At 47.2% G+C, this 63,510-nt stretch overlaps 3 protein-coding genes, 1 long non-coding RNA gene, 2 other non-coding genes and 2 pseudogenes across 6 annotated transcripts; 4 read left to right on the top strand and 4 right to left on the bottom strand.

The window, feature by feature from the left end:
* The first annotated feature begins 5,439 nt into the window (after window positions 1–5,439).
* TRNAI-UAU lies at window positions 5,440–5,533 on the top strand. The gene is made up of 2 exons: window positions 5,440–5,477; window positions 5,498–5,533. It is a non-coding gene; the product is annotated as a tRNA-Ile (tRNA).
* Window positions 5,534–13,602: 8,069 nt separating this feature from the next.
* Window positions 13,603–14,562, bottom strand: LOC123609394 (putative vomeronasal receptor-like protein 4). Its single transcript, XM_045500407.1, has one exon. It carries the CDS (start codon window positions 14,560–14,562, stop codon window positions 13,603–13,605), a length of 960 nt encoding a protein of 319 aa, XP_045356363.1.
* An 11,391-nt stretch (window positions 14,563–25,953) lies between these two features.
* TRNAS-GCU lies at window positions 25,954–26,035 on the top strand. The gene has a single exon. It is a non-coding gene; the product is annotated as a tRNA-Ser (tRNA).
* Window positions 26,036–29,982: 3,947 nt separating this feature from the next.
* On the bottom strand, window positions 29,983–31,627 carry LOC123609430 (annotated as a pseudogene).
* A 14,000-nt stretch (window positions 31,628–45,627) lies between these two features.
* On the top strand, window positions 45,628–47,299 carry LOC123609427 (vomeronasal type-1 receptor 43-like). Its single transcript, XM_045500489.1, has one exon. The coding sequence runs from the start codon at window positions 45,763–45,765 to the stop codon at window positions 46,858–46,860; it is 1,098 nt and encodes a 365-aa protein (XP_045356445.1). The 5' UTR covers window positions 45,628–45,762; the 3' UTR covers window positions 46,861–47,299.
* Window positions 47,300–47,447: 148 nt separating this feature from the next.
* LOC123609527 lies at window positions 47,448–50,130 on the bottom strand. Its single transcript, XR_006717800.1, has 2 exons — window positions 49,943–50,130; window positions 47,448–47,720 (listed from the first exon to the last, which is right to left on the bottom strand). It is a non-coding gene; the product is annotated as an uncharacterized LOC123609527 (long non-coding RNA).
* Window positions 50,131–55,071: 4,941 nt separating this feature from the next.
* Window positions 55,072–56,175, top strand: LOC123609431 (vomeronasal type-1 receptor 4-like). The gene has a single exon (XM_045500494.1). The coding sequence runs from the start codon at window positions 55,183–55,185 to the stop codon at window positions 56,173–56,175; it is 993 nt and encodes a 330-aa protein (XP_045356450.1). The 5' UTR covers window positions 55,072–55,182.
* A 4,112-nt stretch (window positions 56,176–60,287) lies between these two features.
* On the bottom strand, window positions 60,288–61,132 carry LOC123609465 (annotated as a pseudogene).
* Between the last annotated feature and the right edge of the window lie 2,378 nt (window positions 61,133–63,510).

Here is a 63,510-nt window from a genome sequence, read left to right as displayed (position 1 = left end):
TCCTGCTGGAATCCGTCTTCCAAATCCTCTCTCGTCTCCGAGACACGGTTCTCACCGAAGATTCAGGAGAGTGGATTCTGTGGCTTCGGTGAAGGCAAAACTCTGACTTTATAGAGTAGGAGCAGCCGCGGTGGGCGGGGACATGCCACTGCGCCCAATCCCAGCCCACAACCACTGCGCCCAATCCGGGCCCAGAACCACTCACGGCACCCAATCCAGGCCCACAACCACTGCGCCCAATCCCAGCCCACAACCACTGCGCCCAATCCGGGCCCAGAACCACTCACGGCACCCAATCCAGGCCCAGAACCACTGCGCCCAATCCCAGCCCACAACCACTGCGCCCAATCCCAGCCCACAACCACTGCGCCCAATCCGGGCCCAGAACCACTCACGGCACCCAATCCAGGCCCAGAACCACTGCGCCCAATCCCAGCCCACAACCACTGCGCCCAATCCCAGCCCACAACCACTGCGCCCAATCCGGGCCCAGAACCACTCACGGCACCCAATCCAGGCCCACAACCACTGCGCCCAATCCCAGCCCACAACCACTGCGCCCAATCCGGGCCCAGAACCACTCACGGCACCCAATCCAGGCCCAGAACCACTGCGCCCAATCCCAGCCCACAACCACTGCGCCCAATCCCAGCCCACAACCACTGCGCCCAATCCGGGCCCAGAACCACTCACGGCACCCAATCCAGGCCCAGAACCACTGCGCCCAATCCCAGCCCACAACCACTGCGCCCAATCCCAGCCCACAACCACTGCGCCCAATCCGGGCCCAGAACCACTCACGGCACCCAATCCAGGCCCACAACCACTGCGCCCAATCCCAGCCCACAACCACTGCGCCCAATCCGGGCCCAGAACCACTCACGGCACCCAATCCAGGCCCAGAACCACTGCGCCCAATCCCAGCCCACAACCACTGCGCCCAATCCCAGCCCACAACCACTGCGCCCAATCCGGGCCCAGAACCACTCACGGCACCCAATCCAGGCCCAGAACCACTGCGCCCAATCCCAGCCCACAACCACTGCGCCCAATCCCAGACCACAACCACTGCGCCCAATCCGGGCCCAGAACCACTGCGCCCAATCCCAGCCCACAACCACTGCGCCCAATCCCAGCCCACAACCACTGCGCCCAATCCGGGCCCAGAACCACTCACGGCACCCAATCCAGGCCCAGAACCACTGCGCCCAATCCCCGCCCAGAACCAGCAGCACTTGAGGGGAAGGGCTGAGCCCCACAGGTGATTGCTCTGCATTCAGGATCCACCCCCAGGACTTGCAGAGCCCCGAGAATGTTCACGAGGTAAGAAAAACAGTGTGGCGCTGAGCGAAAGGATCAAGGAGAGGTAGAGAAAGGTGATGTTCGCTTCCTCGTGTGAGCTCCTTGGTTTCCGGATGTATAGACTGTGCAGCAATAACCCAAGGAACACGCGGGTCCCTGTGAGGAAAGAAAGGCAACGACGACCTGTGCGGTCAGCTTAGTTTATGGCCTGAGAGCTCAGTCCCTTAGGGGCTACGTCACCCTACCTCCCCGACCCTGTTTCCTCCGGTTCATTTGCATTGGATTCGCTTTCTCCTCAGTCGTCCCCGACCCGCTTCCGAGGGGCTCTGCCCAGAGGACCACCACCCCGGCCCGGTACCAGGTACCTCAGGGGGTCCTCGCCCTCCTATCCCCTACCTAGGAGGAAGAAGGTGACTGTGAAGAGAAAATAGTGTTTCTGGTGCCAGGAAGGGGCTGAGGGAAGGCCAGGAGGATAAAGCTCAGGAAGAAGGACAGAAGAAGGGCGACGATCACGAAAATTCGACCAAATGTGAAGCGGTCTGAATTAGGAAGGGAGAGGGCGGAAAGGCCAGCAGCTCCCTCTAGGGTCCCCTTCCTTCCCGGGTCTGAGTCCCTAGAATGTTAAAGAAGCAGGGCACAGACTTCAAGGTGGGAGCCAAGGGCAACTGGTGGGAAGCGGAGGGAGCCGCAGAAAGATCTAGAATAGCGATTCTAGAACGGTGATTCCAGAATGGTGATTCCAGCTGGGCTGGTGTCCCCAGAGGCCTGATGCCCCACTGGGCCCCCATGGGGTGGACAGAGGGGCCGACAATTCCTGGGAAGGATGGGATCGGTGTGGGGCGCTCCCTTTCGAGGGCAGAACTTACTCGATCTTGATGAAGGAATCCGGCCCGTGACGTCACCGCTGCAGAAGGCCAAGAGGGCCCTGAACGGGCCGGGGGCAGTGCCCGGGACCTCTACCCTCACCCAGGTGGAGAGGTTGAAGGCCCACCACAGCAGGGCCGAGCCCGCGAAGGTGGCCACCAGGATGAGGACGCGGGTACAGCCTATCCCACACTTGACACAAAAGGGTGCTGACTGGAAAAACGTGAGGGGAAGGCACACGAGTTAGATTTTCTCACTTCCTTTGGGGTTTCTCCCCGTCCTTAAACCGCCATCCAAGTCCCATTTCCTCTCAGCTTGCAGAGTTCTGCCTCCTCCCTCCTGGCTCTGTCCCCTCCTGTCTCTGTGCCCTGGCCGGCAGGGCCGAGAGCCTTTCCCTCGCTGGAACCCTGCGCAGGCCCTCCCAGCCTTGCGTTGTTACTACGCTTTTTCTGGGTGTCCCTGGGCTGGAAGTCCCTGGAGGACAAGAGCCCCGACTTAACCTCCCATCACACTCAGCCCAGTGCTTTACATGCAAGAATATCTCAGCCAATACCTGTTGACAGAAAGGGGGGGAAAAGAAATAGCAGACGCCAAATCCGTTCCTCGGTGATGTCGAGAGAAGTCAAGTTTTTTTCTGATGCTCAGCTTTCCCTGGCACGGTCGTCGCCTCTTGTCCCCTGTCTTCCTGCTGATGGTCCCGCCTTACCTTTTCTCTTATTTCTTCTTTTAATCGTTCTGTTTCAGCTTTAATCCTGTGACATCCTAACCTCTTCAAGAGTAGAAGCTTGCGGTCCTCTCCTGTGTCCCCCTTGGTAGGGACACTCGGTGACGTCCTAAGTATGTGAACTCTACCTTCCTCCCTGCTGTCTCTGTTTGAAAAAACAAAAAACAAAAAACACAGCAGGGGCCCCCGGTTGGCTCAGTCGGTTAAGCATCCGACTCTGACTCCGGTCACGATCTCACAGTTTGTGAATTTGAGCCCCGCATCCACAGAGCCCGCTTCAGATCCTCTGTCCCCCTCTCTCTGCCCCTCCCCCGCCCATGCTTTCTCTCCCCCAAATCAATAAAACATTAAAAAACCCACAAACCTATATCATTTCCCAGGGCGCCTGTTGGCTCCGTTGTGGAGCATGTGGCTCTTGATCTTGGGGTTGTGAGTTCGAGTCCCATCTTGAGTATAGAGGTTATTTAAAATGCCCCTACTGACTAGCATGCTGCTTGGCCAATGGTGGGACACTCGGCAAGTTTGTTGATGAAGGAATTAATGAGAAAGTAAGTATAATAAGGACAGGACGACGCAGAGGGCTGCTAAGAACCTCTCTGGAAGCTTTTAAAATGCAAATTCTGGGAAGGCCAGGACTATCTCCTCCATCCTATTCATTTCAGTGTTCTGAGCCCTAACATACTGTCCGTCACGAGGCAGGTGCCACATAAATATTTTTGGAACGAATGAATGATCCAGGAACACAAGACTCCTCCTCGGGGTGGAGGGATTTGTCACGTTCACTCAGCTGACCTTTCCTGTTAGGTATACACTATACCAAAATGTTGAAAAATTCAGTAGGAATTTTGTCGAGTGTGCAATACATTTCTAGCTCAGAACTATAGGTTTTTGTATGAGTCCGTTGTACAATGAAGAGGATAGTCTGCTCATGCCAGTGGCCGGGGAAAGAAGGGGTATTTGTGGCGGGAAATCAGATGTAATTCGACAAGGTAAAGATCGCTTTTGACAACCACGCGCACTTGGAGACCCAACCCTGAGACTTAGGGAGAGTAGACATGGCAAAGGAGTGTCTTTAAGTTTCAAGGTTGGCGGGAGCTCCATTGGAAAGGGCAACATATTTTCTTGGCTCAATGGCCCCAGGGAGTGTGATTCTTGAGTGCAGTTCAGTACGATGGGGTGGGGTCCACACACAGATTCCAAACCTTTCCCAACCAGAGATCTATACCTGAGCTGATCTAATCTACAGAAAACAGATGACCACCAGTCGCCATTTTGTCAAAGGGTGGCACCCAAATAGTTCCACTCTAGATGCCTTAGGAGAGGTTAATTCATGACCTCCAGTGGACACCTTAGTGCACGAGGCTGACTTCGGTTAGTCTGAGAAAAGATGGACCAAGGCTCAGTCTCCTACACATTTCCCACGTGAGAAAAGCTTAGGATTTTCTCAGGGCCTATGTAGCTCTCAAAAATAATCCTTTGAGTTAGTAGCTTCAGTACACGAGACTTTTCCTCGGGTGCCCAGATGCCCTTTATCCGTCTTGTGGAAGACAGTGGGACATTACTTAGTGCTCTGAAGTTCCGTGGTAATCTTTTATCTGCGTTGGAAGACACCTTTAGGGGCAAATGGTACTTATAAGCTTCCAGAAGACTTCAGGGGCTCTTTTGCCTCCTTTACACTTTAAAACACATAGTACCTTTCACATATGACTCAACATTTTTCTATCTTACAGTACAGTTTTTGTTTGCTTTGACATATCACGTACGCATGTACATGACAAGTGGTAATTTTAAAAAAAGAAGAAGAAGAAAGGAAAGTGTCCGGGATAGAAACGGCCGGCTAGCTCTACATAATCTGTCTCCCACGTCACCCACCCCCAAGAAAGACCCCGCACTCTGGTAAAGACACACACACACACACACACACACACCTTCTCACAACTCTCCTAGCTCTGAGGTCTTTAACGTAGTTAGATATTTTGAAAACCTAGTTGAACGTGGCATTGGGACACCGGGAACTTGGGGGAGCCGATCTCGGACCTGTTCCGGCTGTTTGTCCCGGGCAGTTCCCATGTCCTGTCCCGGGGAGGGATGCCGGGGGTGGGAGGAGCCGCGGGCTCCGGCGACAGGTCGCGGGTCACTCGGCTGCAGCGGGCAGCCCCGCACGCGCCCTCTGGCGGCCGCGAGCATCCTCGGGTGTCCACCAGGAGCTGGGACAACGCGGGGGGGGGGAGGGGGAGGAGAGGCGGGGAGCGGCCTCCGTGCGCCCCCCCCACCCCCCCGCCACCGGCCAGCCCTGCGCGTGGAGCGCGGTCCTGGGGGGCCCGTCGGGGTCGCCCGAGCGCGTGCACCTGTGTGTCCCTGGAAGCAGCCGCCGCCGTTTCCGCGAGCAGAGCGCCCTCCGCGCCTTCGGGCCCCGGGCGGGGTGGCAGAGGAACCCGCTCCGCCTGGGCGCGCGGGGACAGCGGGGGACGCGCGGGCTGGGCTCGCTTCCCGCCGGCGGACGCCCCTGCGTAGGCCGTGTAGCTAGCGACCGGAAGTGGGGAGCAGGGGCTCCAGTGGCGCAATCGGTTAGCGCGCGGTACTTATACGGCAGTATGTGTGCGGGTGATGCCGAGGTTGTGAGTTCGATCCTCACCTGGAGCATCGTTTTCCGCCCAGAGGCGGCCTCCCTCCGGGGAGACCCTTTCCTGCCTCCCTAGGCCCTTGGGGACCACATCCCGCCGTCTTCGATGTGTTTGAACTTGTTCGATAGCAAGTATCCTCCCGGTTCTCCTTCGCGCTTTTGAAACAGGACAATGTGAAGAAGCGTTTGCAGACCGAGTCTGTTGTGCTGCGGTGACTTAGCCCCACCCTGCCCTTCCTGCACCCCCCTTCTCACTTTGCTCTAAAGACGACGGCTCCTGGGGAGCCCCCGGCACGTACTTATAAAGTGCTGAGCAACTTGCCTGCTCTGACGAGCCCTGAACTCCATTAGAGGGAACTCCGAAGTGAGACATTTCCTGCCCGATGACAATTCCAGCTTCGGGCAACGATGAGACGCTGATTTCTGATTTCTGAAGACAGCATCACCTCTAGTATCCCCCCGCCCCCCCCCCCCCCACTTTACCCTGATGAACCAACAACCATGGGAGGTTGAGCAGCTCTGGTCACCTGAGAAGCAGAACCTGGCATCCCCATATTATCCAGCTGTCTGGGCCTGGACCGGGACGAGCGATGATGACATCCAGAAACCAGAAATCTGCAGACCAACATTGCAGGAATAAGCAGATTGCTGTGCACGAGGTAGGTAGGCAGTAGGTAGTGATTTTGACTTAGAAATATGCGGCTCCCCCTCCCCCGCCCCCCGCCCCCATGAAACAAGAAACCCACCTGGTCATGGATCTTATCACACCTCCTCACTCTGCCCCAAAGGGTAAATTGAACTAGGTAATTTGGAGTATTTTTCCCAGCTGTAAAGATTATCCCAAACCTGAGCGCACGTATGTCCCACCCACAACAGGTTGCAGAAAATAGTACATGGAATGAAACGGAGCCCAGAGAACTCTCCCTTGAAATCTGGATTCCTAAACGTGTCCTGCATGCGTCTGGACATTGTGCAGTCACAGAGTGGTCTTCCTGGGGAAGCGTAGGGAGGTCCCATCCAGGAAAGCACCAGATAATAATAAAAATGGACACTTTCACACTTCATAGCTTTTGCTCAGCCACCGGAGTATCTTGGAGACTGTCAAAGTCTAATCTTCAAGTATCAATGGAGATTAAATGGCAGAGATTTATTTAGGTTGTTAATGAGGAAATGGACAGTATAGTAAACTAGTTCAAGTGACAGTAGAAGAGACTGGTAAATGCATTATCAGTGGGGGAAAAAAAGAATGCTCAAATAATATTGCAAAATTGAGTGAAAAACTAGCTAATGTCCCACAGAACAGCAAAAAGTATAATCTTTGGGGTTATTTTCCAAAAGACAGAAACTAGTTGCATTTCTGCTGGACAAGAATCATTTGAAATTAATCAGTCTTCTGCAGGATAACTTTTAACTTTACGGAGTCTAAGCCCTAGAGTAGCAATATCCGAGAAAATCGGTTGCCCCTTAGGTGGGCATGTTGAACATGCTCTAATATAATTTTGAAAGGATATTCTGTAATCTTTTCGCCTTATTTTCAAGATTTGGATCATTTTTCTTCCCAGATCTAGCATCCTAATTCAATTCTTTGGTCTCTGCCTCCATTCAGTTGGCCGCATGATGGTCAAGACGTCTCATGGTGCAAAAAGTTGCTTTTTATTAAAGCACAGGGACAGGACCCGTGGGCAGAAAGAGCTGCGCAGGGGTTGTGAGGAGTGACTGATTATATACTTTTTGGTTAGTGGGGGTGAGGGATAAGTAAGTCTCCAAGGACTTGGTGTGTGTTGAAAGTGAGATTTACAGGATCTTGGAGGGGTGGCAGTTGTCAAGATAGGGTTACCCTTTATTGTCTAGTAAAGCATGAGTCATGAGAAGCTGTAGGCATGTCATGCTCTGCGTGTCTCCATTGCGCATCAGTGGGCCACGTGTTGTCAGATAATTCATTTTTGGTTACTTTCTGCCGGCCTTTGCTTTGCTCGTCAGATCTTATTGAACATCTGCCCAATAAGTATGTTTTGAAAAGTGAGTTGTGTCCTCAATGGTAAGCGATTATTTCCATAAAGAACTGTTGTGATGCTATTGAAACCACTCTGGTGATACTCAACCTGGAATGTTTTGCTAGATGTTGGTAGGCAGCTACAGAAGAAAGGAGAGAGCGGTTAGCTACTCTCCCCAACGCGCTAAGCTGTCATGATAGCAGACCTGTGACGAAATTCTGCACGTGTATGATCATTTATTGGGAAGCAAGCAGGAAAGAGTCATCAGATCTGTTCTGTAAGTTCAGCGAAGTTCCTGTGTTTTTGTTGTTGTTTCCTTGTTTGTGTAGCTCCATAACTACCTTTAAAAAACTGAGGTATAATTGACATACAACAGTGAGTTCATTTCAGATGTACAACATGATTCAATAGTTGTGTGTATTGCAAAATGATCACCCCAATAAGTCTAGTGAACATCCATTACCATACATAGGTGCGGTGTTTTTCCTTTGATAAGTACTTTGATGATTCCCTCTCTTAGCAACTTCCATATATGCAATGAAGAATTAACTATAGTCGCTATTCTGTACATTACATCCCCATGACTCATTTATTTTATAGCTGGAAATTTGTACCTTTGAACTTCCTTAACCCATTTTGCCCACCCCCACCTTCCACCTCTGTCAACCACCAACCTAATCCCCAGCCCGCCCCCCCAAAACTACTTTTCATGAAAGGTTAGCCTGAGGCATATGCAATAATTTTTCAGAGGCAGAATTCAGCCAAACTTCTATCAGAGTCAGGAAAACCAGAACAGACTACAGGGCTCCTTTAACTCTTATTATCTTTGGATGCTATCTCTTAAATATCTAATTCGCAGTTCTTGGGCACAACTAATTTTACCTACTAAGACCACATTTGATATCCTAATTAATTAACAAGGACAAATTTCACTAAAGAAAACCAATTTTTAATATGTTAATCAGCAGAGCCTCTGGTGTTTGTCACAGATAAGTATTTTTAGCGGCCACTTCTGTACCGTAGGTTTCTGTTTATGATGCCAGCTCGCCATCCTCCAGAGTGTGATATCTGGGCAGTGGCCTGACCCTAGAATCATTTTAAATCATTAAAAACATTTTTTTCTTTAGCTGATTTATTTATTTTGAGAGAGAGAGAGAGAGAGAGAGAGAGAGCAGGATCGTAGGAAGGGGAGGGGCAGTGAGAGAGAGGGGGAGAGGGAATCCCAAGCAGGCTTCGAGCTCTCGGTGCAGAGCCCGTCCAGGAGCTCAATCCCACGAACCATGAGATCGTGACCTGAGCTGAAATCAAGAGTCAGAATATCAAAACTCTGGAAATAATCTCAGAGTTTCTTCCAGGTCAAAAGATTCATTTAGAATTTGATTTGGGGAAGTTTGAGAAAAGTATCAAAAAAGATTTTAAAGCACTTGTTCAAATAGGATCATAGGTCACTGTGAAGCAGTACTTTGTTATCTATTTAATCCAAGTGTCAGCAAAAGATTTTAAAGGGAAATACAGGGGCTTACACAGTTGTTAGCAAAAATCAGCTCTTCTAATATTGAGAAGGCTCTATTTTCCTAAGTAATCAAAGACCTGATAAACACAGGAAAATATTTTGGCAAAACATAGAATTTTCTAGGCAGATAACTTTAAATGATAAAAAAAAAAAAAACCTTTTATGATCTCTTACCAAGAGCAGACCAATAGTTCAATAAGCTTTGTCTTTTTAACAGACGAAAGAAATTTAAGTTCTAGTTTTACATCAGTGCATGGTTACTATGAAAGCTTAAGAAAAAAACAAAAACAAAAACAACCCTTTAACAAATTCATTCAATCTTATCCAGCTTGATCACATGCAAAATTCCTTTCCCAAGATTCCTTTTTCATAAACCTTCTACAACATTCTATGTCCGTTTTAGTTCATCTCTTGTTCTCTTTCCCATTCAGAAATAACCGGCTTTACTTTAGGACAAAAGTACACTCATTTCTCTCAACAAAAATGCACCTTCATTCCTCCTTCCTATTCTTACCCAAAACAAAAAACTAGAAAGCAAACCAAAAAACCCCAAACAAACAAACCCCACAAAACGCAAACACCCACATCATATTTTCCTTGCAATGTTGAACTATTTCTAGTAGCTTTCACTACATATATTGTTAGAATGCTTAACTTTTAGATATCTTCATTTCTAGTGAAAACCAAACAGTAAGCAATTGTGAACCATTACACCAGCATTCTTTAGATTGGGAAATTTATGAATACGTTTCATAATTTCTAGAAGCATATGCCTTTTAAAATTTTCCAACGTAGCACCAACATATCCAAATATCTTTTAGTTTCTCTGTAATAAGAAGCCATAGGTAGATGAACCTATGTTCAATAAGTAATGCTTCAGTATTTTATCTTATTTGGAAATGATCTAGATGTTTAATGACTATCATCTCATTTAACTTAGTGAAAATCTAAGGTTTTAAGTTACCAAAAAGATTTTTTTAACAGACATAAATATTGCTGAAAAACTTACTTATGTACTTTTACCTTACATCTACTTAATTCATTTGCTCTTAATTATGTTTAGGTTTGGTTATGAACATTTCACAAGACATTAAACAGCTAACCATCATTTTTAAGTTCTTTTTCTTGCCGACAAATTCTGTAACGGAGAAAACATGAGCTTATTTGATTTGTAGTAAACCCAGATAGAATAAAAGTATTCTATTTAATGCTGGCAACTCTAAAAACGTGTCTTCTAGTTAAATCCACAAACTTCAGACAGCTTTTATTTATTATAGATTGATCCTAGATCATGTGAACTGAAAAAACATCCAGGTTAAGTTTCTATTATATTTCTGATGATTTCGATAAGTGCTTTCCTTAATCCTCTTTTACAAACTAATTTTGCTAGTACTATCTGGAGGTAGAAAACACCACATACGTACAGATGAAGAATGTACAGATAGATGCGGAGACCTTATTGTTCTAAAGTTTGAAGCCATGAGGCGTGTATAATGATGCAAAACTCACTAGTTCATAAGCGAATGGCTGGATCCAAACTCTTTTGGCAGATGGAATAAATTGAGGTTAACCGCTCAGATGGCAGTGACACTTTTTCTACTAATATTTGTGGAGAGGACACCAAGGATTTGTATTTGTCCTTGACAAGTAACCTCATAACCTCTTGGTGGTTGTGGGTAGAATTTTGGCAAGGGGGTTCCCACAACCATTTGTATTTTTTTTTTCAACGTTTATTTATTTTTGGGACAGAGAGAGACAGAGCATGAACGGGGGAGGGGCAGAGAGAGAGGGAGACACAGAATCGGAAACAGGCTCCAGGCTCTGAGCCATCAGCCCAGAGCCCGATGCGGGGCTCGAACTCACGGACCGCGAGATCGTGACCTCGCTGAAGTTGGACGCTTAACCAACTGCGCCACCCAGGCGCCCCAGCCATTTGTATTTTTAAAAGGCCTGCCGCCTGGCCCTGTTTTCCTTCAGTCTTAGGAATTGGGGATGATGTAGATAAGATTTCTTGAAGAGGTTATAAGCCTTTTGAGATAAATAGGGAAGGTTTGGGCTGGTAGGCACGAACGGGTAGAGAACCTGAACTGCCTCTAGAACGGTTTCTCATTTTATAAGAGTTGTAAGATAAGGGCGATTGCTCTCAATTTGTCAAAGAACCGGGTCGTAACTTAAATGACATCACAGATCCGTGTCTCCAGCCTCATGATCCACCATTTGCTTCTTTCTGGGTACGTAGTTCTAATTTTAATGTGGGTTGGGGGAGACTTTCAAGAATTCCTATCGGGCTCTGACCATCAGCTTCCAATCTGGCCAACGTTTTGGCCACAGATCTACTTAAAAGAAAATTCTTTTGAATATGCTGTCAGTCTTCAGCTTGAACACACAGTAAATATTTCTGGCAGTATTGAATAACCCCCTCTGAATGTAAGTGGGGGCCCCAAAGAGGTTGCACAGGATGCTACCTTCCCGAGATCCAGACCCACTCCCAAAGGCAGCCAAAGAAAGAGCCAACAAGTCTCAAGCAGAGAGGCGGGAAGCCACAACTCCTCAGAACATAAAATAAGAATGAGGAAGGCAATAACCAATGGGTTTGGATTTGGAAAGGAGGGACAATGTGAAATTTTATTTTCCTTTCTCAACTAGGCTCTATAGACAGAGATTCAGAAAAGCTGTTTCTGGTAAGAACTTTTTTTTAACCCTTTTTTTTACCTTCATTTACCATTTTTTAACCATTTTTTTAACCTTCATTTACTTTTTTTTTTTACCATTTACCAATCAAAAACTGGCTTCCAGGATCCCCTCTGCAGACGCTGTTATCTACCGGAGATTCAGCTTGATTGTTGAAGCGAATAACGTCTTTACCAGAAAATCCCTCAGTTTTGTGAGTTCTGGGAGGGGCCCAAGTGGGACCGTGGAAAGCAGATGTGGGGGTGTCTATAAGGTGATTAATTTGGCCGACTTTGGTTCACGGTCCTGTCAGTACAGTTCAGACAGCAGATTAGTAGAGTGAGAACTCAAGTTAAGGAGGGTGAAGGGAGCAGTAAGAGTTGTGTCAATCTTTTGAATCAGGTACCTCTTGTATCTTTTTCATTTTCTAAAAAAATTTTTTACTGAGAATACACTGAGGGTTGATGGCGGTGGGAGGGAGGGGAGGGTAGGTGAGGGGCCCATCCAGGCCCGACACAGAGCTTGAACCCATGAACAAGATCATGACCTGAGCCGAAGTCGGCCACTTAACCCACTGAGCCACCCGGGGACCCCATGTCTCTTTCACTTTTTATCAGCTTTTTGGCAACGAAGCTGTTTTCTGGATTTTGAAGCCTTTGCCTGTAAGTGCCCTTCTTAAGTGATCTTCTCCAGTTGGAACATTCCTCAGAGTGGTTTCTGTGATTCCACATTATTCAAAAGTTCACCCATTTCCCCAGAAAGGCACAAGAGTCGGGCCCCGGGACCAGGTAGACGGAACCGATCTGACCTCTGGATTCGCTAAGATGTCGTAGTCATGAGGACCCTGCCTTGTGATAGCCGTTGTAAAACACTAGCAGTCAATGTGTCTTCTCCCCTTTTGAACAGGGCGGGTGGCTGAAGGAAGCTCCAGAAAACAGAAACAAAAGAGGACTCATCGGGAAAAGTGACGCCTTTATAAAAACCCAGAGGACGAGGCTCTTAAGTAGATTCCACCGGAAGCCTGGAGAGCTCGAAATGCAAGGAGAGCAGAGCTGGAGTGCAGGAGAAAACTGACCTCACACTCCAGGCTTGGGAGAAAGCAGTGAGCTCAGTGGGCTCGGTGGGTGTTGGCACCTGTTTGCTCGCCAGCCCTGGAGCTGTGAGGGGTCTTCGCTGGATCCCACTTCTCCGACACCAAGGGACGGCGACCTCAAAAATCAAAACGGCCGGTTATTTTATTAGCAAAATGGGCTGATGTGGGGAAAGCCAGGAATCACAACGCAGGACCAGCAAACTGTGGAAACACCAGCGGCACGTCCGGAGAGACAAGGGGCAGGCTGGCTTCATCAGGTTTTAGGAGCAAACCGGGGAAGATTGATGTGCACAGAAGTTCACTGGAGAAGAACGAGAGTTTGAGGCCGCAGAGGTCTCTCCTTGGCTGCAAGCGTGGTTAGTGCGTCGTTTCCGGGCGCGGCGGGGTCCTCCTTGGCGGGGAGGAGGGGCGTGCTGCATTCTAAACTGGGGTTTCCTTTATTCACTTTCACACACACACACACACACACACATGCCGTGCCCATAGTGCAGCACTGGGGGCCAGGGCTTTGGGGAACACAGCCCCTGAGGGGGTGTGTGTGCGTGTGTGCGTGTGTGTGTGCGCACCGTGCTTTGCGTGCTGACTACCTATTGAAGGAACGGCAATAATTGCTCAGGCAAGAACGTCAGAGCCTCGTGACAGGGCTGGCGGAATCGAAGGCTGGAAAGAATCTCTTTCCCACTTCCTGCAACACCCGAACAAGCCCCCGATTGCCCAGTACGGGGCCTCTCTTTAAAGCAAAAAGTAAATCCGCTCGGAGAAGCCTCGAGTGATCTGATGCTCTGATGCACGAAGGCAGAAGCGATCCCTAACATGAATCTAACGCTCCGCTCCTGGAGGAGGTGGTGCAGGGTGTGCTTTCCCCACATCTCGGCGGGCACTCCGGCGGGGAGGCCGGTGGGAGGCCCTGCTGATCAGCACAAAGGGGCTGAGACTGGCGTAACCGAGCGGTAGAAATAGTTTCATATTTAACACCGTGTGGTCGTTGGTCAAGAAGGAGCCGATGCAGAAGGAGAAAATGAAGTCTGCCCAATAAAAGAGAAGGAAGCAGGCCATGAGGGGGAGGGCACTCCGCGTAGCTGTCGTCTCTGGGCTGGAATTTCTCTGGAATCTGGAGCTCCGCAGGTGGCGCGCACTCTGGCGATGCTTGCACAGACGGAAAGCCACGTACCCGCTGCTCCAGCCCATGAGGCTCTGGGAGATGATGTCCCGCAGCGCCATGAGAGTCAGGAAGAGCCACCTGACGACCAGCCCAGAGGGCAGCATATGGCAATAGGGGTGGGAGCCAGACGGTGTGATCCCGGACCCGTTCGTGCTCTGGGCGGCTGTGATGTAGGAGAGCAAGTTGGAGCTTCTCAGGGAATTCAAGATCCAGAGGAGGAGGAGAGAGGGGAGCACTTGCCACGCGGTGTGGGGCTGGAGCTTTCTCCACGAGGAGGTCCTGGGGCTGATGGTGATGGCCTGGACCACGCTGAGGAGACAGGGGGTGCACATTGACAGGCCACGGGCCACTCTCCCCAGATAAAGCACCGTTTTGCAAGTAGCAGTGCCCAGGCCATTTCTGAGATGAAAAGATACGGTGATATCTTTGCTCCCTTTGGTACAAATAATGAGCGTATTTGCAAAAGCCAGTTGGGCGAGGAGAAGGTGTATGGGTTTTTTCTCGGGTCTCGTGAGAAAAGCGGACGCATGTCCCGCAAATAGAAAGAGGTTCCCCACACTTCCGGGTCCAGTAAGAGAAAGCAAGGTAATTCCCCGGATGGCCTTACTCCAAATCATCTTCTGACTTCACGCACAAAACTAGGAAGGACTTGGGAGAGACACGAAGACGTAAAGATGACATAGTTTAGGTCCGGGGCTTTTGTGGGTCTACTCCAGCGAAAAAGACACTTGCAGTTCCGAAGGGTGTAGATGTATATGGTTCTGTCACTCACATGTCTCCGGCCTCGTTCTCCGCTCTCTCTTCTTGTTTCTCCTGTGTCCGTTGATATGAAGATGGTGACACCTATAATTTAAACATCCGGCCTAAACATCTCTCGTATAATCCACGCGAGAGCGTCCACCTGCCATTCCCAGAGGTCCTTCTATCCCTGTACACATACCCCTCGTGTATCAAATGGCCGTGGCAATATGCTTCCCGGGCAACAGCTCGGCGAAGGGCCACAGCACTCAGTCGATTTCCAAGCCGTAATGCCGAGTATCATTTGGATGCCTCCTCCTTCACTACTCCTTCCCAATAAACGACCTCACCGTTGAGGAGTGTGCTGGTGCTCCCTCCCCACCCCCCCACCCCGCCTCGCCACCCCCCAGGTGCTCTTCCCAAGCACACTTACCGCTCTGATACTGTGAATACTGGGCTAATAGTGGCAGTGTCTCCAAAGAATTGTACTTGGCTAAATGAGAGTTGTCTACACAGGGGAGTCTAGTGGCTTGTTCATTTCCTCCAAGGGTGGTAGGAAAGCCTTTCCTCAAGGGGGGCTAACTCTGGTGACCTTGGTGTTCCGGATTTTCCAGATGGGTGGGATACTCCCCTGCCCCCCCTCCCTGCCTGTGCTGGTCCCACTCTCCACTTCTCCTGAGGGCAAAATCAAAAAGCAAATCAAAATCAAAAATCAGGAAAATTCTCCCAGCAATTCATCAGAGGAAGAGGTTTGGCCCCATGGGATCCAGCCAAAGGCGGACTCAGCCTCTTCCCCTTGGTCAAACGTGGTGATTTTCTCAATCAGAAATGCCCCCACCCTGCGGGCCTAGGTTCCACCACTGTCTCACGTTGTGATTTACAGAACCCGCTCACCACTCTCTCTGTTTATTCTCTTTCTACATCGTAGTCGAAATGAGATCTTGAAACATCAATCTTCCTTCTGCTTCACTTCTTGCAAACCGTACGTGGCTTCACCTGTCAACCTCCTTCTAAACGTGTCTGCCCTCCACAATCTGGCCTCCTGTCCTTCTCACCAAATTCACTTCTGAACTGCCTTCGCCCCTCCCCCTCAAGTGTGCGTAAACTCCGATGCCGAGGCCCTCCTGCCCTCGGCCACCCTCTTCACCCAGCTCACTGCCGCCCGTCTGTCACACAGCAGCTTGGAATTTTATCGTCTGGTGCCTTTGCCTGAATTCACTGGGCCCTGCTGCCCTGACCTGTTTACCTGTTTCTTTCCTTCACTGGGGAGCGGAGCACTTGAGAGGGTGCTGTCTGCGCCCTGAGTACCTACGGAACCCAGCACAGTATCGGCTATCAACCGCTCAAAAAGTCGTTTATGAAAATAGGATGAAATGAGGCGTATGGTTATGCTTGTAAAACTGCCTGGTAGTCGCACAGACGGGTTCCTGAGCCACTTTGGAGAGAGGGTTGAGATGGAGAAGTCAATCCACGTCGGATAGCACGTTCAGAAGGGACTTCAGTGTGTCCTCAGATGGGTAAGTGAGTTGAATGTCAGAGCCTCCCTTGATTTAGTGAATGACATCGGTCATCCTTTGGGAGACCTGTACATCATGATACATTTCTCCTTCCCGTATCTCTGTGTCTACCTACTTCTGCCTGGATTCCACGCCACCCCCCCTCCCCCCCGCCTCGATACACCTCTCTACTCTCTGAAACACCGATAACCGATTTGGAAAGAAAGAATTTGTCTTGACTTTTCTGAAGGGCATCCCGAGTAGATTGGAAAAGCTGCACACATATATGATCTGGAGGGTACTGGAGACAGAGGTTACCTATATATATTTTAATAAGCTCTCACAAGCTTCTTTTTTCCTTAAAGATTAATTTGTTTGTTCCCCTGCCTCAGTTAAGTCAACACGGCTTGCAGCTTCATAAATGAAAGGTACCTTACATAATAGAGCTTTGGATGACAAGAACATTTGTTTACTAATTCAAAAACACATTGTTAATGAATAGAATGAATGACTTAGGGGCGCCTGGGTGGCTCAGTCGGTTGAGCGCCCGACTTCAGCTCGGGTCACGATCTCACGGTCCGTGAGTTCGAGCCCCGTGTCGGGCTCTGGGCTGACGGCTCAGAGCCTGGAGCCTGCTTCTGATTCTGTGTCTCCCTCTCTCTCTGCCCCTCCCCCGCTCACACGCTGTCTCTCTCTGTCTCTCAAAAATAAATAAATGTTAAAAAAAATTTTTTTAAATTTTTTTAACGTTTTTATTTATTTTTGAGACAGAGAGAGACAGAGCATGAAATTTTTTTTTTAAATTTTTTAACGTTTTAATTTATTTTTGAGACAGAGAGAGACAGAGCGTGAACGGGGGAGGGACAGAGAGAGAGGGAGACACAGAATCAGAAGCAGGCTCCAGGCTCTGAGCCATCAGCCCAGAGCCCGACGCGGGGCTCGAACTCACGGACCGTGAGATCGTGACCCGAGCTGAAGTCGGGCGCTCAACCGACTGAGCCACCCAGGCGCCCCTAAAAAAATTTTTTTAAAAAAAGAATGAACGTCTTAAGATTTTTTTTTCTCCCCCCACACAAGAAGATCGGCTTTAACATTCTACAGGAGACTCAGATTTCTAATCTTTCCAAGCTCAGTAGACTCTAATGGTCCCTTATCACTGTGGACATTGTCACTGAGTGGACGAAAGTCCAGCCACGCTGCACATTGATTAGGCAAAGACGTGAATGTCCTCCTCACCGCTTCTGCACAAACAGCTGTGAATCAGCTTTCACCCACTTCTTACTTGTATCATTTGCGAATGAACAAAATGCAGTCTGCGTGACTTTAGTTAAGTCAAGGTTGGCTCTGTTTGTTTTGTGTTTGTGTGCCTGTGTTTTGTAGAAAATGGTAGGGATGCTTATGCACGTTCCGGATGCGGGAGAAATACGGTTCCACCCGAGTAGGGCAACCGCTGGTCACAAGAACAAGCTTTACGATCTGAGTTTATTACGGCCTTCCTAGCTCCTGTCTGAGTGACTTGGGGCCTGTAATTTGGCCTCTCCAAGCCCAAGAACTCTCACCCGTAAAAACTAGGGATGATCCTTTGTACTCTGTAGTTCAGGAGTAAACGAGCTCAGGATTTGGTGCTATGTCAGTGCCCAGAAAGTATTAAAGAATCATTTTCTAAAAATGACTATTAGTATTCCTATGTGTCCCCACACTTCAGAAAAAAAAAAAATTCTTTATAATAATGTACTGTATCATTTGGGGGAGGGGCTGGAAAAGGAAAACATCAGAATAAATAAAATCTTAATAGAGCAGGCAAGCATGCCCAGTGCCGAAAAGGCAGAACTAACGGGCACAGAGCCCCTCTGCCGGGAGGGGACGTGCACACGAGCTGAGAGAAAACTCCAGAGAGTCAGTGCGCGCGCGCACACCCGGGTGAGCCGCCCTGGGCGTCCATCTGACGCCCCCCGCCCCCCGGGAGGAAGGGGCAGCGTCGGGCTCAGCGTGGACCCCCGGGCTCACCTCCTGTGCAGCACAGAGAAGCCGCGTCTCCCGATGGGCTGGGAGGCGGCCAGCTGTCCTCCCCCTGGGTCCCGGCCACTCCTGCCGCACAACCGACCCAGCAGAGCGGCTCCCACTCTCCTCTCCTCTCCTCTCGCGCCTGCCCGGCCCCGCCCTGCCCCCCAACGGCCTGTGTCCAAAGCCAAGGCCGGCGCCCACCCGTGGCCGCCAGGGGTACCCACCTCGTCAGCTGCACGCGGCCCTGCTCGGGGAGAGGGTGTTCTGGCCGCAGCGCCAGCCGGGCCCTGTTATACCTCCCCGAGTCCCCGTGCCCCTGGCTCAGGCGCTGAGGTCACGATGTCAGTGTCAAGGGCTCCTTGTGCACCAGGTGGGTCCCCGGGGCCCACTTCTCCCCTCTCCCTGATGCTCTGTAATTTGCGGAGCCGGGAACCGTCCTCATGCAATTAGAGTAAGCGCACTGCAGGCTGAGCGCTGGCGCAGCTGGGGCCCTGGTGGGGGGGCTGGGGGTCCCCGGACCTCATGAGGGCCTCCTGCCACCCCCACCCCCGCCCCACTGGTCGCCACAGCTCAGGAACAGACACCTGAGAATCACAAGTGCTCACTTCGTTAATAGTTTAAACTGCACCCACACTGGTAACAGAAGATCATTGAGGGGCAGGGTCAGAATCCCCACTGCCCCCCCCCCCCCACCTCCTGATAGATGGGGTCCAGAAGGGAGCAGGAGGGGGACTCCTGGGGTGCTGACTTCCTGATCTGGGGGCTGGTCGTGGGCTCTGGGTCCGTCCATACAGCTCACTGAGGTGCTCCCTTCTGAGTGGGTTTGTTTCTTTTGCAAGTTTGCCTCCAAATGGTTGGTGGCCCAGAAGGTCAGGTCCTGCGGTCACGGTCCAGACCCGGGTCTGTGTGTAACACTTATTATTTTGCTTTAATTTTTCTTTCTCTAGTAATGCTCATCCTCATGGGTGTGAAATGGTATGCTAGGATGCTTTTTATTTACTTTTCCCTGTTGCTGAGTGATGTCGAGCCTCTTTTCGTGCTTATTGGCCATTTGTGTGTCTTCTTTGGAGAAATGTCCATCTTTTCTATGTCTTCTTTGCTGTCCATGTTTTTGGAGTCACATCCAAGAAATCATTGCAAAATCCAGTGTCATGGAGTTTTGTCTTATTTTATTTTTTTGGTAAGTTTTATAGTGTTAGCCCTTAAAGTTAGGTCTTAGGCCCATTTTGAGTTAATTTTTGTTTGTGGTGTGAGATAAGAGTCTCATTTCCTTCTTTTGCATGTGGATATCCAGTGTTCCCAACACCATTTGCTGAAAAAACTGTCCTTTCCCCCTTGAATGATCTTGGCACTCTTGTTGGAAATCTTTTGACCAAGTATGTGAAAGTGCATTTCTGCATTCTCTATTCTATTCTATTCCATTGGTTTATATGTCTGTCTTTAGTCCAGTACCATACTGTTTGATTGCCATAGCTTTGTAATCAGTTTTGAAATCAGGAAGTCTGACATCTCTAACTTTGTCTTTTTCCTTTTTCCAAAATGGCTTTTCGCTATTCGGAGTACTTAGAAATTCCATATGAAATTTAGGTTGTACTTTGCTGTTTCTGTGAAAAACATCATTGGAAGTTTGATGTGGTTTGCATTAAATCTGTTGGTTTCGGGGTAGTATTGACATCTTAACAATATTAAGTTTTCCCATCCATGAACATGGGATGTCTTTCCACTTATTTATGTCTCCTTCATTTCTTTCAGCATTGTTTGTATGTTCAGTGTATGAACTTTTTGCCTCTTTGGTTAAGATTATTAAGTATTTTTGTTCTTTTTGATGGTCTTTGAAATGCAATTGTGTTTTTAAATTCTTTTTTTGTATTGCCCATTGTTGGTATATAGAAATAACTGATTTTGGTGTGTTGATTTTGTGTCTTGCAACTTTGCTATACCCATTAGTTCTAACAGGATTATTTGTGGGGTCTTTAGAGTTTTTCACAAATAAAACTTTATAGTCTGTTCCCAGGGATACTTTTATTTCTTCCTTTGCAATTTAGATGCTTTTTATTTCCTTTTGTTGCCTAAATAGTACTTCTGGTACTGTGTTGAATAGAAGTGATGAAAGCAGACATGTTTATCTGGTTCCTAATCTCATAGGTTAAGCTTTCAGTCTTTCCCCATTGAGTATGATGTTTGTTGTGAGTTTTTCATATATGACCTTTATTATGCTAAAGTAGTTTCCTCCTATTTCTAGTTTGTTAAGGTGCCTTTTTTTTTTTTTTTATCATTCTAGAGTATTGAATTTTGTCAAATGTCTTTTCTGTGTGAATTGAGAGGGACATGTGGTCTTTTTATCCTTCATTTTGTGCTAAATTTATGTTAAAGGAATTTTTTTTCTTGTGCCAGCATAAAAAAAGATAATAAAAGAAAAATGTTAGGATATACCGTATGTAAGGAAATTTTGATTGATGTGAACCTTATTTGTCTGCGTCTATAATGCATACAAATAACACTAATTTTTATTGTTTATTATTTTTTAAAATTTTATTCATTTTGACAGAGAGTGTGTGTGCGTGTGAGGGAGGGGAAGAGAGAGAAGGAGAGAGAGAATCCCAAGCAGGCTTCACACTGTCACACTGCTGGGATTGATGCAGGGCTCATCTCTGGGCTAGATCTCAGGAACTGTGAGATCATGACCTGAGCGGAAATCAAAATTTAACTGAGCCACCCAGGCACCCCAAATAATACTAATTTTAAAAGCAATAGACCATGTTAAGATATCAGACAAAGTTGACTCAATGTTGAGAAGTTTAATTTTTTTTTTTTTTAATTTTTTTTTTCCAACGTTTATTTATTTTTGGGACAGAGAGAGACAGAGCATGAATGGGGGAGGCGCAGAGAGAGAGGGAGACACAGAATCGGAAACAGGCTCCAGGCTCTGAGCCATCCGCCCAGAGCCCGACGCGGGGCTCGAACTCACGGACCGCGAGATCGTGACCTGGCTGAAGTCGGACGCTTAACCGACTGCGCCACCCAGGCGCCCCGAGAAGTTTAATTTTTAAAAAAGCTTATAAATCTTTCACTGCAAATTGTACAAGGACAATATAAAAAAAGAGAGTGAGAGAAAGAGTAAAGTTACTTTATAGGTTGTATTCCTGTTAAAATAGATAAATTATTTTCTGCCCAGAAATGAAAAGCTCTTTTTTATCACTAAAGATTCTTATTAACTCTCTGGGTCTTGACATACTCTCAAATGATTTTTATCAAAAGCTTCTTATTAAAAAAAAGACTGGTAAAGCTCATTACTGCTTCTTTGTACTATATTTGAAACATATTGCCTGAAGCATACCTTGCCTACAGATTCTCAAGCTTTATGGTTATATCTCGTTCCTCTCTCATCCTTTTTGCTGGCCAGGCTGAGAATAAAAATGAGCTGAAGATATCTCACACATCTAAATGATTTTCAGATTTTGGGGTGCCTGGGTGGATCTGACTTCTCAGGTCACGATTTCACAGCTTGTGAGTTCGAGCCCCGCATCAGGCCCTGCGCCGACAGCTCGGAGCCTGGAGCCTGCTTCAGATTCTGTGTCTCCCTCTCTCTCTCTCTCTCTCTCTCTCTCTGCCCCTCCCCCACTCACACTCTGTCTCTGTCTCTCTCTCAAAAAATAAAGAAACATTAAGAAAATTTTCATGATTTTCAGATTTCAAGATTCTCACTAGTCAAACAAAATATCGTATATTTATGATATAAAAAATGGGGGTGACTAAAAAGTACTTGCGGTGGACATTCAGCAGTAGTTAGATCACAGTATGTGGAGCTGTCCTATTTGCAGGCCCATCTCGTTGATTGACCTTCACTTTGTTACATTTCTTATAAATTGCAGGTTTGTGTCAACCCGCTGTGGAGCAAGTGTGTGGGTGCCATTTTTCCAACAGCGTTTGCCACTTTGCGTTTCTGTGTCTCATCCTCCTAATTCCCACAATATTTTAAACGTTTTCATTATTATTGTATTTATTGTGGTGATCTGTGATCAATGATGTCACCACTGTAATTGTTTCGGGGTTCTGAGAACCGTGCCCCGAGACCATGGTGAACGTAATCAGTAAATGTGTGTTGAATCACTATGTTGTACACCTGAGGCTGAGAGAAGATTGCGTGTTAAGTATATCATGCAGGGGCCCCCGGCTGGTTTCCCAGAGCTGGGTTAAGCTGGGGGTACCACTGGGAGTTCACAGGGGTGTACACAGAGCTGCGATCCGCGAGGACCTGACTTTGACCTTATCTCAACAAGGGCTCAAGAGGTCACGTGGCTCAGCGAGTTGTTGCCCTGTTTGCAGTTACTGAGGGTCTAACACCTTTATCCCTGGATTTGCAAGTCTCTGGAAGGGGACTAGGGGCTCCTCGTCCAGGAAATTATTTTGCCTGGAACCTGACACAGGCTAAGTCGCAGGCTGAGAGGTTAGTAGTATGGGGAGAGTTTAAGTTCCAGCGGGACAGGTGGAAAAGCCTGGATAAGGTCTTCGCACCCTAAGAGTGAAGACCAGGGAGGCTGGTGCGAGGGTGAAGAGGAGCCCTGCCCGAGGCCACAACACCCACCTTCCTTCAGCCTTGAGGAGAAGTCACCTGAACGCACGTGACGAGGAGACTGGGGATGCGCGGTGACAGCTCCCGGGGCTGCCCCTGGGGCAGCAACTGAATCTGGCATCCCCTGCCCCCAATCCCCCTTCCACTCCCCACTGACTGTGCTGGGCCTGCGTCTCTCCTGCCCTCGCGGAATCTGGGGGTGGGGGGTGGAGAGGAGACCCCAGGGTGCAGGGCTCCAGGACCCTCGCAGGCTCTCCACGCAGCTCTGTGAAGCATCAGTGATCTCAAGTTTGCCAGCGTAACCACCCATCACAGTTAGAAACTGGACAATGACTTTGGGGCAGGGCCTAATAAGGACCTGGTGTCTGCCTCTCCTTTCAAGATTGTCTTGTGAGCATTTGCCAGGACATTCAGGGGCACCATGACGGCAGCACAGAAAGTTCGAGGAAGGCTATCTGTCACTTTATTGTGACCCCACTTAAAAGGTCCAATGAACTTACCAATGCAGCTAGAAAAGTTTATCATAAAGTTAATGAGGAAAAATAAAGACAGGAATATCTAGGCAAATACCCAAAAGAAAACCTTTAAAGGAAACTGGCTCTCTTCATTAAGGTATACAGTGAAACATCTCTATTCAACAGTGTGGTACTGGGGCCTGGATAGGCAGACAATGGGCTGAATAGAAATTTCACAAATAGATACAATCACATACACAAATTCAGTATAAAATAAAACTGGTATTTCAAATCGCAGAGAAAAAGGTTTTAATAAAGGCCTTTGAATCAATGCTATAATTATTTGGAAAAAAGATAAAATTAGATCTATTCCTCCAACCATATCCTCATAACTTTCCTCTGTTTGAAATAATCTCTAAATAAAAAACAATTCAATACGAATGAATAGTCCCCAAGGCAAATACTGGACTGGAGGAGGTGTGACCCAAGAGCATGAACTCCCTGGGGTTCCTCGCCATTCCCCTACGTACTGCAAATCTCCCTGCCTTTGCTCAGGCCCCTTCTTCAGCCTGGGACACCCTCTCTATTAGCCACCTCTAGAAAAGTTGCTCAAGACTAACCTTCATAGGGTAGTTCTATTTTTTTATTAATTTTATTTTTTTTAATTTGCATCCAAATTAGTTAGCCTATAGTGCAACAAGGATTTCAGGAGGAGATTCCTTAGTGCCCCTTCCCCATTTAGCCCGTCCCCCCTCCCACAACCCCCCCAGTAATCCTCAGTTTGTTTCCCATATTTATGAGTCTCTTCTGTTTTGTCCCCCTCCCTGTTTTTATATTATTTTTATTTCCCTTCTCTTATGTTCATCTGTTCTGTCTCTTAAAGTCCTCATATGAGTGAAGTCATATGATATTTGTCTTTCTCTGACTAATTTCGCTTAGCATCATACCCTCCAGTTCCATCCACGTAGTTGCAAAGGGCAAGATTTCATTCATTTTGATTGCCGAGTAATACTCCATTATATATATATATACATACCACATTTTCTTTATCCATTCATCCATCGATGGACATTTGGGCTCTTTCCATACTTTGGCTATTGTCGATAGCGCTGCTATAAACATGGGGGTGCATGTATCCCTTCGAAACAGCACACCTGTATCCCTTGGATAAATACCTAATAGTGTAATGCTAGGTCATAGGGTAGTTCTATTTTTAGGTTTTTTGAGGAACCTCTGTACTGTTTTCCAGAGAGGCTGCAAGGTAATTCTATTTTCTGAAGGTTAGTCTTGAGCAATCCAGCAACTGCACTACTAGGTGTTTACCCAAAGGATACAAAAATTCCGGGGTACACATGCACCCCAATGTTTACGGCATTGTCTACAACAGCCATATTATGGAAATGGCCCAAGTGTCCATTGACTGATGAATGGACTGATGAATGTATATATATATATATATATATATATATATATACACACACACACACACACACAATGAAATATTATTCAGCCATAAAGAAGAATAAAATCTTGCCATTGCAATGGCGTGGATGGAGCTAGACAGAGGATTATGCTAAGTAAAATAAGTCAGTCGGAGAAAGACAAATACCATATGATATCACTCATATGTGGAATTTAAGAAATAAAACCAATGGCCATGGGGTGCAGGGAAGAGAGGAAAAAATGAAAAACAGACTCTTCACTAAAGGGAACAAACCAATAGTTACCAGAAGGGAGGTTGGGCGGGGGGGGGGGGGGGGATGGGTTAAATAGGTGATACAGATTTAGGAGGGCACTTGTGATGAACACTGGGTACTGTATGTGCGTGTTGAATCACTAAATTCTACACCTGAAACTATTTTCACACTGTTAACCAACTGGAATTTAAGTAAAAACTTGGAAAGAAAAATAAATACTAACCTTCGATATTGTCTTCCTTTTCCAGGCATTTATGATTCATTCTGATTAGTCAGAATTAATTCCTATTTTGTTCGTTCACCTGCGCTTAGGAAACAAGCAGCTGAAAAATCTCCCCCACCCCTACCCTTTGCTTGAACTCGCTAGGGATGAGTCTCAACATTTTTTGCACCGCAGCCTTTGGAAATCAGGCGCAAGTCGGGCCACCTGTCCCCGCTAAGATCGCCCAAGAAGCACACGGGGATTTGGGGGGAATCGGAAGTCGCGGCTCCTCTGCTGGGATGAGCGGGGAGAGAGCCCCGCGAGTGAAGGGCTCTGCCCTGCGCAGTTCCACCCTGCAGGGTCGAGGCGGTGACGACACGGGGTAGAGTTGCAGCGCGGCCCCGCTGGGGCCCGTCGTCTAAGCTCCCGGACTGTCTTCTTAGCCGCGAATTCGGAGTCCGGACTCGCCAGGCTCCCTGAGGTCCACACCAGGGGGACCGGCTCTGGGAGCCCCCGACCGCGGCTGGCTCGGGCGGGTGGCGCCCTCGGACCGCAGGGGGGGAGGGGGGGACCGCAGACAGGTGCCAGGCAGCCGCGCGGGGGGAGCCCAGGCCCAGGCCGAGGTGCTTCCGTCCCGGCTCCGCCCCCGTCGCGACTCCTGGGGGAGCTGAGCCTGCTTTTCGCGTCGCGACTTTTCCAGTCCGGTCGCGGTCCATTCGCGTGGGAGCCGAGCTGGTCTCCCGGGCGTCCCCGAGCCGCCTCCTGGATCCCCTGCGTCCAGGACAGCCGGGAGCTCCCGAGGGTCAACTCTGCGGGAAAGCACCCCAGACGGCAGCGCATGGGGACGAAGTGGCCGAGTGGTTAAGGCGATGGACTGCTAATCCATTGTGCTCTGCACGCGTGGGTTCAAGTCCCACCTTCGTCGGTTGCGTGCTTTTGATTTACGATTTTTTTTTTTTTGAGTCTCCTGGCGTTTCCAGCTTGGGGCCAGCTCCCTTCGAGTGCCAGTCCAAGGAGTGCCTGGTTGGCTCAGTGGCAGAGCAGGGGGCTGCAGGCCTTGGGATCGTGGGTTCAAGCCCCACGTTGGTGTAGACATTACTTAAATAAATAAGCTTGAAAAGAAAGCAATCTGCCTGCTGTTCTTGAGCTTCCCCTGGAGAAGGTTGTCTTTACCCTTACCGTATAAATTCTGCCACTTACCCCTTTCCTCTTTAAGGGAGTATTCCTGCATTTGTGACCTTAATTCTTTAGAGCAGATATTATTCTTCATTTTCACCCTGTCTAATATATTCTCTTGATATTTAGCCATATTCCTTGAAGAGCTTTTGTTTTTAGCCCATTCGTAATTAGGAGAATTGATTGGTCAAAGGCTTGAACCTTATGAATCTTTTTTGGCAATTGACCAATTTCCAAATGGACCAGTTTCCACATTTGTTTCATTTTACAGTGTTGCCGCTCATACTTGAGTAAGCCAGATTCTCAATACAATGGAAATCTAGTAGTATTTTAGTATTTTCTGTTTAGAGAACGATAGAATATAGGTTCTAGATAGACGTTTGAGGTGTATCCATTTAGGAAAATGTTTCCTCCTCAAATTTCAACTCGTTTTTACAATTGCATTGCCTTCTGTTTAAAAACTATTATCTTCAAGGATTTTCCAAAATCTTTTTATGTTTAACTTTTTTTTGAGAGAGAGACAGACAGAACATGGGAGGGGGAGAGAGAGGGAGAGAACCCCAAACAGGCTCTCTGCTGTCAGTGCAGAGCCTGACTCGGGGCTTGAACTCGCCAACCGTGAGATCACGCCCTCAGCCGAAATCAAGAGTCTGATGCTTAACCTACTGAGCCACCCAAGCCCCCTGAAGTAATAATTCTTCTTCTTCTTCCTCCTCCTCCTCCTTCTTCTCCTTCTCCTTCTTCTTTTTGTAAAGACATTTGATTATAGCAATTTAAAAACACATCGATGATTGGAAATAATAATGTAAAAGTATTTGCAGGCTTCTCTCAGATCTTCAAAAGTCCCCTCTATTGTCTAGCCTTGCCCGTAGCCTCCTGTCTGTCCGCTCCTTCCAATTTGTCTTATGGGCAACTATTCTATCATCAGGAAACAAACTCGCCAATATGTCCTCCACATCCCCTGGTAAGTTACCACCTAAAACGTCATTGGCCTGTCTGTGACTACATTGAGAGCCTTTGGGTCTTTACAGCGAAGAGAAGAAGAAAATGCATTAATGGGAAAGGAAATCTGACCTTAGGACTCTCTGATGAAACACTAGGCTTCAGAGAATCCAGTCGTCTGTGGAAAACCGATCCGAAGAAAAGTCTTTCCTCTCAAATTAAGGTACTCCACTGCACGGTAGCACCGTGAGTGAACACAGCATCCGGGTGTGCTGTGACCGTGTCGCCGGGAAGCCGTGGGTTTTTCCACCCAGAGGTGGCGGCGCCTGCCGACTGCGACCTTCCTTTCCAGTTTCCCCTTGGTTTTCGTCCTTCGTCCCTCAACCTCATACAAGTGATTCTTATCCTCTGCGTTCTCTTCATGCTTGTCCCAGAGAGCAAGCGGAAGAGAACTTTATCTTACGCACTTGCCCGTCCTGTGGGACGTACCATTTTGGCTCACCCACTCATTCTCTGGTGTGCATACTTCTGGAAGGCCGAGGGTTGGCTGGCTCTGGCTAGTTGAGCAAAGCGCTCCTGTCCGGCCAGTCTCAGAGGCTGGCCTGGGGCTTACGTCCATAAAACCAGCCACTGGAAGTGCTAGGGGGATCGCCGAGGGAGCGGGGAGAGGTGGCCAACTCACCATGGACAGGATCCAAGGAAAGACAGGGAGGGAATGGACGTAAGAGGTTCTGGGGCTCAGGCCGAATGCGCCACAGGAGACCGGGCATCGCAGACGCCTCTCTGAGCGGGGACCCCGGCTCGTCTCTCACTGCCACCCCCGTGTCATCCGTCGTGGCCCACACGCTTGTCCTTGGAGAGCTGGTCAAGGCTCTAAGCTTCCTCTGTTCTACGCAGATCTGGGAAGCATGGAAGTTTAGCAAGTGCTCCGCGCAGAAGCCTTCCAGCACTCACAATACTGTCAGGAACGTAAGCTCAAAAAAAAAAAAAAAAAAAAAAAATTGCAGTGTAACGTAACAACAGAAGTAAGTTATTGAAGCTGTGTGGACGTGGTGTAATGAAGCCCCAAAGAAGTAGGCATAGGCGATTGCCATTATTTAGTACGGGAATAAAATAACTACATGCATACGTAAACAATATGGAAATATGGTAAACAGAAGTCTTTAACATGGAACGAGAGCCTGTTTATATCAATTCGAAGATTTTGCACTCTACACATATATGAGAAATAAAAAATACCAGATATTTTTTGAAGTGGCTTCATCGGAAATCTTATTGCAAGACCTACGCATTGTACCCAAATACGTATATATTTTTTTTTTTAATTTTTTTTTCAACGTTTTTATTTATTTTTGGGACAGAGAGAGACAGAGCATGAACGGGGGAGGGGCAGAGAGAGAGGGAGACACAGAATCGGAAACAGGCTCCAGGCTCTGAGCCATCAGCCCAGAGCCCGACGCGGGGCTCGAACTCACGGACCGCGAGATCGTGACCTGGCTGAAGTCGGACGCTTAACCGACTGCGCCACCCAGGCGCCCCCCCAAATACGTATATTTAATTCCAGTTTGAGAAATCAAGAACTAAGTTCTTCATTTGAGTTCATGGAATGCCAGGGGCCCCTGGGGGGCTCGGTCGGTCGAGCGTCCTACTTTGGCTCAGGTCATGATCTCATGGCTCGTGGGTTCGAGCCCCGCGTCGGGCTCTGTGCTGACAGCTCGGAGCCTGGAGCCTGCTTCAGATTCTGTGTGTGTGTGTGTGTGTGTGTGTCTCTCCCTCTCTCTGCCTCTCCCCCCCTCACGCTCTGTCCCTCTCTCCTTCAGAAATAAACATTAAAAAAAGTTTTTTAAATAAATTAATTAATGGAAAGCCAGATTACTTTGTGCCCTTTGGTAATAAAGAGACGGATTGCGTCGTGAGGGCGCCAGGACGCTAACAAATGATGTCTAGGAATAAAACCGCAAATTGTTTTCAAACTTAGGTTCTTTATTCCTGTACAAAGATACATTCCCATGAGTAGCAAATCAGAGAGCACAGAAAGATATAAAATGAAACTCTTCATACTATGCCTCCAATTACCTGCTTTCTCTCAAAACAGGTAACCGCTCTTATAGTTTACTTTTCATTCTTCCAGAGATACTTCGTGTGTGTAACATCAAATTAAATATATTTTACTCCCATCTGAATGCTATTGCCCTGAAATTGCTCTTCTTTTATTGATTAAAATCTACCATGGATGTCAAACTCTATCAGCACATTTGGCACGTGCTCAGTTTTTCATGAATTTCATAAAATCCCTTTGTAAGGATTGATATTTATGGATGTATGAATGCTTTCCACTAACTAGAAACATAGAATCTTTGGTTGCATATTTAAGTTGTTGTTTTTTTTAAAAACAGCTCTGGGATGTCTATTTTTCTTAGTGTAATCCTCACGCAGACAATTATATTTATAGGATCAGATTCTAAAGAGAAATTATTGGGACAAAGGGTACATTACCTGGTAATTATGATTAAATTTGCCAAATTGCTTTCTTTTCTCGTTTCTTACTCCTGGAGTGTTCGTGGTGAAAGAGCCATCTAACAAACATGAGAATTTTTTGGTAATGTTTATTTATTCATTTTGAGACAGAAAGAGAGCAGGGGAGGGAGAGAGAGAGAGAGAGAGAGAACCCCAAACAGGCTCCGTGCTGACAGCACAGAGCCCGATGTGGGGCTCGAACCCATGACCCGCTAGATCATGACCCGAGCTGAATAGTCAGACGCTTAACTTACTGAGCCACGCAGGTGCCCTACCAACATAAGACTTTAAGTGACTTCTTGAGAGTGACAAGATGGAAAATGAGAAAATGATTCAGTCCCTGTTGTACGGGCTCCTGTGTCAGCTCAGGACCGAAGGTTCCAGTTTCTTGTATGAGAATAACTTCCATTATGTCTTTAATATATTTGTTATATGCTCAAGTTCCCCACGTCCGTTGTATTTTTACGCTTGATCGTAGCCAAAAGGCCCAGAAGTGATGTACCGTTTTATTTTTAAACACAGCACAGGAAGACTAATGGTTATTTCAAATGACCCTACTGAAGGCATCAGTGAAAAAACAGAGTTGTTCCAGCTTTATTTAGAGTGCCCACGTCCACCCTGATGTCCATCTCTGTGAATCAGCACAAACGGGCTGAGAATTGCATAGCCAAGAGTTAGAAATTCTTGAATACTTAATACGAAAGAAGCATTCTCTAAGGAGAAATTTAAGCCCAGAGAAAGAATAGAATCTGTCCAATAAAATAAAAGGAAACAAAGCATCAGAAGGAGAACACTGAGAGCGGCTCTTCTCTCGGGGGGGGTCTGGTGGAGGATCTTGGATCTCTGAAGGTAGAGGACTTGCCTGTGGTGCTTGTGGAGAAGAAGCACCAGATAGGTGCTGGCCCAGCCCATGAGACTCAGACACAAGAAATCCCGCAGGGCCATGAGGATGGGAAACGTCCACTTCACGATCTGGCTTCTTGGGAGGACGTACGAGCAGCTATTTCCATGGCTGGCTTGTGACCTGTTTAGGCTGCTCGTGTTTCTGACGTAGTAGAGTAAGTTCGTGCTGACCAAGGAGTTGAGGACCCAGAAGAAGAGGCAGAAGGGAAGGATGTGCCGTGTGGATGCGGGCTTGAGGCCGGCGGGCACGGGGGCTCTGGGGCTGATGGTGGTGGCCTGGACCACGGCGAGGAAGCTGCTGGTGGAGATCGAAAGGCCCCGGGCCACCCTCTCCAGAAACACACACGCTTTACAGCCCGTGTCGCCCAGGACGTTTCTCACACCAAACATCGCTACTGTTTTCAGCGTTACCTTGGACAAAAGTATCACGGTATTTGTAAAAGCCAAGTGGATGCTAAGAAGGTGTACAGATTTCGTCGCAGTGCCCGAAAAGAAAGCGCACGTATACTTCACAAACACAGAGATGTTCCCCACGATGCCGGGTCCGGTGAGAAAGAGAAAAATGGTTGCCCGGAGATGGTTCAAAACCATGTTTTTGCTTCCAGGGCAGAGAAATTTGCATCCAGCAAGAGCCTTTCGAAGAAAGCTGTGGGCCCAGGTGGATCCGCGAAGAAAAATGCACATCAGAGGGCTCCTCCGGTGCGCAGAGGACAGTCACGTTGTATGTGACAGAGCAGATTTCTGTCCAAAGAACTCTCTTCCCTTCCCCGTGAGTGCTCTCGGCGGGTCATTCTATGTGGCTTCGGATGCGATCCTGAGAATCAGAATACAAAATCTCAAGTGGCAATCCGGATTTTGTTGTCTGGCTCCACACCGGCGAAGACAAACTACGGGCTCCAGAGTTTATGTGTCCCCGATACGTTCGATCCCAGCGTGTGCTGAGCGGAACTAAAATTTCCCCCAACCGGACGTCCCCCTGTGCTTTCCAGTTCTTCGCGTGACATCGCCATCAGCCACCCCCAGGAAATCTGGGTCTTGCTCACCGCCCCACGTCCCCTCACGAGAGCCTGAAAACCTCCCGTTGCATCAGTCTTTTCTAGCTCCCACATTCAGCCTGTCTCATCTGAACCCCTTGGGTTCAGCAGGCATGACGGATCTCATTCTGACGAGGATAACAATTTCCTGGCGTGCCTCCCGATGCCAATCGTTATAGCTCTGATACACAGCCCTGAATCCTTCCAGAGTTGTCTTTGAAAGCCCAAACTGAGTCTGTGACTTCACTGCTTGCAAGTTTTCACCGGGTTTTCCTAGTTTCAACATCAAATCAGACGGCGTAGCCTTTGGAGATGGGACCCCAACTTTTAAAGCCGGATCAGCCAGAGACGTGCAGACATGGTCCGTGGGCTGGACGAGCTCTGATGGGACCTGATGCAGTCTGGGCAGGGCCCGGGGGTTGGGGGGTTGGGGGGACCTTGGAATGCTGCCCGGCAGGGGGGCAGGGGTCTGCACAGGAGGTCTGAGTGCCGCTGAGGACACGGAGGAGACCCCAGGGGAGGCCTGGGTCCCTTCAGGGCGTGTTACCGGCGCCCGGGAGGGGGTGGTTAGGAGAAGCCAGCTAACGAGGAACTGGGTGCTGTCCTGAGACAGGGGCGGTTTAGGAAGTAGGGACTCCCAGGGGCGGGCAGGGTAGCCAAGTGGGCTGGGGCCGCTTGGGTAGGAAAAGACGAAGCACAGCCACGAAGGGTGATGGCGCCGGTCACACTCGCTCCAGAGCCCTGGGGGAATCCGCGTTTGCAGGGAATTGAGCGGTCAGCTGTCCCGCGGCTGTCCTCCCGCCCTGGTTAACAAGGGAACTGAGGCGCCTGCTGTCAGTCCCAGCCCGCCGGCCCCCTTCGCGCCTGGGTGAAAATGCACGCTCTCGCCCCCAACCTCTCCCACCTCCCTTTTCGCCCAGAAGTGGCTAGAACACTGCTGACAGCTTCCCCAGACAACATAAACCGGGAGGTCTGACTGAACCGCGGGGCTTGCACAGGCCCTGTGTGCTTGGAAAGGCGGCCCACAGGCCTTCACCCCGCTCCCTACGCTCCCAGTCCTTAAGGGCTCGGACGACCGTGGCCCGGAAGGCGTCTGGCAGCACGAGCTGCATGAACTTAGGCTTGTGTCCGGGTTTGGCACCAGGAGGCCTCATGACCCGGGGACGTCGGTCGTGGCCTCTGGGCCCCCGCGTCCTCCCCCCCACGGACACGCGGGGAGACCAAGGCCTGCGCCACGTTGTCGGAGAAAGCGTGACAGGATCCCAACTGCCTCGCACCTCATGAAACGAACGGCCCGCCTGACGGCAGGAACAGCAGCCTGAGCCAACCTTCTGGAGTCAGAACGGATTCACTGTTTAGTCAAAGCCCTGGAATCTGTTACAGTGACTGCACTCAGCACAGCTCAGTGCCCCGCCGTGTCCTCATCAAAGAGGTTCCCGTTTGGTTTTGCTTCTCTCGACCCAGAGTCTCCCAAGTTTGCAGCCTTCTTTTCATCCAAATTTCCAACTCTGAATCAGAGTTGGGACCGGTGTCTGTGTCACCCAATCAGCCGCTTCTCTTCGTTTCCGACCGAACCCTGGCAGAGGAGGGAGGGACGGTGTCCTCCCAGATTCGTTTTGGGAAATGTCGAAGGAAACCATTTTCCCAGACACCTTTTCCCTTCAGACAGGTGCGTAGAGCCCCTTCTGGATCTAACACCTACCCGCTGAGCCAAGGAGGCGCATCCCTGTCGGCTCGTGTTCTCAACTAACTAACAGATGAGATCAGCGCTTTCGGCTACAGACCCCTCGGGTCCAATTGCAGGGGAGTGCCTCGGGCCCCCACCTCACCACCCGGCAACCCGGCAACGAAGAAGTGGGATTTCGCCAACAGCCACTGCAGCGGCCACCCTGGTGGCTGCTAAGAGGTGCCCCCCGCAAGCCCAGGGGCGAAGCTGCATACACCTGCAGTAGAACGTATGATAGACGGGGAGGCCGCAGGTTGCAGGCGGGAACACAAGCTCCCAGTGAGACGCATGCACTTGGGGATTAGCAGCACACTGGCCGAGATAAGGCCAGCTCAGCCGCCGAACACAGATGCACCAGACGAGGGTACAGATGTTGTAACCGCTGACGGGGCTGACAGAGTCGTAACACGGGTGAGCGTGGAGCCCGAAGAAAGAGTTGTTCCTGGAAACCCGAACTACCCTCACACCTGCTTGCTTTCTGGCTAAAAGAAAGCGGGAGCCCGATGTGGGGGCCCACCGCGGAGTGTCTTGTGGTACCAGACCCTGAACCCAAACGCGTCTGGAGGCACCTTTGCGGAAAGCGGCCCCACCCGCTCTCTGGCCCTGGCAGGTACCTGGGAAAGGTCCGACGGGTCAGGGCGGTCAGGCTCCCGGAGCCCTCTCGGGAGCTCCCTCACTTGGTCGCAGAGAGAAGCGACGTCCCTGCCTCCGAGGCGGACTCTGTAGGGCGCAGGGCGAACTGGAGGAACCGGTCAGCTGTGCTCATCCGGCACCCGCTGTGCGGTCAAGTTCTAGGTCGGTCCTTCTGGCAGGTGAACCCGCGAAGCCATATATGTACCCTCTGGGTTTGAGGAGCTCTTGGCAAACATACACCGTAACCGAGACCTCAATTTCCAAAGTTGTCAGCCCGCTCGGGCAGAGAAAACCCTCGGCGGAATCTCGGTCCCTGAAGTAGAGCTGTGCGTCTCCCTCCACAATTACAAGTGTGTGGCTCAGAAATGTTCTCAGTCTTAACGAGGCTTAATTGTATTAATAGGAAGGTTGTGCCGCGGGAAAATGAACAACAGCCAGGCTTCTGTATCCAGCCTTTCCCATTTTTCTGGCCCCCTCGTCGCCTCCCCTAAGTTCCAAGGCTGTGAATCAGAATGGGGACCGGCTCCTGGACACATAGAAGTCTCTTTCCTTTCTTTCTCGCGGTGTCCTTTATGCACAGGGGTCTAACAAAGGGTGGCTGGGATGGAGATTCTGTTTTCTGCGCGCGTCACAAGCATGATCTGGAGAGGACAGGAGTCACCACGCTCCTCCTATGCACACTGTGTTTTAGTGGGGAGGTGAGTTTCCTTCCACCTCTCTGAGATCCAAGCTGAGACTCTGTCGTGACAGACGTCCAGACAAACAAGAGGAAACAAGACAAACAAGAGGAAACAGGCATTTATTAGCACATCTACCTCCTGTGCACTTGAAGATAACCAGAAAAAATTGAGTACCTCTCCATGGGGGCTGAGAATTCTGGCTAAACACCACTGATTTAAGGTAGAGGGAAGGGAGATGACTGATAATTTTTCAGAAGTTAGAGAAGTTAGGAGCCCACAAATACAGACTCTTAGCGAGTTAAACAGAAAGGGATCGCATCAGACACATTGTAGGGCAATTCATAGCACAGAAGTGAAAAGATTTTTAAAGCAGCCAGAAAAAAAGTTTTCTGAGGAAAGGATGTGCAGATTGGCATAGATTTCTCAAAAGTCTGAAGTGAGAAGATATATTTTGACACTGTTGGGGGAAAAAAATGCTGTCAACTGGCAGGGTTATACAAAGTAAATGTGTCTCTTACATATAAGGATAAAATGAATATAATGTGAGATGAAGTAAAATAGGGCGATACTGCCACTAAGAAAGGTGTATTAAGGAATCTTCAAGTTCATATTTGAGGAATTATTAAAAAAAAAACCTAGGAGAGCTAAAGTGCAAGTAAAAAAAAAAAAAGGAAAAGAAACTGTTAAATAGATAAACATAAGCAAATATTGCCAGTATAAGATGATGGTGAATCAGATAAATAATGTCTCCTTTTTGACTGAAAAGATGGGAAGTAAAGTACTGGATAGGAATAGTTTCGCGGAAAGAAGCAATTAGATTTCCAGTGTTTCAAAGTGTTGTAATGCTTAGAGAACCTTACGGAGTACCGTGACTTCAGGCTCTGTAAAGTCAACCATGCGGGATGACATTTCAGTAATAAGCACGCAAAAAAGAAACTGAGCAAAATGTATACCACGCGGATGGGTGGAGGAAAAGAAGAGTAGAATAACAGGGGAAATGAAAGAAGAAAAGACAGAGCAGAAGGAATGATAAACACAAATACGGGAAAAGTACAAATCAAAGAAAAGTCTGACTGATACAAATCCAAGTAGATCAGTACATACCATAACAACATGTTAATGCCCAACCATGGAATGGTCTCTCCTATGGGAAGGATCTCTGGGCAGGTTTGGGTTTCGGCTTTTAAAGGAGTCCGAGCAGGGGCTTGGGGAAGCAGGATCAGTTCATGTTTCTGAGATGGGATTAGTAATTCGGAGAAGCCAGCAGTAAGTAAGAATTGGGTGCAGTCGTGAATCTAAGGTGGGTTAGCAATGGGGGATCCCCAGTAACAAACAGATATATCAAAAGTGTTTTGGGGTGGGGCGCCTGGGTGGCTCCCTCGGTTAGGCGGCTGACTTCCGCTCAGGCTGTGATGTCACTGTTCATGAGTTCGAGCCCCACGTGGGGTTCTGTGCTGACCGCTCAGAGCCTGGAGCCTGCTTCGGATGCCGCGTCTCCCTCTGTCTCTGCTCCTCCCCCACTCACGCTCTGCCTCTCTCTCTCTCTCTCTCTCTCTCTAAGATAAATAAACATTAAAAAAAATTTAAAAAACTGGTTTGGGGCATCATTGGTATGAAACTAGTAGGGATTTCAAGAGGGGGCGTTTACAGTGTTGTTCAGCTGCTCTGTGACCTTGGAAGAAATGGTCCTGCCTGTACACTTTGCAGCCTGATTTGCCTATATGCGTCCTCAAAGCCTGATGAGTGCTCTTCTCTTTTTCAGCATGAGCTGACTTTGATTCTCTCAGTCTGGGAGAGATTTTACTCTTCGAAACATCAAACGTTTGTATGTTTCACAAATATTAAACAATTTAATTTGCTCTCATTGATTTATTCTTGAGAAAGCAACGAGTCAGTAAATCACTTTCCCAAGGTCTCAGAGCTGGCCGTTGGCGGAAGCCAACATCAAACTCAGGAAAAGTAATTCCAGAGGCCGTAGATCAAGACGTTATTCTTTGCTGCCTATGACTATTGCATTAGGGGAAATTAGATATCAAATACTGCTCTTTTCCCTCTTTCAGAGGCCTATCCAACACATAATGACAGATCAAGTTAAGAGTAAAATTGTGGAAGAAGATACCTTGACTAATGAAAATAGTAAGAATGTAAGAGAACCTATATTAACACGACACAAAACAATGAAGGCAAGAGAGCATTCCTGCTGACTATAGGGGGTTTCCATATAGTGCTAAAAGTTCCAAATCATATAACAAAAGAATTCCCAACTGTATATAGTTATTAAAATAATCTTAAAATGTAGAAAACAGAAGTGATAGAACCACAGGGAGAAATTTACATATTCACCACTATAAAATTTCAACATACCTTTTTCACTTATTGATAGGTAAATAAGACCAGAAATTAGTAAACAATTAGAACAACATAATTAATAATTTAAAACATATTTAGACTCTTACATCCTAAAATTAAAGAGAATACGTATTATTAAGATGGTATAGGGGCGCCTGGATGGCTCAGTCAGTTGGGCATCTGACTTTCGCTCAGGTCATGATCTCGAGGTCCGTGAGTTCAAGCCCCACGTTGGGCTCTGTGCTGACAGCTCAGAGCCTGGAGCCTGCTTCGGATTCTGTGTCTCCCTGTCTCTCTGCCCTTCCCCACTCACTCCCTGTCTCTCTCTCAAAACTAAATAAACATAAAAAAAAAAAAGGTGTGCAAAACATTACGGGGCCCTAACGTCTCAAAAAATATTTTAACAGTATAGTTAAAACTGTATTTTCTGAAAAATATAGTTAGGTTAGAAATAAATATCAAAAGGTAAGACATAATATTTCCCTGCTTATTTTCATTTATTACATATGCACGGATCCCCAAACAATACACATGGAGTTTCCCTTGTTTGAAACTCTATTAAAATTGTACCTTAACTTACCTAACTTTCTCTCGCTTGTTCGTCTTGTGGTTGTAGGCGCAATTCATTATACCCAGTGCTGTCAAATATTCAGTTGTACGAATGTATCACGACGTCTTTATTCATTCTCTTACCGACTTAGATTTATTTCTAGTTCTTGTTGGTTGTTATTCATTTGCCCTAAAAGCAACTCTACTAACTGCCTTGTGTCCTGCACAAACGTGCCAGACGCACCCTACAGAAGTGGCTCTCAAAGTACCGAGTGCCTCAGCGCTCCCTGGACGGCCTGTTAAAACACAAATCATTGGGAAACACTCCCAAGAGTTTCGGACTCAGTAGGTCTGGGACGGGCCGTAGAATTTTCATCTCTAACCAGTTCCCAAGTGATGCTCAGATCTCTGAACCCCACGTCAGGACCACACTTCAAAAACTAGTATTCTAAGGTATACGTCGTAGAGTAGTAAGGTATCCGGTAACAGTGAGATATGGCAGTGGTCGTTTAACAGCTGAGTCATAGGCCATGAGTTATTCAAACTTCCTGGTTAATAATTCCAGGGGCGCCTGGGTGGCTCAGTCCGTTAAGCGTCCGACTTCGGCTCAGGCCATGATCTCATGGTTCGTGAGTTCGAGCCCCACGTCGGGCTCTGTGCTGACAGCTCAGAGCCTGGAGCCTGCTTCGGGTTCTGTGTCTCCCCCTCTCTCTGCCCCTCCCCCGCTCATGCTCTGTCCCTCTCTCTGTCAAAAATAAATAAACATTAAAAAAGGAATAATTCCAAACTATTTCCACAGATGTTCCAATCGACAAGCCACCAGCCCTAAATCCCCAGTGTCCCACATGCTCACTAACACTTGGTCTTCTGTCCCTTTAAATTTGAGAAAAATATTATATTTTTGTGTGGTTTTAATTTACATTGCCATAAAACTACTGAGACTGAGTGTGTCCTCATCTTTATATATTCCATTCAGGTTTTTACTCTTCTGCAGAATGGCTCTTCCTCCCCGTCCCCATTTTTTTTCTTTTGTCTTTTTCCTGTTTATTTTAGCAAGGCTTCATATATATTCTGAATACTGATTCAGCATAGTTGGTTGTAGATATGGTTTACCAGTCTGTAGCTTGCTGTTTTCCTTACTTAGGGGGCGTTTAAAAAAATTTTTTTTAACATTTATTTTTTGAGAGACAGAGAAAGACAGAGCATGGGCAGGGGAGGGGCCGACAGAGAGGGAGACACAGAATCCGAAGCAGGCTCCAGGCTCAAGCTGTCAGCACAGAGCCACGAGGGGCTCCAACTCACAAACTGTGAGATCACGACCTGAGCCGAAGTCAGACGCTCAACTGACCGAGCCACCCAGGCGCCCCACTTAGGGGGCTTTTTGACGAGCATGAGTTATGAGAGATCTGGGTAGGAGTCCTACTGGCTGCCCTCTGGGAGTTATTTAAGCCCTCCGGCCTCAGCATCCAACTTATTTCTCCCATTTTCATGAAGGTCAAATAACTTATATAAAGTCCTCTGATGTATCATTCATTACCATGTGCCTCTCTTCACAGGCGCTGAGCGGAAATTGCAGCAATCTGGCGTTTTCTCCATAGAGTGCCTCCCGTCTGCATCCTTGGGCCGATGGGAGCTCTGCGAACAGCAGACATGGTCCGCGAGAAGATACTCAGACACTCACGCGCACCCCACTTTGGAGGGAGCACAAAGGTTACACTAAGGGACTCTAAGGACTGAATAAAAGCCGTGCAAGTGAGATGAAACGCGACGTAAGCGAGCGAAGCGTGCGCCGTCAGCGGCGCCCGGCAGGACAGCAGGTGCTCCCGGGGTTGTCCTCCCCGAAGGGATGGAAAACCCCCAGTGTCCTCTGCGCCCTCACCTCTCCCCTCCTTCCACTAACCCCCACCTCACCCAGCTGACGGGAACCCAGCTCACCCCGGGGCCCAGCCAGCACCTGTCAGTCCGGGGCCTTCCTTCACAGCCAGGTCCTGCGGAGAAGGACTATGTAAGCCCGTCTGTGGCGCGAGGCGCGGGTGGGGAGGGGGCAGCTTCCCTCCCCTGCTTGAATGGACCAGCTAGAAAGGAGCCATCTCTGTAAGTGGCACTAGGGACCCGGAACAACTCTGGGTGGGGGGTACACTCATCCCACTCAGACCCGGGTCTGGACCATGACCGCAGGACCTGACCTTCTGGGCCACCAACCATTTGGAGGCAAACTTGCAAAAGAAACGAACCCACTCAGAAGGGAGCACCTCAGTGAGCTGTATGGACGGACCCAGAGCCCACGACCAGCCCCCAGATCAGGAAGTCAGCACCCCAGGAGTCCCCCTCCTGCTCCCTTCTGGACCCCATCTATCAGGAGGTGGGGGGGGGGCAGTGGGGATTCTGACCCTGCCCCTCAATGATCTGTTACCAGTGTGGGTGCAGTTTAAACTATTAACGAAGTGAGCACTTGTGATTCTCAGGTGTCTGTTCCTGAGCTGTGGCGACCAGTGGGGTATGGGTGGGGTTGGCAGGAGGCCCTAATGAAGTCCGGGGACCCCGGGCCCCCCCAGGGCCCCAGCTGCACCAGCGCTCAGCCTGCAGTGTGTTTACTCTAATTGCATGAGGACGGTTCCCGGCTCCGCAAATTACAGAGCATCAGGGAGAGGGGAGAAGTGGGCCCCGGGGACCCACCTGGTGCACAAGGAGCCCTTGACACTGACATCGTGACCTCAGCGCCTGAGCCAGGGGCACGGGGACTCGGGGAGGTATAACAGGGCCCGGCTGGCGCTGCGGCCAGAACACCCTCTCCCCGAGCAGGGCCGCGTGCAGCTGACGAGGTGGGTACCCCTGGCGGCCACGGGTGGGCGCCAGCCTTGGCTTTGGACACAGGCCGTTGGGGGGCAGGGCGGGGCCGGGCAGGCGCCAGAGGAGAGGAAGGAGAGTCGGAGCCGCTCTGCTGGGTCGGTTGTGCGGCAGGAGCGGCCGGGACCCAGGGGGAGGACAGCTGGCCGCCGCCCAGCCCATCGGGAGACGCGGCTTCTCTGTGCTGCACAGGAGGTGAGCCCGGGGGTCCACGCTGAGCCCGACGCTGCCCCTTCCTCCCGGGGGGGTGGGGGGGTGCGTCAGATGGACGCCCAGGGCGGCTCACCCGGGTGTGCGCGCGCGCACTGACTCTCTGGAGTTTTCTCTCAGCTCGTGTGCACGTCCCCTCCCGGCAGAGGGGCTCTGTGCCCGTTAGTTCTGCCTTTTCGGCACTGGGCATGCTTGCCTGCTCTACTAAGATTTAGAATTCCAAGTGTTGTTACTTGTATTCTGCATTTTTCTTTTAAACGGCACAGTAGCTTCAAAACCTAACACAGTAGACTCTTAGAATTGCTGAGACACTGACACAAAGGGTGGAGGGAAAGCGCACATGACACTGATGGTTGTCTTTTAGGGAACTGCTCTTTAGTAGTTTCCAGGCAGTGACGCTCACTCCGTCCTCCCAACAGACCAGTCCGATACAAAGCATCGGTCCCATTTTACAGATGGGGGTCGTGGGGTCCTAGGGAGGTCACGTAACATGTAGAGGGAGAGCGGAGGAACCAGGGTTTGAAGGTCGGAGCGGCGGACCGCAAAGCTAGCGGGTGTTGAGTCCGGGCACGAGTGTGCGTCCCGGGTCAACGAGGCCGGGTACGCCGCCTGGGGATTCAGGCCCCAGTCTCCGGGAGACTGGGCAGGTCAGTCAGGTGGGAGGTAGAAATGGACGGGCCGGCCTGGGAAGGAGAGATCAGGGGAGCAGAGTGGGGATGGTCACAAAGAGTGAGGGAAAGGGGGGCAGCGCCTGGAAGCAAAACCAAGTCACTAATGTGAACCGAGATGCGCCTTATGAACGTGTCCCAGGTCCTGACCGAATGCTTCAGCATATCCATGGTTTCATCCTATTTATTTGCTACAGTGTTATATTTGTTATAGCGGAGAGTCGCCAACTACTGAACCATTTAGCAAGTACGATATAAGAGAGAGAAAATCCGGGCTCCCCAAATCATAGAGCTAGACACAGCCAGATTGGGGTGCACGCCCAGGGTTTAAATGCAGCCTCCGGGATGCTTCTTTTATCATTTCCCACCGCTGAGCCGGGCACAGCCCTTGGGTCTCAGGCTTATAAAGGAAATAAATCTTGAAAACACTGATACCTTAACATTGTAAATCTTATGGTTGGAATAATGAAGGCAATTCTAGTTTTGTTCCCTATCGTTCTTTATTCTTTGACCTCAACTCGGGCAGATGCCTCTTTTTCCTTTCAATATTAAGCAATCCAATGATGGTAGGACTGTTGTGGTCTATGTGAGATATTTTTCTATCCCCGAATGGTATTGCTAAAATTGATTTGTAAAAGAGCTCTATTTAGTTGATTTAAAGTCAGGTGCTCATAAACATTGGGCATTCTAAAACTCAGAAAGGTAGAAACTAACCCAAATGTTATGCAAGTTCACGTGATCTAATAAAATACTTGATATAAAAGCTAGTTTAGGGGCACCTGGGTGGCCTAGTCCGTTAAGCGTCCGACTCTTGATTTCGGCTCAGGTCACGATCTCACGGTCTCAAGATCGAGCTCCGAGTCAGGCTCCATGCAATGTGGAGGCTGCTCCGGATTCTCTCTTTCCCTCTGCCCCACTCTCCTGCTTGTTCTCTCTCTCTACCTCAAGAAATGAAAATAAAAAATAAACTACCATTTAAAAAAGCTAGTTTAAGGCTGATGGTTTCTTTGAAACAGACGTGTCTTTAGAATTGTTGACATTAAGTGTAAAAATTTTATTCTGAGTTTACTAGCTAAGTAAACTTAGCTAGTCCCAGGAGACCTGTGAACAACAAACAAAATGTGATAGCTTAAGACAATGGCTGATTTTGCCTAATGTTTAGTGAGGTTTTTGCACGTAATCTACATATAACTTTTAAAAGCAAGTAAATGGAAGATAAATTTTTATAAATAAGCCTTCCAGTAACATTTATGTCCACTTGATTTTTCCAAGTCTTTTTGGTAACCTAAAACTTTAAAATTTTGCTGGATTAGGTTAAATGGTAAATTAAGTGAAATCCATTAGAAAGCTGGATCGTTTCCAAACAAGACAAAATATTCCAACAGTAATTACTAAATACAGTTTTATCTACTTTGGGCTTCTTTTACAGAGAAACGAAAAGATATTTAGATATGTTGACTTAAATTTTTTAATATTTAATTTAATTTAAAAAAGATATTCTTCTAGAAATTTTGAAATGTATTCATAATTTTACAAATCTAAAGAATGTTGGGGCGCCTGGGTGGCGCAGTCGGTTAAGCGTCCGACTTCAGCCAGGTCACGATCTCGCGGTCCGTGAGTTCGAGCCCCGCGTCAGGCTCTGGGCTGATGGCTCAGAGCCTGGAGCCTGTTTCCGATTCTGTGTCTCCCTCTCTCTCTGCCCCTCCCCCGTTCATGCTCTGTCTCTCTCTGTCCCAAAAATAAAATAAATGTTGAAAAAAAAAATTAAAAAAAAAAAAAAAAGAATGCTGGTACAAGGGCATTAATCCTGTCCATTGTTATGACCTCATCTAAACCTAATCAACTCCCAAGTCCCCCCACCCTTCCTAATAACACATCACATCACATCACATCACATCACATTCTTATGTTGAATTGTGGGGGACACAAACATTCAGTCCATAGCAGCTGGTTTCTGATGAATAGACAGGAGTGAGAGACAAGAAGGGTGGTAGCAGGTGAGGCATAGGGACTTTGTGCATATTCCTGTGGGTCAGATAAGTGCCAAGATTCAGTTTGTTTGCAGGAGTTAAATGTACGCTAGCAGTTTCCTACAAGATGGATCCAAAAGCAAGGATGTCAAGCAGGTAGCTTTGCACAGATCAAGAGAAGGCAATTGAGCTTGGACTAAATGCAAAGCCATCAAGGGACTGTAAGATAGAGATTCAAAGAAACAGACTTCTGATTTGAAATCTCAACTGGCACAAAGTGAATAGGGAAAATCCTATTTTTAGGGAAGAGTCAGGAGCTAGGAAAATATACTAACCACAGTATGAGATATCGGGGTAGCACTTCTGATGGAGAAAATGGTCAGGTTAGACAAATGTTACGTTACACAAAAATAAATTCAAAATGGATAAAAGACCTAAATGTGATACAGGAAACCATCAAAATCCTGCAGGAGAAAACAGGCAGCAATGTCTTTGGCCCGGCCAAGCAACTTCTTACTGGACGTGTCACTGGAGGCAAGGGAAATAAAAGCAAAAATGAACAATTAGGACTTCGTCAAGATAAAAAGCTTCTGCACAAGGAAGGAAGCAATCAACAAAAACTAAAAGGCAACCGACAGAATGGGAGAAGATATTTGCAAACGACATATCAGATAAAGCGTTAATATCCAAAATCTATAAAGAACTTACCCAGCTCAACACCTAAAAACCAAATAATCCAGTGAAGAAGTGTGCAAAAACATGAATAGACACTTTTCCAAAAAAGACATCCAGAGGGCCAGCAGACACATGAAAAGATGCTCAACATCACTCATCATCAGGGAAATACAAATCAAAACCACGAGATATTACCTCAAGCCAGTCAGAATCACTAAAATTAACAACTCAGGAAACAACAGATGTTGGCAAGGATGTGGAGAAAGGGGAGAACACTCTTGCACTGTTGGTGGGAATGCAAGCTGATGCAGCCACTCTGGAAAACAGTATGGAGGTTCCCCAAAAAGTTAAAAATAAAATTACCCTACAACTCAGTAATTGCACTATTAAGTATTTATCCAAAGGATACACAAATGCTGGTTCAAAAGGGGGCAGATGCACCCCAATATTTACAACAGCGCTATCAACAATAGCTAAATTATGGAAAGAGCCCAAATGTCCATCTACTGATGAGTGGATAAAGAAGATGTGGTGTGTATATATACATACACACACACACACACACACACACACACACACACACACAATGGAATACTCCTCAGCAATGAAAAAAATTTAAATCTTGCTTTTTGCAACAACGTGGATGTACCTGGAGGGTATTATGCTAAGCAAAATAAGTCAGTCAGAGAAAGACAGATTCCATGTGATTTCACTCATATGTGAAATTTGAGAAACTCAACAGATGAACATAGGGGAAGGGAAGGAAAAATAAGATTAAAACAGAGGGGGAGGCAAACCATAAGAGACTCTTAAATACAGAGAACAAACTGAGGGTTGCTAGAGCGGGGTGAGTGGGGGGATGGGCTAACTGGAGGATGGGCATTGAGGAGGGCCCTCGTTGGGATGAGCCCTGGGTGTCATATGTAAGAGATGAATCACCGGGTTCCATTCCTGAAGCCAAGACTACACTTAGGTTAACTAATTGGAATTTAAATTTAAAAAATTAAAAAAAAAAAAGAAACATAATCAGTATGACATTAGCCATAACTGGATTTCCTCAAAGCAGATTCTGAAAGTTTAATTCTGTTCACAGGATTTATTGCCGGGTGGGGGTGGGGGTTGGAGGAAGTGAAGATAAAGGAGGGGTGAACCGGTGAAAACAAGTTCCAGATGTGGTCTTAGTTATCAGAACATATCAGCCACGTCCAGCCTACGAGACCAAGGAATGAATCTGCCTAACGGAGCACCCCACATGTGGAGGTGGCCGAGCTCCTTCCCGCAGGCGGTAACCGGCCTAGGTTCTCTGAATAAGGCCCGGACAGGGGTGGGGGAGTGTGTATCCTCGTGGTAGAGGTTGCTTTCTCTTGCCAGAGGCAATTCTCCAGACAAGGTCAACTGTTTCCAGCCAGGGCTCATAGCAGTAGAGTCACGAAGGCACAGGCTACCAGAGGGGGTGGGGAGGACCCACAATGCGCCCTACAACGTGAAGCTGGCTGGATATCGGACGTGAGGGACGGTGAAATGCAGCGTCACAAAGCAGGAATTGACCGCGGGTTGGGGAACACGTGACCTCGAGCGGGACGTCCAGAGGGAACACTGTCGCAGGCGCACGGACAGGTGGAGCGTTCAGAAGGTAAAGTTAGGGAATCGGGTGGACCGTGTGTGATGTGGGACATGCAGAGTTTACAGTTATCCCTTCTACAAATCAAATGCTGCTGCAGACGCATAAAGGGCAGAGAAAGCGTGGATTGAGCAGAACGCATAGGCAGGACCATGCACACACTGCGGTATTTCCGCTTCTCTGTCCCCTTCAGTCAACCGGAGAGAGGCCACAGCCATAAAACATGTTTGTCTTCGCCGTCCTCACTTGTTTGTTTTCCTCAAAAGGTTTTTCCTGTACTGTCCATGAGGTGGAAGATAAATTGGATTGACTTCATCCGGGGAACAACCTTGCTTTCTCTTATTGGACCTGGCTGTGCGGGAAACTTCTTTTTGTTTGCGAGCCATGTGTACGTTTTTGTCATGGGTCCTAAGAAAAAGCCCACAGACCTTCTCCTCGTCCACCTGGCTTTTAGCAATACCATGACACTTTGTGCCAGAGGCATTTTCGATATAACAGCAGCTTTTCACGTCAGTAACTTTCTAGATAGTGCCAGTTGCAAAACTGTGTTTTATCTGGGGAGAGTGGCCCGTGGCCTGTCAATGTGCACCCCCTGTCTCCTCAGCGTGGTCCAGGCCATCACCATCAGCCCCAGGACCTCCTCGTGGAGAAAGCTCCAGCCCCACACCGCGTGGCAAGTGCTCCCCTCTCTCCTCCTCCTCTGGATCTTGAATTCCCTGAGAAGCTCCAACTTGCTCTCCTACATCACAGCCGCCCAGAGCACGAACGGGTCCGGGATCACACCGTCTGGCTCCCACCCCTATTGCCATATGCTGCCCTCTGGGCTGGTCGTCAGGTGGCTCTTCCTGACTCTCATGGCGCTGCGGGACATCATCTCCCAGAGCCTCATGGGCTGGAGCAGCGGGTACGTGGCTTTCCGTCTGTGCAAGCATCGCCAGAGTGCGCGCCACCTGCGGAGCTCCAGATTCCAGAGAAATTCCAGCCCAGAGACGACAGCTACGCGGAGTGCCCTCCTCCTCATGGCCTGCTTCCTTCTCTTTTATTGGGCAGACTTCATTTTCTCCTTCTGCATCGGCTCCTTCTTGACCAATGACCACACGGTGTTAAATATGAAACTATTTCTAACGCTCGGTTACGCCAGTCTCAGCCCCTTTGTGCTGATCAGCAGGGCCTCCCACCGGCCTCCCCGCCGGAGTGCCCGCCGAGATGTGGGGAAACCTGCTTTCTATACTGATTCTGTTAGTAGCTAACAGGTAGATGATGTAGTGAAATTTTTTGCACGGCAAAAATTCTGTGCAGCCTAAACTAGAAGCGTATTATAAAAATAGTGTGCTGGCCTGGGTTTTCCGAGAAGCAAACACCAAGACCAAATTAAATATGCAGGGAAGTTGCCAGGGCAAACAGACTGTGAGAGAAAATGTGGAGGGAGCCCGGGAGGTCCAAGAGCCATCCAATCAAGATGCAAGTATGATTCTGAGTGAAGGACAGAGGAGAAAAGATGGGATGGAAACATCCTAGGCCAACTTCCAGCCTACATAGAGTTAAACGAGGGAGTTATTTGGCCATCAGCAAAATCCCAGGAATACCTCCAAACTCATTTGAAGGGAGTTTGCACAACTTTGATACAAAAATCTGAAAAAGGACATTGCAAGGTAACAAAATCATAGGTTAACATTGCTTATGAATATAAATGCAATTGTAAACAAAATATTGGCAAACAGAACCCAACAATACATAAAAAGGATAATATATTATGCTCCAGTGTAATTTATTCCCCAGATACAAGAAGGGATTAACATTCAATAAACCGAGGAAAATAATGAATCTCATAAAGACATCAAAGGACAAAGAAAACATGCATTCGTTTTAGTAGAGCCATAAACACACTTGACAAAAATCAACACCCAGTCATGAAAAATATAAATAAAACTTCTCAGGGAAATTATAAAGGAAAGCAAGTTTCTTAAATTGATAGACATTAGCTACAGGAAAACCACAGTTAACGTCATATTCAATATGGAAATTTTAAATGCTTATCTCCGAGGTTAGGAATGAGGCAGATGTTTATTATCATCATTTCCCCTCAGCATTGTTCTGGAGACTCTAGACCCTGTGAGAAGGTAAAAACAAAACAAAAAACAAAAACAAACAAACAAAAAAAAAAAAACAATGAAGAGAAGAGAAAAGAAAAGAAAATGGAATAAGTAAAATTTTTTTTACTCACCATTAATAAAATTGTGTGTGTAGGAAACAGGAAAGAAGGAAAAAGAAGTGAAACTAGTAAGTTCAATAGATTGAAGGTCAATAGAAAAATAATTGCCTTCTACCTATTAGCAATACATAACTGAAAATTTTACCAAAAATTTAAACATCAAATATATAAGAGAAAACAAGCAAATCACTTATGCTATTTCTCCACTGAAAACTATGAAACATTGATACATTAAAGCTACATAAATAAATAAGAATCCTACGTTCGTGGAAAGTAAAACTCAATATGTTTAAGGTGTCAATTCTCCCAAAATTTTTAAAAATTTTTAAGTTTATTTATTTATTTTGAGAAGGGGGGGTGGGGCAGAGAGAGAGAGGGAGGGAGAGAATCCCAAGCAGGCAGGGTAGAGTCTGGCGCAGGGCTCAGTCTTACGAACCATGAGATCATGCCCTGAGCCAAAATCAAGAGTTGGACACTTAACCAACTGAGCCACCCAGGCACCCTCTCCCCATAATCACTCTTTAAGTTGCAGTGCAATTTGGATTAATATTCCAAAATGTGTGTGTGTGTGTGTGTGTGTATAAACTTGTATGCTTAAGTTTATGTGAAAATATAAAGGACCTACTAGAATGAGAAAACTGATCAAGAGAACAAGAAACTAAGCCCAGACTACATATTTATAATAATCTGATTTATTATAAGGGCAACACTTCATTGCAGTGGGTCAAAAATGGACTTTAAGTGAATTATGTTGGGTTTCTGAAATATCCACATGGAAAAATGCACCTGACCTCCTAACCTACATAACCCAAACAGAGATGGAATAAAGATTTTAATATGTAGAATAATAAAGCTTTTAGAAGAAAGTGTAAGAGAATATCTTTATGACGACAGAGTAGACAGATATTTTTTTTTAAAGAACAGGATGTCAAACAGGCTAACCCTAAAAAGAATTATAATTTGGACAATATTAAAATTAGGATTTTCTATCCATCAATAGTCATCATTAAGAAGCTGAGTAGAGATACCACAGATTGGGACAAGATATGCACAATACACATAACTGACAAAAGATTCAAATATATGCAGACTCTTAGACGTCAATAAAGAAAAATAAACAACCCAATAAAAATGGGCAAAGGCTTGAACAGCCACCTCCACTAAATGGTATTCAATGTCCAGTAAACGTATGAAAAGGTGCACAACATCATGAATCCTGAAGGAACCGCAAATCAAAACTACAATGAATTATATCACTGCACACACACCCGAAGGCATGAAACTAAAACATCAACAAGACAAAGTGTTGGCATACATATTTTGTTCATTAGATTTATGAACTTTTAAAAACATTCTAATAGTATTGAATTGAAGAGGGAAACGCAAACAGAACTTGAAAACCGCTGCCCTAACCTACCACTCATTCTTACTCATCTTATGAGAGACCCCTGAAGACACTACTGAGCTTGTTGATTATCTGGATGCTGGCAAGTCCCTTGTGGAACCACCTAATGAAGGCAGTGAAGACTCGTCAAGAAAGAAGGAAAGCAAGCAAGCGAGCGAGAACCCCAGCCAGAATGGAAAGGAGGCAGGAGCAAAGAAAATCCCATTAAATACAACTTGAATCCCATAAGCTCTTGAACCCAAGACCTCTCACTTTAACAGATAAATCGAACAACAAAGCTACACTATCTTCAATGTTATTTGAAATACATAATATAGGAAACATTTAATGATATTAATTATATACATCTTTATGAGAAACTGCATCGATTTGAGAAAGGAAAGATCTTTTCTGGCCCAAACCAGGGAGAACTCCTTGACACAAGGCGTAGGCAGAGGAGACCGCCCCTTATGGAAATCGCCAGTATCAGACACATTATCCCTGTTCTAATTCCTTTTTTTTTTTTTTTTTTCTTTCCCCCAGTGTTTCTTGGCTCCGTAACTACAAAAAAAGCTGTTCTAAGCTCTGCTATTCGAGATAACCCAGACCTTCCCACTCTACCTGGCTCAATCCAACGAACACGGTGGGGTCTGCATCCCATGTACAGGGTTAGAAGGGGGGGTGTGGAGAAGGGAGGCCACGTGGGCACAACAGACAAGAAAGACCTTCAGCTCACCTGGGGCTCCCGGCGCAGGAGTGGGCGTGGCCGGGGGCCAAAGCCTGGGGGCCAAGCCAACTGCGCCCCCGGGACTCACCAGCGGGGGGCGGGGCGACAGACGTAAACATGCGCAGAAGGGGCGAACACAGGCCTTTTGAGTTACACGTTTGTACTTGTATGTTCCATTTGTATGAAGAAATTCCAGGTGGGCCCAGGGGATAAAGGTGAAAGGTTGACGTTAGTGGGGGAAGGGGTAGCTTGGGACTGGGGTGGGGAAGGATTATTTTATTTCTTTATAGATGCAGCTTTAAACCCTAGCAAATGCATTGCTTATTCAAACGTACAAAACAAAGTTGTGGAAGGGTAGATATATAGATGACGGATTATTGACCTTTAGAGTTTTTTTTCCCACTCAGTATAGTACCCTTGAGATCTATCTAAATTGTTGCATGCATCAATAGTTAATTAATTTTTTTTTTTAATTTTTTTTTCAACGTTTATTTATTTTTGGGACAGAGAGAGACAGAGCATGAACGGGGGAGGGGCAGAGAGAGAGGGAGACACAGAATCGGAAACAGGCTCCAGGCTCTGAGCCATCAGCCCAGAGCCTGACGCGGGGCTCGAACTCACGGACCGCGAGATCGTGACCTGGCTGAAGTCGGACGCTTAACCGACTGCGCCACCCAGGCGCCCCAGTTAATTAATTTTTTTAAAGAGTTTTAAAAAAGGAATCTCTACACCCAGCACGGGGGTCTCGAAGCTACAACCCCAAGATCAAGAGTCCCACGCTCCACCGAGTGAGCCAGCCACGGGCTGCAGGTAATTAATTTTATTGCTGAATACTATTGTATAGTATGGATGTACCTCATTTTGTGTAACTATTCACCCATTGAGGCGCATTCCGGTTGTTTCCAGGTTGTTTCCAGCTTTTCGCCATTCGAAGGCAAACTGGCTGTGAACATTTGTGTACGAGCGTTTGTGCATGTACATTTTCATTTTTCTGACATATCTTAATGTGTATTTCTCTGGAAACTGGTGATGTTGCACATCTTGTCACATGCTAGCTTTCCATCTGTCCTCTTCATTGAAATATTTCATGCCTTTTGCACATTTTATAATTGGATTGCTCATCTTTCCCCTTTTGAGTTTTGAGTGTTATTTCTACATTCTAGAACAATCCTTTGTTTGATACACACTTCGTAAATATTTCTCCCAGTCTAAGGCATGTCTTTCCATCTTCTCAGCAGAGTCTTTCACAGAGCAAAAGTCTTTATTTTTTAAAAAATTTATTTATTTACTTAGAAAGGTGGGGGGAGGGACAGAGAGAGAGAGAGAGAGAGAGAGAGAGAATCTGAAGCAGGCTCCACACTGTCCGTGTGCATGGAGCCTGATGCAAGGCTCAAACTTACAAACCATGAGTTTATGACCTCAGCTGAATCTAGAGTCCAACACTTAGCTGACTGAGCCACCCAGGCACCCCTCTTTATTTTTGTTATAGTCTCTATTAAGCCCATCCTGAAGATGTTCTCTTCTTAAGCCTTCATTTTCCAGGGCGCCTGGGTGGCTCAGTCAGTTAAGCATCTGACTCCAGTGGAACTATGGCAGGAGTTAAGAGCTTGTGCTCTTGTGTTAGAGTCCTGGGTTCAATCCTTGGTTCAGCTACTTACTATCTATGGGTGTTGGAGAAAGAGAATTAGCAACAAAATCTCCAGCCAACCACAAGACTTCTCAATAAAAAGTAAAAGGGAAGGAAAACAATTTTATTATTGAGAAAGCAGGAAACCATAATGTGCTGTGCACCACAGACAATCCACTAAAGAGACTGCAGGAACAGAAAACAAAAGCTACTCGCAAATTAAGCAGGGTCGGGTCTGGTTAGTACTTGGATGGGAGAAAACAAAAGCTCACTTTTTATAGAGCCAAGCAGGTGCAACCCATCACATACATCTTATCTCAAGATAAGTGATAGCTTGCCCTCCAGTGAGAAGTCTGGCCAGCACCGTTTGTCACACGTAGTGCGTCCTAAAGTCACCTGGTGATTTGGATGATGCTGTGTAAATTAATTGGCTTCATCTGAAGAGAAAATAAATAAATTTCTCAATTCTGATGACACGGTGTAGTTTTGCAATTTGGGATAAGGTCCTCCCAGAAGTTGGGCTCCTAATGTCCCGTAGCAACTGGGTGACAAGGGCACTGTCTTCTTTCAGGCTTATGTTTCAAAAGGTGGCTCACAGGTCCTTGACAAAAACATTCTTGGGTTGCAAAACTGGTAAGCTTTTTATTTAGCTTTTTAAAAAATTTACATACATCTCAAAGGGGCTGAGGAAAAATTTATAAGTTTTTTTTTTTTAAGAAAACACTCTTAAGAGAAGGGAAGGTGGGGTCTCTCTTTTGCACCAGCAAAAATTATTATTTTTTCTTTTGCCCTTAGAAGTCTCAGTGGGCAACGTATGCAGTCTTTTTTGTGTGTGACATTTTTAAAGTTTATTTATGTATTTTGAGAGAGAGAGAGAGAGATCAGGGGAGGAGCAGAGAGAGAGGGAGAGAGAGAGTTCCAAGAAGGCTCCTTTGCTATCAGCAAGGAGCCAGATGCGGGGCTCAATCCCACAAACTGGGAGATCATGACCTGAGCGGAAATCAAGAGTCCGACGCTTAACTGACTGAGCCGTCCAGGTGCCCCGCAACTTATGCAATCTATGTGTGCCTGCGTGTCCTCATTCAAAATTGGGGACGAAAATAGTGCTTATCTCAAAAGGCTTTTTATCACATGTACATCACATGTTACATAAGTATTTTTAGCAGGTTCCTGGTACACCTATAGGTAATGTGAAAGGAGAGAATATTCAATGACGCTTGTTCAAGGCGCTAAGGCAGACTATTCAGGACCACGGTGGGAGGTACAGGGAAACACTGCTGTGGGATCTTACAATGATGGGGAAACACCGGGCTTAATTCGGAATACTGCTTCGCCCCTGGGCGCCGGCTTGCGGGGGGCACCTCTTAGCAGCCACCAGGGTGGCCGTTGCAGTGGCTGTTGGCGAAATCCCACTTCTTCGTTGCCGGGTTGCCGGGTGGTGAGGTGGGGGCCCGAGGCACTCCCCTGCAATGGGACCCGAGGGGTCTGTAGCCGAAAGCGCTGATCTCATCTGTTAGTTAGTTGAGAACGCCAGCCGACAGGGATGCGCCTCCTTGGCTCAGCGGGTAGGTGTTAGATCCAGAAGGGGCTCTACGCACCTGTCTGAAGGGAAAAGGTGTCTGGGAAAATGGTTTCCTTCGACATTTCCCAAAACGAATCTGGGAGGACACCGTCCCTCCCTCCTCTGCCAGGGTTCGGTCGGAAACGAAGAGAAGCGGCTGATTGGGTGACACAGACACCGGTCCCAACTCTGATTCAGAGTTGGAAATTGGGGGAAGATGAAAAGAAGGCTGCAAACTTGGGAGACTCTGGGTCGAGAGAAGCAAAACCAAACGGGAACCTCTTTGATGAGGACACGGCGGGGCACTGAGCTGTGCTGAGTGCAGTCACTGTAACAGATTCCAGGGCTTTGACTAAACAGTGAATCCGTTCTGACTCCAGAAGGTTGGCTCAGGCTGCTGTTCCTGCCGTCAGGCGGGCCGTTCGTTTCATGAGGTGCGAGGCAGTTGGGATCCTGTCACGCTTTCTCCGACAACGTGGCGCAGGCCTTGGTCTCCCCGCGTGTCCGTGGGGGGGAGGACGCGGGGGCCCAGAGGCCACGACCGACGTCCCCGGGTCATGAGGCCTCCTGGTGCCAAACCCGGACACAAGCCTAAGTTCATGCAGCTCGTGCTGCCAGACGCCTTCCGGGCCACGGTCGTCCGAGCCCTTAAGGACTGGGAGCGTAGGGAGCGGGGTGAAGGCCTGTGGGCCGCCTTTCCAAGCACACAGGGCCTGTGCAAGCCCCGCGGTTCAGTCAGACCTCCCGGTTTATGTTGTCTGGGGAAGCTGTCAGCAGTGTTCTAGCCACTTCTGGGCGAAAAGGGAGGTGGGAGAGGTTGGGGGCGAGAGCGTGCATTTTCACCCAGGCGCGAAGGGGGCCGGCGGGCTGGGACTGACAGCAGGCGCCTCAGTTCCCTTGTTAACCAGGGCGGGAGGACAGCCGCGGGACAGCTGACCGCTCAATTCCCTGCAAACGCGGATTCCCCCAGGGCTCTGGAGCGAGTGTGACCGGCGCCATCACCCTTCGTGGCTGTGCTTCGTCTTTTCCTACCCAAGCGGCCCCAGCCCACTTGGCTACCCTGCCCGCCCCTGGGAGTCCCTACTTCCTAAACCGCCCCTGTCTCAGGACAGCACCCAGTTCCTCGTTAGCTGGCTTCTCCTAACCACCCCCTCCCGGGCGCCGGTAACACGCCCTGAAGGGACCCAGGCCTCCCCTGGGGTCTCCTCCGTGTCCTCAGCGGCACTCAGACCTCCTGTGCAGACCCCTGCCCCCCTGCCGGGCAGCATTCCAAGGTCCCCCCAACCCCCCAACCCCCGGGCCCTGCCCAGACTGCATCAGGTCCCATCAGAGCTCGTCCAGCCCACGGACCATGTCTGCACGTCTCTGGCTGATCCGGCTTTAAAAGTTGGGGTCCCATCTCCAAAGGCTACGCCGTCTGATTTGATGTTGAAACTAGGAAAACCCGGTGAAAACTTGCAAGCAGTGAAGTCACAGACTCAGTTTGGGCTTTCAAAGACAACTCTGGAAGGATTCAGGGCTGTGTATCAGAGCTATAACGATTGGCATCGGGAGGCACGCCAGGAAATTGTTATCCTCGTCAGAATGAGATCCGTCATGCCTGCTGAACCCAAGGGGTTCAGATGAGACAGGCTGAATGTGGGAGCTAGAAAAGACTGATGCAACGGGAGGTTTTCAGGCTCTCGTGAGGGGACGTGGGGCGGTGAGCAAGACCCAGATTTCCTGGGGGTGGCTGATGGCGATGTCACGCGAAGAACTGGAAAGCACAGGGGGACGTCCGGTTGGGGGAAATTTTAGTTCCGCTCAGCACACGCTGGGATCGAACGTATCGGGGACACATAAACTCCGGAGCACGTAGTTTGTCTTCGCCGGTGTGGAGCCAGACAACAAAATCCGGATTGCCACTTGAGATTTTGTATTCTGATTCTCAGGATCGCATCCGAAGCCACATAGAATGACCCGCCGAGAGCACTCACGGGGAAAGGAAGAGAGTTCTTTGGACAGAAATCTGCTCTGTCACATACAACGTGACTGTCCTCTGCGCACCGGAGGAGCCCTCTGATGTGCATTTTTCTTCGCGGATCCACCTGGGCCCACAGCTTTCTTCGAAAGGCTCTTGCTGGATGCAAATTTCTCTGCCCTGGAAGCAAAAACATGGTTTTGAACCATCTCCGGGCAACCATTTTTCTCCTTCTCACCGGACCCGGCATCGTGGGGAACATCTCTGTGTTTGTGAAGTATACGTGCGCTTTCTTTTCGGGCACTGCGACGAAATCTGTACACCTTCTTAGCATCCACTTGGCTTTTACAAATACCGTGATACTTTTGTCCAAGGTAACGCTGAAAACAGTAGCGATGTTTGGTGTGAGAAACGTCCTGGGCGACACGGGCTGTAAAGCGTTTGTGTTTCTGGAGAGGGTGGCCCGGGGCCTTTCGATCTCCACCAGCAGCTTCCTCGCCGTGGTCCAGGCCACCACCATCAGCCCCAGAGCCCCCGTGCCCGCCGGCCTCAAGCCCGCATCCACACGGCACATCCTTCCCTTCTGCCTCTTCTTCTGGGTCCTCAACTCCTTGGTCAGCACGAACTTACTCTACTACGTCAGAAACACGAGCAGCCTAAACAGGTCACAAGCCAGCCATGGAAATAGCTGCTCGTACGTCCTCCCAAGAAGCCAGATCGTGAAGTGGACGTTTCCCATCCTCATGGCCCTGCGGGATTTCTTGTGTCTGAGTCTCATGGGCTGGGCCAGCACCTATCTGGTGCTTCTTCTCCACAAGCACCACAGGCAAGTCCTCTACCTTCAGAGATCCAAGATCCTCCACCAGACCCCCCCCGAGAGAAGAGCCGCTCTCAGTGTTCTCCTTCTGATGCTTTGTTTTCTTTTATTTTATTGGACAGATTCTATTCTTTCTCTGGGCTTAAATTTCTCCTTAGAGAATGCTTCTTTCGTATTAAGTATTCAAGAATTTCTAACTCTTGGCTATGCAATTCTCAGCCCGTTTGTGCTGATTCACAGAGATGGACATCTGGGTGGATGTTGGCATACTCAATAAATCCTGAAAAATGCCTGGTTTTTCACAGATCCCTTGGGTAGCAAGTCTGAAAGAAGACATGTTATGGCTGAGCATTAAAAAAAAAAAAAAAATGAAGCCTGGCTTAAACAAATTAAAGTATCGGATTATACAATAAAGCTGGTGACTAGTAGCCATGAGCTGACAAGGAAGGAGATTATAATAACCTCTGGGGACTCAGCCTTCTTCTCACGTCCATCCTGCCACCCTCGGGAAGAGTTAGCCAATTCCACTTTCTTTCTTATAAGATGTCTCTTTAACTATCATGCTTCCTGTAGGAAGGAGAAGAATCTGTCAAATTCCATCAAAAAGCTGGTGTACTTACTCTTTGACTTATAAGCTTAACTTCTAGGAGGATCAAGCAGATAAATATTGCTCGTAGGACATTTGTAGCCTAAAAACTATTACAAACTGCAGCAATTTTTTAAACACATCAACTAAAATATCTAGCCAAAAAGGGCTGTTTTGCTGGCTATGTGAAAATATCCTAGAGGATCCAGCCATACAAAGGAATTTTTGTTGAGCTTGTGAAAGAACAGGTGAGTTCAAAATGTATTGTTATGGAATAATATTCAAAGTGTATTTGTAATTAATAAAAGATAGTAATTCAAGAGCAATAGTATTAAAAAATGGACTGTAATATTTTTACTCGCCCTTATCTCCATCTTTTACAAGAGTTCAAAAGACACTTAAAAGAGTGTTACCTGGTTTCAGAGAAACTGGGTAAGTGAAGCAAAAACTGGAACTTCCTTTTACATCTTTCTGTATTTTCTGAGTTGTTAAATCTTTGAGTATGTGTTTTTAAAAAATGAATTAAAATTTGTTTTGAAAATAATTTGTGACTTGTTGTAAGACACATTTGTTAGTGCCCTCACACTGCCACAATAAAACCAGCCTCATCCTAGTATGCCATGAAAGAGTCACAAAATAATGTGGTTCTATATTAATTTACATAGGAAATCAATAAGATACCACATATCTATTTGTAGATTTTTTTTTTTTTTTTAAATTAAAACAAAGGAAGTGTCTTGAAAGTTACCAGGGTTAAATGACAGATTACCCACTGGAAAGCAGCGATTCTTAAATGACAGTGGATTTCTTAGAAGAAACCGTGCACCTGAGACAAAACTTCATTGATCATGTCACCCTACTAAACTCCTTCTCTAACTGGCGATCCCCAGTGAGACTTTGGAGCTCTGGGAATTATCGTCAGTTGAGAGCCAATGATCATGAATCTCTGAAAAGATGATTATATCCCTCATCTACTACACAGTTACCATAGCATATGACTGAATGTTCCTTTCGGGATGGCCGGCAGGAAGATTATCAGTGTATTTCTTTGGCAATGTAGTAGGGTTTCTTCTTGGGGATCTGTCTCTCCCATCAGTAGAGGTGCCATGGGTGACTGAACTGGTTCCAGTCTGGGAATGGTTAAGGATCCATGACCATTCATGATGTGCAAGGGATTCAAGTCAGATTTGTACTCACAAGGCCTGGAGTTTTTCTCCTTTTTCAGATCAAGAAAGACTTGAGTCGACCTCTTATATACATCGGTTCTAGAGAACCATAATCAACTAGTCAATGGCAAAGATCTCTGTGAGTCAGACTATTTGATTAATGTCCATACCTGTCATTCTGCATTCAAATTATTCACACTATATTTAGGCATTTCGGTTCAATGACAGTAACTTCTGATGTAATTTCTTATTTGTAGGGAAGAACTTCAACACAGCTCTTCTAGGATGCTGGAGCTATACTCATGATTATTTGTCACAGCTCTACTGAAAGGCATATTCTCTGGAACCCTCCTGGTTTGGATGAGCAGATCTTACATAATGAATACTTTAGAATCCCAATAATCTCAAATCTTGGGTTAACTTCCTCTACAGCATACTAAGAAGTTCTTGGCATTTCAGCTTCATTTAGTGTGGGCCACGTTTGGGTTCATCTTTCAGTCATCCAAGCTTTCAAACTGTTTGAGCCATTCCTAGCCACTTAGGCTAAAATACTGAATTCATAATTTCTGCTGAGTGAGTCTATCTCAATACATTTGGCTTTATCCATCTTTACACTCTTTTCACCTTGATCCTACACCCTTCAGATCCATTTCCATATACCTATCTCCAGCTTGGGCCACAAATTATCTTGGGACTGTTTCCAAAATACAGATTAAATGTTTTCTGAAATACGTGTGGCTTTGCCCTAAAACCTATCTTGCTCTAAAATCTATTCCAAGATTTTCATTGCTCCGTATAGGATTTTGGACTGCCACAGTCATGTTCACCATATTTGGATCATCTCTACCATCAGCCCCTAATGGAAAATCTGACCCTTCGTGTCATACCAAATTTAATGAAGGCTATATAGGTAGTTATGAATTTACAATAAATATGGGGGATAACAGCATATTCAAAGACACTGTGGAAATGGGTAAAATTGAGATGTGAAAACTTCTATTACACAAATGTGCTTCTTTCTTGAGAAAATAAATCGAAAGAAATAAAAAGAGAGGAGTGAAAACTAGATAGTTAACAAGAGACTTAGATATTAAAAAAATTTTTTTTTCAACGTTTTTTTTTTTTTTATTTTTGGGACAGAGAGAGACAGAGCATGAACGGGGGAGGGGCAGACAGAGAGGGAGACACAGAATCGGAAACAGGCTCCAGACTCTGAGCCATCAGCCCAGAGCCTGACGCGGGGCTCGAACTCACGGACCGCGAGATTGTGACCTGGCTGAAGTCGGACGCTTAACCGACTGCGCCACCCAGGTGCCCCGAGACTTAGATATTTTAAAAGAACACAGTATAAGATCTTATTTCTTGTCTACTTATTTTCTTTTTTTAAAAAAAAAAATGTTTATTTTGAGAAAGAGTGTGATCAGGGGAGGAGCAGAGAGAGAGGGAAGGCGAGAGAGAGAGAATCCCAAGCAGGCTCCACACTGTCAGTGTGGAGCCCAATGCAGGGCTTGATCTCACAATTGAGTGAGATCGTGACCTGAGTCAAAAGAGTCAGACGCTTAACCAACTGAGCCACCCAAGCACCCCTTTTATTTATTTATTTTCATCCGTCTTATTTCCTTGAAGGAATAAAGTAAAAGTTCATAATTATTGAATACATGTATAAATGAATGAATGTCCAATTATCAAATAAGTAGTGTAGCAAGTAAGTGCGAAGAATGATTCTTATCCATGATGCTCAATAGAGCAAACGTAAGGAAATGCAACTAATGTGCAAGCATGAACAGAGGAGAAGAAAATAGTCAGATACCAAACTGAAAGAAGGATTTTGGAAAGTGAGAAAAGTTTTAAATGAGAGCTATGGGCCACTTTGGCTAGATTGCCAAGAACAAATATTTAAGTATCCGTGACAGCTTAAAAACTAATATTTCACAACTGGCTCAACTGATTGACCCACCATAACAAACCACTGTTCATTTCCCCACTTTTTGTCCATACTGGACATATCAAGAGTGTCACATATGGTGATGATTCTTTCTCCAGAAGGGGAAATGAAATACCTACTTGAATGACTTTCAGTCAAGAAAACACCACATCCATGTAGTCTGGTATATTAGTATTCTATTGGTGCATAACAAATGAACACACATTTAATGACTTAAAGTAACACAAATGTATTACCTCATAGTTTCAGAGGGTCAGGAATATGGCCTAGCTGCCTCTTCTGATTAGTGTCTCACCAGACACAATTCACAATGTCAGCTAAGGTTGCGGTCTCATCTGAGGTCTTCCTAGCTCGCTTGATGGCTGACAAACCTCAGTTCCCTGTTGTTTTAGAACGCAGACCCTCAGTTCCTAGAGGACACCCCCTGCCACGTGACCCTCTTCATAAGCAGTTCACATCATATCTGTTTACTTCTTCAAAGCTAGCAGGAGAGCCTCTCCTACTATGTCTCTTTTGGATCCTCTTCCAAAAGGCTCACCTGATTAGGTCAGACTCACCCAGGATAATCTGTCCCTCTCTCTTTTGTTGTTGTTGTTTAGTTTTTATTTTGTAATCATAAACGTAGCTCTGCAATCCAGCTAGACTTGGAGGGGAATCAGGAAACTAGGGGACCCATAGAACTGCAGCCAGAGCACAAAGATTGTAGGATGTTTTGAGCAGATGGGGGTGAAGGACTGCTCCCCTGAGCGACAGAAGGAACAGTCTGGCAGTTTAGATGTAACGCGAGTCAAATGCACTAGATTTGTCCGCAGTCGGCAACGGTGATCTTGCTGCTCTTGCCAATGCTGGACCCAAAGTGTTCCCTGGCTTCCACAACATTCGTGCCCTCTTTCGTCTTGCCAAAGACCACCTGCTCACCATCACACTCAGTGCTGGCAGCGCAGACGAAACCTGGGAACCATTCGTGTTGGGTCCAGCGGACCATGGATGAGATGCCAGGATCCCTATGCTTCAGGATGACATTCTCATCAAGTTTCTCCCCATAAGTGGGCTTGCTGCCAGTGCCATTATAGCGTGTGAAGTCACCACCTTGGCACATTAATCCCCAATTAATCCTATGAAAGCAGGAAACTTTATGACCAAGTCCATTCTCCCCAGTGCACAGAACACAACAATTTTCCATTGTCTTTGGAACTTTGTCTGTAAACAGCTCGAAGGAGATATGGCCAAATGGCTTGCTATCTGGGGTGATGTTGAAGAACACAGTGGAGTTGACCATGGGCTGGGCCACACAGATGGCTCCAAGGTGGTAGCATCTGCAAGGCTTGATCTCTCGTTTTTTATTATTAACTCAAAGCCAATTGATTAGGGACCTTAACTACATCTGAAAAAATCACTTCCATTTTGTCATATAATATAATTCAATCATGGTAGTGTAGGAGCCAAGGCCAGGTTGTCCCAAAATGTACCACAATGGCAGACTGATTATTTTGAATTAAAGCTATTAGAGAAACAGACAGTGCATAGGCCTCAGACCTTCTGCTCTCTCCCTGAAAGCAGGAAATAAATCTTTCACATGAAAGATACCCACCATATACTAAGAAGTAAAAAGAAATTCTTGTCACCAGAGATGGAAAATTTAAGAGTGGAGAAAGCTGTAGAAACGGCAGAGAAAGCTGTTATGTTTTTACTAATCTACTATCTCAGCCCAAATTCCACTTAGAATTCCTTACTAAGTAAAGTTCCCAAACATCTGTTTTCTTTATCCTGTCAATTACTCAAAAATGTATTATTTCTTTGTCTAAAAAGTATAAACACTGCCTGCCTTGGTCATTTCTTTAGGTCTTAATTTTATTATTGGTAGTCCAGGCACATGTAATAACTGTGGTTGGTTTCTCCTATTAATCTGTCTCACGTCAACTTAACTCTTAAGCCAGCTGGAAGACCTTGAAGGGTAGAGGAAGAATTTTTCCTTCCCCACAGTAGTGAAATCCCACCATATCCAGAGGTCTTGCCCATATTCTAGGAAAGAGGATTACACCAGGTCTGCACACCAGAGAGAAAAGAATCATGGGACTCATCACAGAATCCTGCCCATCTCCCCTTCCACTAGTTTACTGTTTTCAAATTAAATAATCTAAATCTCAAAATTTATTTTGGTAGCAGTGCCAGAAACACGAGAGATACAGAAGAGGGGCTGGTTGTACATTTTCCCACTGAAAGAAGTTAGTTGAGAGCATGGCTGGAAGGGAAGAAGAATGAGGGCCATCAGGCAGTGGATTGAAAAACTAATCTGTGCTGTTCAGTCAGGACAGTCAGTTCTCTGGGAGCAAGTAGAATGGAGAAATGGGAGACACTCCTGGCTTATGTCTGGTAATGTTTTACACTTTCGTCTAGGGGGTGGTTTTATAGACATGTACAGTTTGTAAAGATTCATTGGGCTATATAAGTAAGCTATATGTGGTTTTCTTTATGTATATATTTTTTAATTTTTTTTAACATTTATTTATTTTTGAGACAGAGAGAGACAGAGCATGAACGGGGGAGGGTCAGAGAGAGAGGGAGACACAGAATCGGAAACAGGCTCCAGGCTCTGAGCAGTCAGCACAGAGCCCGACGCGGGGCTCGAACCCACGGACAGTGAGATCGTGACCTGAGCCGAAGTCGGATGCTTAACTGACTGAGCCACCCAGGTGCCCCATTCTTTATGTATATTTTACCCCAGTGAAAATAAAACTTAAAATGCCTGGACTATGGAAATTCTTTCTGAGCATATTCATATGCCTGGAGACTATCGCTGCTGACTGAAGATGCTATGTATCACGTAAGTGTTTTTATCAAAATAACAAAATTCTGGGCGTGCCTGGGTGGCTCATTCCATCGAGCATCTAACTCTTGGTTTTGGCTCAGGTTGTGATCTCACGGTTTCATGACTTTGAGCCCCGGGTCTGGCTCTGTGCTGGCAGCACAAGAACCTGCTTGGGATTCTTTCTCCCTCTCTCTTTGCCTCTCCTCTGCTCACGCTTTCTCTCTCTCCCTCTCTCTTTTCCCCTCCCCTGCTCACACACACACACACACTCTCTCTCTCTCTCTCTCAAAATAAATACACTTAAAAATAATAAAATTCTGCTTCTCTTTAATGTTACTTTTTCTTGGGGCACCTGGGTGGCTCAGTTGGTTAAGCGTCCGACTTCGGCTCAGGTCAGATCTCATGGCTCGTGGAGTTCAAGCCCCGTGTAGGGCTCTGTGTTGACAGCTCAGAGCCTGGAGCCTGCTTCGGATTCTGTGTCTCCCTCTCTCTCTGTCCTTCCCCCACTTGCCCTCTGTCTCTTTCTCTCTCTCAAATATAAACATTTAAAGAATTTTTTAAAAAGTTACTTTTTCTTCAGTGCATTATAACCCATATCAGGCTGTTATAAAAACCTGAGTGGTAAAATTTAGCCAAGTTGCCAGTAAAATACACTAGATCTCAGAAACCCTTTATCTGAAAAATGGGGATGATACTAATGACATCATGACCTTTACAAAGGAAAACAGGAGGAATATACCAGAGCACATAGTTCACAGTCTGGTACCCCGTAATCACTCATTAATTTTATGGAAATGAATAAAGACCACTCCATGATTTACTAATTAGAACTCTGGACCCCGATTCTGACAATAAGCTGAAAGTTGAACCATTATCATCTCTAATTAAATGGATTCTTCCCAAATGTTGGGCAGGTCATTGAGAGGATGTGACTACTGGTTGACTTGTGAGCTGGACCCTGGCGATGGGAGCTCCTTACTCCTTCCCCTGTCTTTGGAATATGTGTTCTGTTTGCCTTCCCTGTTTCCAGAAGCTGCCTCAAGGACACAGCTTTGAGATAGTGATGTGGTGTTGCAGCCACCTAGACACTATATGTGACTGAACCC

The sequence above is a fragment of the Leopardus geoffroyi genome, chromosome B2 (genome assembly GCF_018350155.1).
Source record: "Leopardus geoffroyi isolate Oge1 chromosome B2, O.geoffroyi_Oge1_pat1.0, whole genome shotgun sequence".
Classification (NCBI taxonomy): Eukaryota; Metazoa; Chordata; class Mammalia; order Carnivora; family Felidae; genus Leopardus; species Leopardus geoffroyi.
Note: the sequence above shows the minus strand (reverse complement) of the source record. Positions and strands in the feature narration are given on the sequence as shown.

Bases quoted from the DNA above. Each gene is read 5' to 3' on its own strand.
- LOC123609394 (XM_045500407.1), bottom strand. From the start codon at position 14,562: ATGATTTGGAGTAAGGCCATCCGGGGAATTACCTTGCTTTCTCTTACT.
- LOC123609431 (XM_045500494.1), top strand. From the start codon at position 55,183: ATGTGCATTTTTCTTCGCGGATCCACCTGGGCCCACAGCTTTCTTCGA.
- LOC123609427 (XM_045500489.1), top strand. From the start codon at position 45,763: ATGCACACACTGCGGTATTTCCGCTTCTCTGTCCCCTTCAGTCAACCG.